General features: G+C 38.0%; 1 protein-coding gene across 1 annotated transcript; it reads left to right on the forward strand.

The window, feature by feature from the left end:
• The first annotated feature begins 30,986 nt into the window (after window positions 1-30,986).
• On the forward strand, window positions 30,987-32,612 carry LOC125093346 (eukaryotic translation initiation factor 4E). Its single transcript, XM_047718356.1, has one exon. The coding sequence runs from the start codon at window positions 30,994-30,996 to the stop codon at window positions 31,645-31,647; it is 654 nt and encodes a 217-aa protein (XP_047574312.1). The 5' UTR covers window positions 30,987-30,993; the 3' UTR covers window positions 31,648-32,612.
• Window positions 32,613-72,089: the final 39,477 nt, after the last annotated feature.

The following is a 72,089-nucleotide window of genomic DNA, read 5'->3' on the forward strand; positions in this document are numbered from 1 at the left end:
CTTTGTTCTTATTCAGGAGTTTCTTGGCTATTTTTTTAGGCCTGTGTGGTTTCCCTCTAAGATTATTTGGTTCCTCAAAAACCAAACCAAACCAAACCAAACCAAAACACAACAACAAAAAAACAACTTACTGGGGTCTTGAATGAAATATCATTGTATTTATGGATTTAACTGGAATCAATCAACAGTTTTGCAATATTATGTTTCCTTTCCAAATTCTTCCCTAATATATTTCAACAAAGTTAAAATTTTTTCTCTATAAAAAAATTGCACATCTATTCTTTTTTTTTTTAAGATTTTATCCATTTATTTGACAGAGTAAGAGAGAGAGCAAGCATAAGCAGAAGGAGAGGGACAGAGGGAGAAGCAGACTCCCCACTGAGCAGGGAGTCTGATGGAGGACTCAATCCCAGGACCCTGAGATCATGACCTGAGCTGAAGGCAGACACTTAACCGACTGAGCCATCCAGGCATCCCATCTATTCTTATATATATTTTTAGAGACCTTATTTTTTTTGCTGCTATTACAAATTATGTGTTTTTATAAATTATTATTATTATATTTTCTGTATATTACTGGTATCTAGAAATAGAATTAATTTTTGTATATTTGATCTTATGTTCAGCTGCCATTTATTTATTTATTTATTTATTTTTAAATATTTTATTTATTTATTTGACAGAGATCACTGGTAGGCAGTGAGGCAGGCAGAGAGAGAAGGGGAAGCAGGCTCCCTGCTGAGCAGGGAGCTGGATGTGGGGCTCGATCCCAGGATCCTGGGATCATAACCTGAGCTGAAGGCAGAGGCTTTAACCCACTGAGCCACCCAGGTATCCTCAGCTGCCTTTTAAACGCTATTAGTAATTCGAAGACATAAATTTCTCCTCATTCTTACTCCTTTCTAGTATCTTCCACTTTTCTTTCTTTTTTCTTTTTTTGTCCTTCTAACCGAAAATACTATGTTGAGAAGAAGCAGGTCATGATGGTCTTGTTTCTTATTTTAGAAGGGATAGGCCTAACATTTTATAATTCAGTTTAATATTTCTGAGAGGTTTTTGTTTTATACTTTTTTTCTGATTAAAGAAATTCCTTTTTAGGGACACCTGGGTGACGCATTCGGTTAAGTGTCTGCCTTAGGCTAAGGTCCTGATCCCAGGGTCCTGGGATGGAGTCTAATGTTTGGCTCCATGCTCAGCAGGTAGCTTGCTTCTTCCTCTGCCTGCTGCTCCCCCTGGTGTGTGCTCTCTCTCTCTTTCTCTGACAAATGAGTAAATAGAATCTTAAAAAAAAAGTTCCCTTTTATTACTATTTTGATAACAATTTCAAACATTAATTATTTTTAATTTGTTAAGAATGTTTCTTATCTAGTAAACCAATTAAGGAAAACTTTCCTTTGCTACTCTGGTGAATTACATTTGATTTTTTAAAAAAATATTTTATTTATTTGACAGAGTTCACAAGTAGGTAGAGAGGCAGGGAGAGAGAGAGAGAGGAGGAAGCAGGCTCCCCACTGAGCAGACAGCCCAATGCGGGGCTCGATCCCAGGATGCTGAGATCATGACCTGAGCCGAAGGCAGAGGCTTTAACCCACTGAACCACCTGGCGCCCCTACATTTGATTTTTTGAATGCCACATAATTCCTGCATTCCTGGGATAAATTCAACTTGGCCGTGATGTATTATTTTAATTTGGTTTGGGGATATTTTGCTTGCAGATTTTTGCATCCATGTTCATAAATGTAATTTGTCTTTATTTGTCTTTTTCATGCTGTTTTTATCTGGTTTTTGTATCAAGACTATAAGTCTCACAATATATTTTATTGTTATATTCCATTTAATGTTGTTGATAGGAAATCTGATACCAGTCTTCTTCTACTCTCTCTTTAAGACATCCTCTCAAAGTTGTTAGGATTTTCTTTCGTCTGTTGATGCTCTAAAATTTCAATATAGCATGTCTAGATATAAAGATTTTGTTTTTGGTGGTGGTGGTGATGTTTTGTGTTATTTTTGGAATTTAAAAAAAATTTATTTGGCACTTGATGGACTCTTAGCAGAAGGACTAGAAATTTTCTCCTGCTGATTCTTTGACTATTGCCTCCCTCTTCTGTCCTGGAATGCCAACTGGACCAAAAGTTGGAATATTTGGATCTTGACTATAATATACAAGGCGCCCTTCCCTGTGCACCCTGGCACATAACTATATCAGAAGAGATCTCAACTTTCTCTTTTTGTTCAGATTTACCATTTTTTAGCCTTTTGCTGCATTCTGGGAGCATTTTTTGTCTTGATCATTAATTTCTTATGAATTAATTCTCATTAATTTGTTCTTCAGTTATATTTATTCTGATACACAAGTCATCTACCCTTTTCTATTAATAATCAGACTTTAAAAATATGTGGTCTCTATTTGTGAGTATGATATAGTTTCAGATCATTTTGACAATTTCAAACACATGGAAAAAGAGTTGGATCAGAGGAAACTAAATCAATGCAATGAGAGGCAAGAAGGTGGGGAGGGTAGGAAAGAACCAACTAGAAATTATGATAAGTAGAAAGCACAGAAAAAATTGGCAAAATAATTTTCAACATAATCAGCCAATCACAATATGAATGTAAAAGCTTATTAGAAAAAAGAGTCTCTAAGACTATATGAAATAAATCCAACTATAAGCTGTTTATAAGAGAGATAAAAATAATTCGGGAAGTTTGAAAATAAAGGTATAAAATAGGTATCACAAGCTGTGGAAGTAGACAATGGTAATTACCATTTATTTTTATTTCATTCTTGATTAAATGGCAATTTAGTGAAGAACCTTGAAAGTCAAGGAGATGCTATGAAAATGAATGCAAATTGCTGAACTAGCCATTACCTCCTGTAATAAGTGTAAAAATTGAAAATAATTTCAAAACATTTACCTTAAGGGCATTAAAACAAACATTAGTCAAGTTAAGGTCAGGATCCTTTCCTGTCAGATTTATGCTTATTGTTTATCTTGCCAACATTAAACTGAGTTTCTGTTTCAGTCTACTTACAATAAGGGTCAGGGAACTTTCTGATAATATTGAACAGTTTGTTTTAACCATCCCAGAGACAGTTGAGCCATGACCTAGAGACCATGAGAACCAGTGTAGTTTGCTATAGAACAGACTTGTTAGAATGCTTGTCATAGAAAACCATACTTGCTCACTTAATACTATAGTACTAATACTGTAAACTCTGGTTTAGGAATAAATTTTAGTTACTAATCTTCTGATAAATAGCCTACTACTGGTATGTCATTGTTGCTTTTAGGGCTAACTCAGTCATTATATTATAGACTGTGCAGATATTTTCAGGATTGAGAATATAGATTAAAGGCAATACTTTTTTTTTACAGGTAAAGTAATAACTCATTTAAAAAAAAAACAAGTAAAAGCCTATTTTTACAAGTGAAGTAAATAAGTGACACAGGTTAACTTTTTAAAATATTTTCTTAGTTTAAAAACATTTGATAGATAATACACAAAGTTTCACTTTTATTCGTTTATATGAGGATGTGCCAGGGTTTAGCCCAAGCCCAGTATTTAGCCAACTTTTACCTTTTGGCTTTTGCTTGGACCTCAGTATTGTGGAGACAGAGAAACCAAATACCTATTTCAATGCCCTTTATCATTCTACCCCAGGGAGTTTTCTGAAACTGATGTGCATAAAGTAAAGAAGATGAGATGAACACTCAGAGGCAATTTTATGATCTTGAAAGCCAACTTTGTTGTTCTAATGCTACATTTCTAGATTGAACATTTAATGATTATTTTTCTCAAGAGAGTACATTAAGAATAAAAAATGTAAATAGGGATATCAATCTGAAGTCTGTATATGGACTTTGTGGGACTGCTTCATTGAGGGTACACCATTATCACTGACCAAATCTCCAAGTCCAGGAGCTGAAGACAGGATATCTTCATTTTAGTTGCTATCAAGGAAGAAAGCAGAATTAATAATACAGTGCCAATAGCGCCATTAGCAGACCTTATATTGCCAGAGCTGGCCAAAAAGGTCTCTTGCTCCTACTCTAGCTTCAATTGGAAGAATGAAACTATTCTAGACTAAACTATTAACTACATATTACTATATATTATATATTACTATATATATACACTATATGTAAGCTATAACTAAGACTCTTCTAGACTATTAAAAATGTCTACTATTGGGGCGCCTGGGTGGCTCAGTGGGTTAAGCCACTGCCTTCGGCTCAGATCATGATCTCAGGGTCCTGGGATCGAGCCCCACATCGGGCTCTCTGCTCAGCAGGGAGCCTGCTTCCCCCCCATCTCTCTGCTTGCCTCTCTGCCTACTCATGATCTCTCTCTCTCTCTGTAAAATAAATAAATAAAATCTTAAAAAAAAAGTCTGCTATTAAAAATGCCTAGTATAATTTCCCATATTATGACAGTGCTGAAAAAGAATTACTGTCTCTGCAATATAATGTCAAACATGTAAAATGTAACTAATAAATTTTAATAATAAAATTTTAATTATACCAATATTCAAATACCTTTTCACATACTTATATTCCCAAAGGGCATTTTGTGATAGTGATACTGGGCTTCAGCCTTGAGCCCAGCCACCTATTGATATTTAACATTCAGCTGTTTGGAATTTGGCCAAAATGTGTAGTCAGTAAGTACATCCTGAGTTTCTGGTGTACTCTTCTAATATTTTTTAAAGCAAATTCTAGTATATATTCTTATTTTTTCTCTTTCTAACATGCACACCACTCTGCAGTTATTATAAATCGGCTTCAAAATACAATCCAGATTCTTAATTTTCCGTGATGAAAATTAACCAATAAGAAAATAGCCATGAATTTTTTTTTATTAACATATAATGTATTATTAGCCTCAGGGGTACAGGTCTGTGAATCACCAGGTTTACACACTTCACAGCATTCACCATAGCACATACCCTCCCCAATGTCCATAACCCCACCCCCCTCTGCCTACCCCCTCCCCTGCAACCCTCTGTTTTGTGAGATTAAGAGTCTCTTATGGTTTGTCTCCCTCCCAATCCCATCTTGTTTCATTTATTCTTTTCCAACCCCCCAAGCCCCCCACATTGTATCTCCACTTCCTCGTATCAGGGAGATCATATGATAGTTGTCTTTCTCCGATTGACTTATTTTGCTAAGCATAATACCCTCTATTTCAACCATCCACGTCGTTGCAAATATAGCCATGAGTTTTTATGCTTCTCTAACAACATGGCTTCAAATATGTTAAGTAAAAGTTGACAAAGCCACAAATCCATAATTCTACCATGAGACGCTCATGTATCCTTCTCAGAAAAGAACGGATAATGTAAACCAAATATAAATAAGAGCATAGAGAATTTGGATGAACCAATTATCAAAATTACTCCAATAGACATGTATGAGAAAGCATTGTACCCAACAAAGAAAGAACACATTCTTTTCAAACCTCTTGAAGCCTTCCCTAAATTGCTTGTGTACTGACAAAGGAAATACTGCAGATCCCAAGGTTTATACTACACAGACTACATCATTTACTGGCCACAATGCAATAAATTAGAAATCAATAACAAAATATATTCAGAAAATCCACATCTGTCATTTCTAAGTAAGACTTAGCTGAGAAAAAGGAAATCAAAGTGAAAAATTCAAATGACACAGAACAAATAAAACTAGAAGCTCAAAATATAAAAAGTAATACATAAAATAAATGAACTAAGCTTTCAACTCAAGACACAAATACATGCAAAAGGTAAGATGGGGGTGCCTGGGTGGCTCAGTGGGTTAAAGCCTCTGCCTTCGGCTCAGGTCATGATCTCAGAGTCCTAGGATCGAGCCCCGCATCGGGCTCTCTGCTCAGCAGGGAGCCTGCTTCCCTCTCTCTCTGCCTGCCTCTCTGCCTACTTGTGATCTCTCTCTCTCTGTCAAATAAATAAAATCTTTAAAAAAAAAAGGTAAGATGAATTTGAGTGATAGAAATCAGAATGGTAGTTTCCTTCCCCCTGCCCTCCCAACGATGGCTGTAGGCCCAGGCAGTTTTGTAGGTCATCCCTAGCAGGCCTCTAAGGACTAGATAGTTCTTTTCTTATACAGCTGTTTTAGAGCATAGGAAAATGTGATAAGCCACATAACTCATTTCATGAGGTAAAGCCCTCAGTAAACAAACAAAGAACAAACAAAAACACCCTCAAAGAAACAGAAGCAAATATCCTATATGGATATAAATATAAAAATATGTAAAAATATTAATAAACTAAATCATATAAGGTACAAAAAAAATGGGACAGTGTCTCTTAAAAATAGGAGAAGTAGAGTTTTCTCAGGAATGGTAGTAAGGTTCAGTATAAGACAAGATTTGGAACAATGTAAGTCATTTCAGAAGAGATTAGAAAAGCCAAAAAAGCTTTTGATTAAATCCAATGCCCATTTATGAAATAAACTCATAAAAGTACCTAGTTGGCTCAATCAGTTAAGCATCTGCCTTTGGCTCAGGTCATGATCCCGGGGTCCTGGGATAGAGCCTTGTGTCAAAAAAAGTAGGAAACACCCATAACTTGATAACACTTAGCTGCTAAAACCCAAGAGTAAATTAATTAAAAATTAATTTAAAATTGAACTATATTTAAAATAAGTTTCAGTAAATTAACTGAAGCTGGGCCTGGATTAGGGTGAAGCAGGTAAGGCAGTCATCTCAGGCCCAGGATTTAGGGGGACACCAAAAAACTCAGTAACCAAAATAAATAATATTTGAATGCAATATTTAAAAAAATCAGTACGAATACAAAAAAAAAACCACGATGGTTTTAGAATATCAAAACTTTTTAATTTATTTTAATTTTTATTTATTTATTTTTTTAGAGAGAGAGCAGGCACACGCACAAGTGGGGGGTGGCGAGGGAGAGAGAGAGAGAAATAATCTAATGCATGTTCCATGCTCAGTAGGAGCTGGCCTGGGGCTTGATCTCAAGACTCTGAGATCATGACCTGTACTGAAATCAGGAGTTGGCAGCATAACTGACTGAGCCACCCAGATGCCCAGAATATCAAACCTTTTTTTAAAGACCAGGGCAGTAACAAGCCATATTGGAGCCTGAAGCAAGAGGAGAATTATGTACCCCAATATAAATGTTTTTATGTGTTTTTTAAAAATGGTTATTTTCCCAGAAGTAGTTGAAAATTATTGAAAATTATGTTTAAAAATATTGTGAGTGCCTGTGTACCCTTCCAGAAATGTTCTAAGCACATAAACCTATATATTATATTTTTAAAACTTGGGATCCCATTATATATTTCCATAAATTCTTTTTTCCCACTTACTCTATTTTGTATACTTTTCCATATCCATAGATATCACCCACATTCTTTTTCATGTACATTAAAAGTATCATTTTTCATGCTGTGTATGTAGTCACAGAGTCCTAAGGGCAGAGACCATAAAATCCATATTCCCAAAGCAAGAATCCCTCCCTGGATATACCTTGAGAAATAAACCTTGCTGTTCCATTTGAAGATTCAGTCTCATAATCTCATCCCAAAACAAAATACAAAACAGAACAAAATAACTTCACATTATTATTAACTTTAAATATCTTTTTGAGATAAAATTGATGTATAACGTTGTATTAGTTTCAGGTATAGGAGATGATTTAATAATTGTGTATATTGTGAAATTATCACCACAATAAGTCTAGTTAACATCCATCACCACACATAGTTACAGTTTTTTTTTTCTTGTGATGAGAACTTTTAAGATCTACTCTTTTAGCAATTTTCTTTTTTTTTTAAGATTTTATTTATTTATTTGTCAGAGAGAGAGAGAGAGAGCATAAGAAGGCAGAGTGGCAGGCAGAGGCAGAGAGATAAGCAGGCTCCCCACTGAGCAAGGAGCCCAATGCGGGACTGGATCCCAGGACACTGGGACCATGACATGAGCCAAAGGCAGCAGCTTAACTGACTGAGCCACCCAGGGATCCCACTTATAGCAATTTTCAAATATGCAATAGAGTATTATTATGTGTAATCACTTGCTGTACATTACATCCCTGTGATTTATTTATTTTATAACTAGATATCTGTAACTTTTGACCACCTTTACCCATGTCGTGTTCTCTCTACCTCCACTAAATATTTTATTCACATCAAAAATAGGATTTTACAGGGTTGCCTGGATGGCTCAGTCATTAAATATCTGCCTTCAGCTCAGGTCATGATTCCAGGGTCCTGGGATCTAGCCCCATTGGGCTGCCTGCTTAGTGGGAAGCTTGCTTCTCCCTCTCCCATTCCCCCTGCTTGTGTTCCCTCTCTGCTGTCTCTCTCTCTGTCAAATAAATAAATAAAACCTCTTAAAAATAGGATTTTACATTTTCCTAGGTTTAATGGAACCAAATTTATTAATAACATTTCCAAACCCCATTCCTTTGCTTCTCTCATTTTCAATTGAGAGTATTACCATTTTGACAGTTTTTTTGGCTAAGCAATGATCTTAAATAACCACTGTTAGAATAAAAAATAAGATCCAGAGTTTCTTAAAAAAAGAAAGAAAGAAAGAAAGAAAGAAAAGAAAAGACGCAGAATTTCTAAATTAATGGAAAGTTTAAAAAAATACTAAGAAAAAAATTCAGTCATTAAATAAATTCAGAAAGGATGGAAAAAAACAGAAAATGCATAGAAAGTCATCAAAGAAGATGACAAAAATCAGATGAAACATGTTAATTATATAACTGTAAAATGGCTAATTTATTTAATTTTTAAATATTTTATTTATTTATTTATTTGAGAAAGAGAGTGAGTGAGGAAAAGGGGATGAGAGCACAAGTTCTGGGAGAGACAGAGGGAGAGGGACTCCCCAGTGAGCAGGGAGCCCACTGCAGGGCCCCCTCCCAGGACCCTGGAATCATGACCTGAGCAGAAGATAGTGAGTGCCTGTATACTTAACTGACTGAGACACCCAGGCACCACAATGGCTAATTTCTTGATTAACAACAATCATCAGATTGAATAAAAAAGACATCCTGTATGTAGTGTTTGAAGATATATGTTTATAACCAAAAGACCCCAAAACATTGTCAATTGATTGACAAAGAATATTAATAAAGGGAAACAGAAAAGAGAGCAGAATGACAATATTAAAATTAGACATGTAGAGTTCAAAGGAAAATGCATTAAATGGGACAAAGGTATGAAATCTAAAAGGAAACTGCAGTAGCAATTAGCTTTCATTCAGTTAACACAGGAGTGAAATATAAAGCAAAAACTTTTTAAAATGGACCCAAAGAGAATTCACACAAATTGCAATTATAGTGGGAGACTGACACTTCTTTCAGAATTTGATAGCTCAAGTAAACCAAAAATTTTTAAATACAGAAGTATTGAATAATATCATTAAGAAGCTTGATTAATATATTTAAGCTCTACAGAAAAGAAATATTCTTAATATTGATACAAACTGAGTTCACATTACGAAGCTAATGTGACCCTACCACTAAACCTGACCGGGGTAAGCAGACACACACACTTATACATTCACAATTAGAGCTCATTCTCACCTATGAATAGAAATAATCACATACTGTGTATACAGTACTTACTATGTGCAGACTACTCTAAGCAATTTACATGTATTAACCATCTAAACTTCACAACAACCCTATTATTGTCCTTTTATAAAAGAGGAAACACAGAGAATGGTTAAGTAACTTACTTGCCCAAATTCACACTGTGAGTTAGTAGTAGGTAGTTTATAGGAAAGCTGGAATATGAACCTGGGAAAACAGAGTTGATTCAACATTAGGAAACATACTAATTCTACTCATTACATTAATAGAATAAAGGAGAAAAACCATACCATCATATTCATTAATGCTGAAAAGACACTTGACAAAATTCAAAGTTTCTAGTTAACAAACAAGGAAAACATTTATGATGAACTAGAAATAGAAGAACTTTTTTGTTTGTTAGAGAATACATCAAGCCAAACTAACAGCAAAACACAAGATGACTTCCCACTAAAACAAGGAACATTACTAACAAATACTTTAGTGAATAAAATGGCAAGCTATACATTTATGGAGAGATAAAAAAGAGCTGTAAAAGAATTGTAAACAATTCACACATATCACCTATTTATGTTTTGAAAATGAACAATTAGATTCCTGAGTTATTAATCTCTCTATTTTGTGGGGCTACAGTTCTCTAATGGTTTAGCTATTACTTCTTTTTGGAAAGTTTTGATATTTCTTAGGCCTTTTTGTCTATTCAGATAAGGGAAGCAAGCAATAGCATGTAATAGTCCAAATTAAAACTTGCAGGATTTCATAATTCATTCCTCATACTAACCAACCCGCATCTTCTCCCACCCTCCTTCAGCTCCAGCTCCAAACTCAGATAGCAGTGTTTGGGGCAGGGAATGATTAGGGTTTCCAGATTTGCAAATGACAAACAAACAAATAAGAAGTTACTATCTAAAATATATAATGAACTTACCCAACTCAACACCAAACCCCACAAATAATGAAATTAAAAAATGGGCAGAGAAACTGAATAGACATTTTTCCAAAGAAGACATACAAATGGCCAACAGACATATGAAAAGATGTTCAACATCACTAATCACTAGGAAAATCAAAATCAAAATCATGATGCGATATCACCTTATACTTGTCGGAGTGGCTATTATATAAAAGACAAGAAATAGCAAGTACTGGGGAGAATATAGAGAGAAAGAAATCCTTGTGCACTGTTGGTAGGAATGTAAATTGGTACACTTACTATGGAAAATAGTAGATTCCTCAAAAAAATTTAAGTAGAATTACCATATGACTCAGTAATTCTAGTGTATTTTTAAAAGATTTTTATTTATTTGAGAGAGAAAGAAAGAGAGAGAGAGAGCATGAGAAGCGGGAGGGTCAGAGAGAGAAGCAGACTTCCTGATGAGCAGAGAGCTCAACGCAGGACTCAATCCTGGGACTCCGGGATCATGACCCGAGCTGAAGGCAGTCACTTAACCAGCTGAGCCACCCAGGTGACTCGACTCAGTAATTCTAATACTGGGCTTTTACCAAGAGAAAACTAAAACAATGATTCAAAAAGATATATGCATTCCTATATTTATAGCAGCATTATTTACAATAGCCAAGATATAGAAGTGTCTGATAAGTAAATGGATAAAGAAGATGGGGTTATCCCTATATTTTCTCTCTCTCTCTCTCTGCCTGACCCACACAGACAGACAGACACACACACACACACACACACACACACACACACGGGAATATTACTCAATCATTAAAAAGGAAGAGATCTTGACATTTGAGATAACATGGATGGACCTAGAGGGTATTATGCTGAGTGAAAGAAGTCAGACAGAAAAAGACAAATACCATATGATTTTTGCCTATATGTGGAATTTTAAAAACAAATGAATAAACTGACAAAAAGAAAATCCAGACACATAAATGCAGAGAACAAACTGATGATTAGCAGGGAGGAGGGGGTAAGAGGATGGGCAAAATGAGTGAAGGGGTAGGTGGGAGATGCAGTATCCTAAGCTGTGGAATGACTGGGTCTCAGGGTAGGGGGGTACAGCGTGGGGAGTGTGGTTAGTTCCATTGTGATAGCATTGCATGGTGACAGACAGCAGCTACACATGGTGAGCATAGCATAATATATAGACTTGTTGAATCACTATGTTGTAACTAATGTAACATCATGAATCAACTATACCCAAATAAAAAAATAGCACAAGATTATCTTATTATTATTTTCCATTAACCATGTTCCCCGTGCTATGCCTTTCATCCCTATGACTTGTTCATTCCATGGTTAGAAGCCTGTATCTCCCACTCCCCCTAGGAAATGAAGATACAACATTAACCACAAGAATTGTGTGTGTGCGTGTTTATGTGAAATATATATAGTGAATTCCCAATTAGATTTGTATTTCAGAAAAACAGTAAGGTTTTTTAGTGTAAATATCCCTTCTGCAATATCTGGGACATACTTATGTTAAAAAGTATTCCTGGGGCGCCTGGGTGGCTCAGTGGGTTAAAGCCTCTGCCTTCAGCCCGGGTCATGATCCCAGGGTCCTGGGATCGAGCCCCACATCGAGCCCCACATCGGGCTCTCTGCTCAGCAGGGAGCCTGCTTCCCTTCCTCTCTCTCTGCCTGACTCTTTGCCTACTTGTGATCTCTGTCTGTCAAATAATAAAATCTTAAAAAAAAAAAAAGTATTCCTTATCAGAAAGTCCAATTCTGGGCATCCATTCTATATTTTATCTGGAAGACCTAAGTCTGATTGTACATTTTGATTTTGTACTGTGTCTGTCTGAAGCCGTGGCTAGCTACTAGACTGAAGACTTTTCGGTGCCATTTTTTCCTATCTTACTCAAATTTCATTTATAAATTCCATTTCCATGGTGAATCTAAGATACTTCTTTTTCAGCACTTTTACGTATCGATACGTTTTTAAATATGGATATGGATATAATTAAATTTTATTTTATTCCTATCCATCAACCAGTGGACAAATCTATGTGTGTTTAGCTGGAACAAGTAGACCAATGGGTGTTTTCTACCTAATAAGAAAGGCAGAATTGCCACAGACACATTCTCAGTACATACCCAAATAACAGGGCCCCCAAGAGCAGTTAGTGCTTTTTTAAAAAGTACCTATTAAATAAAAATTGGGAAATGTATCCTTAGATGGCAAAAAAGGTTTACTTCCTAACCATCTTATTTTAAAGGCTTGAGCTTCCTAGGGCTCATATTTAGAAATTCCAATAATCACTAACTTGAAAAAAAATACCTTTATTTGTACATGAACTAGTTCTTCAAATAGACACTGTGAGGCTTTGAAAGGATAAAACAAGGCTTTTCACTACAGTAGGATCTGAATTCAAACCGACATTTGACTACTTACTAACAGTATAATTTTTAAAATACTTCTGTTTTATTTTGAAATTTTTCAAACTCACAGAAAAGTTAAGAAAATGGAACAAAAACTCCCCCTATACTCCTCATCTAGATTCACTGCCAACATCATTCTACACACACACACACACACACACACACACACACACATACACTCAAATACATTTGAGATCATGTAAATATTCTGTGCCATAATAAATCTGTACCTCAAGGCTTAACTCTTTATTAATAATTCATGCCTGAATCAGCTATTATATTGTGTTATAAAAAGGTGATTTTTTTCAATCTTTTAATTCCTTCTATCTTTATTACCTGTCATTCTACTGTAAAGAAAAGCTCTCCCTTTCTCTCTCTCCCCGTCTCTCTTCCCATAGCATGTAAATTTGTGATCTCTTTTTTTAATTTGGTATGTTATAACTGTCATTTTTCTTTTTCATGCTGAAATTGTCACAAATTTGGTCAGTGGGTGGCACTTCTTGCTGGCTCCTGGGTCCTTTTGACATGGCCCCATTAATCTCTGAGCACTTCGTTGCTCTCTGGGCACAAGATGTTCCAAACTCACCTTGTATTTGTACTTTTCTTGCCTCACACCTGGAATCATCCATTTCTCCAAGGAGAAATTTTTTAATGGGAATTAGTTTTATAAATCAAGATCTAGGTTCTGGATACAATTACAATAGGGATGTTATTTTTTTCTAAGCCTGTTCACCGAAAAAGAATGCATATGTATACATATACATGGGTGCGTCTATGTCTATATATTTTAATGTGTGCACCTATGTATATAACGATATATAACACATCTTAAAACTCCTAAGTTCATACTAATATGTGTAATTGAAATCCAAACTATTTCTTTCCTTTATCTCTTTTTGACTACCCTGATCCCTCAGTGAAAATCAACTGATGTTTCCAACAATGTCAAAATATTTACTCATTAGTTCTATCCAACATATGCACAAAATAGTCTCAAAATTATAGCACCAATACTACTACCGATAACAAACCTAGTAAGTAAAATTATAAAATTATTTGCAGTGTCTTCATATATCCTGCAAAGGTATACAAGCTAGAGAGTGTGCTCAAAAGTTACTTGAATTAATTTTTCGCTATGGATGTGGTATTAATTTCTCATACGTCTAAAATCATTTGTTTCTATTTGTATTTCATTTTGTGCTTGATTTTTCACACTTCCTTATTTAGTTGTATTTTTTGAAAATTTAGAACATTGATGTATTTCACAAGTCAAAACTATATAAAAAGCTATGCTCAGCTAAGTCTCCCCAGATTCCCTCCACCTTGTCCCCACCATAATTAGGTATATAGTTGAGAAGAGAGAGATGGATAGATAGAGAGATGATTGACGGATAGACATTCATGTATATTCTTAGTTCATCTTTCTGCACAAAAGGTAGCATGCTATATGCATTTTTTTTCTTTTGCCTTTTTCACTTAACATTATATCCTGGAAATGATTCCACATCACTTTATAGAGATTTTTGTCATTCCTTTTATAGCTACTATCACTCTATTGTCTATTGAACCAGTCTTTTACAGATGACACTTAGGTTGTCACAATGTTTTGCTACTACAAATAATGCCACAATGAATAAACTCATGCACATGTAGTTTTGAATTTGTGGAAGTATATTAAGCATACAGTCCAAGGAGTGAAATTTCTGGGCCTGAAAACAAATGCCTACATAGTTTTGTAAGATGTTGCCAGATTTTTCCTCCTAGGAATTATAACATTTTGCGTTCCCACCAGCAGTGAAAACAAGTTTCTTTTTTCCTAGTGCCTGGCCAATACGGTGTGTTGTCAAGTTGCCAATCTTCTAAGTAAGAAATGATAAATTTGAAAATACTTTAATTTTTAGAAGTGTAATCATGAGCAGGTTACTGAGCATCTCTTGAGTTTTGATTTCCTACGTAAGATATAAATGCCCATCTTAAAAGGTTGTTCTGATGACTGAATGTATGTAACAGATTTATGGATGCACTAAAAATCTATGAATGGACACGTAATAGATACTCAACAAGGAACATTTATTATTAATACTATTATATATTTGGTAGGCAATAAATTTTGAAGTAATTTGTTTATCTTAAATAAGTCTTGGTAACTAACATGGGAAACTATCAGTCCTATGACAATAGAGAATAACAGTTAAGGCTTTAAAGGTTATTAAAGGTAAATAGTTTCTATCTCATATTCCATCTTTGATTGTTTAATAGTGACTTATGGAGTGTTAGGTTAACAATGATTAAAATGACAAATCTTTGTTTAGCAGATAATGTGTACCTATTATGGGCATGAATGTGGGAATCACACACATATTTCCTATCACTGATGTGGTCCACTTCATTGATTTCTATAGTCGATGAAAGGAGGGCAAAGAGACTGGGATATGCTATAGATGATACAGCAAGTATATATCACAGTCAAGATTAAAAACTGGAATTTCTCACTTCCAGTGTTAGGCTTTTCCATTGTACACAGGGCTCTCTTCTCTCTATCCCCCTCCTCTCTCTGTCTCTCTCTCTCTCTCTCTCTCTCTCTCTCACACACACACACACACACATACACACAGACACACAGACTCACACCCTCAAGTGTTTGGTTTTTTGGAGGTTTTTATGTAGTTTTTACACAAGTTAGCCCTCTTTCGCTGCAAGAATACACCAAACTAATAGTGTGTATGGACTTCACATTTGTAAAACTGCCATGATCTGGTTAGTAGGCTGGTGATGTTTCTGTGGTGTTAAGCAGTGGGAAATGCACAGGAGCGATCCTTCTGCATTGGTACAGCAAGACTGCTGGTGAATCAAGCTCCTGGTCCTGGAAATGAGGAGATGAGCTATGGTGCCAATGAAGAGGAAACAGTGGAAAATGAAAAAGGTAAACAGCTTCGCTGATGGATGAAACTGATTATGACAGGCATCTTACAGTCCACTGAATCATTGATTCTGTTGTTCATTTTTACTTTTCCAAAGTGTGAGGTCTGTTTGTAAGCAGAGGCGGTAAGCCAGCATTCACTGAAGAGCAATATGGGGGTGGGGGGGGAGTAAAGGTTTCCATGAAGAACAGTCCAGCTGCAGAGGGAGAAAGTGAAAAACAAAATGACAAGCATTTCTACAAAGCAATACAGCAAGTGCAAATAATACACAGTTATGTCCTATCAAGCCATCACTTACCTAATGATCTTAACTCTGGGACACAGCCTTAAATCCTGAATAGGTAAAACAGTTTCTGGATAAATGAAAACACAAGTTAGACAATGCATGCCCTTCATCAGAACCATCTTACATAGCTGCAGTTCCGAATACCATCAGGACTTTGGCTTTTATTCTTGAGAGCGAGGAAGGCTTTGCAAGGCTTTGAGCAGGGGAGTCACATGAACTAACCAACTCCCTGTGTTCTTTTTTTTTTTTTTTAAATTGAAGTAGTTGACATATAATATTAGGTTAGTTTCAGGTATACAACATAGTGAATCAACATTTATATACATTATGAAGTGATCGCCCCAGTAAGTATAGCTACCATCTGACCATGAACTCACTCCTTTTGACAAAATCACTTTGCCTGCCATGTTGAGAGCTGACTGTGAGTAGGAAGGGTCTAGGGTAGAACCATGGAGGTTATTGCAACCGTCCAGATAAGAGATGATGGAGACTTGGACCTGGATAGAAAGAGTAGGGTCTGTAAGAAGAGTTCAGATTCTGGTTATATGTTGGAGGTAGCGCCAAAAGAATTTACTATTAGGATGAATGTGGGATGTGAGAGACAGGGAGGAGTGAAGGATGACTCCACATTTTTTGTTGGGCAACCCTAAGTACAGGATTACCAATAAATGAAATGGGAAAAACTATGGGAGGAGTAGGTTGGACAGAAAGATGATGCTTTTTAATGACAGTGTCTTGGCATCAAGAACAAGTTAACTTATATTCAGTAGACTTGGTGACAGAGGGCAGAACAAATAGGTAATATATCAGTATAGAAAATTTACCTTTATGGACCACATCTTCCTTATCCATTCGTCCGTTGAAGGGCACCTTGGTTCTTTCCACAGTTTGGCGACCGTGGACATTGCTGCTATAAATATTGGGGTACAGATGGCCCTTCTTTTCACTACATCTTTGGGGTAAATACCCAGTAGTGCAATGGCAGGGTCATAGGGAAGCTCTATTTTTAATTTCTTGAGGAATCTCCACACTGTTCTATGAAGTATTATGCCTCCATCAGAAAGGATGAATACCCAACTTTTGTAGCAACATGGACGGGACTGGAAGAGATGATGCTGAGTGAAATAAGTCAAGCAGAGAGAGTCAATTGTCATATGGTTTCACTTATTTGTGGAGCATAACAAATAGCATGGAGGACAAGGGGAGATGGAGAGGAGAAGGGAGTTGAGGGAAATTGGAAGGGGAGGTGAACTATGAGAGACTATGGACTCTGAAAAACAATCTGAAAATTTTGAAGGGGCGGGGGGTGGGAGGTTGGGGGATCCAGGTGGTGGATATTGGAGAGGGCACAGATTACATGGAGCACTGGGTGTGGTGCAAAAACAATGAATACTGTTACACTGAAAATAAATTAAAAAAAAAAAAGAAAGAAATGATACACAGAATAATAGAGCATTGTGGATGGCTAAATATTATATGAATAAAGTGTGTATTATTCGTAGAAAAATATAACCAGAACACCAAGGGAAAAAAAAATTACCTTTGAAAAACAATTTGGAGGAAAAAAGCAATTTAGGTGATTAACCATTGGCAGTTAAAGAAATGAGTTTAGGTCTTCAAAATCGTTCCTGGTATAGAACAGATCATTTCCTCGAAAAACCAGAAAAGTGAAAATACTTTCATTATGAAGAACTGAGAGGACATGAAATACAGGAATAATCAGATTTAATCGGGCTTATTCAGGGAAGTCTTCTGGAGTAGGGATGGTTTAACTCAGAAGAAAGGTTTTCCAGAAGAAAACAAGGCAGAAGGAATCCTAGAGAAGAGTGACACTCCAGCTTGGAGAATTCAAAGGTCCTCCAGCTAAAAGCCAAGGCCATCGATTCAGGGAAATGGGAGAGAAAATGGACCCGCGAGAGGCTCTGAGAGGAAGTGGTTTGAGCCACTAAAGTCTCAAAGTAAGAGAAAGAACAAATGTTTAGGTACTAGGATTTCTGGGGTCACCATTAACTAGATGGGCAAGTGCCCACCTCCTCTCCAGAGGGGTTGACTAAATTATGGCACCTTTATGCCTCAGTTCATATTCTATAATTTTAAATGAGACTTCCTCTTCAAGCCTGGGAAGGGGTTATTTTCAGAAGGTATTAACCAACTGCTCGTCACCTCCAATAAGGACCGGATGTGAGGAAAAAGAAGGATAGGTTAATTCTAACAGAATCTCTTGCCTGTTATTAAATCTCAGAATGAGGTCTTGAAACAATCTGCCACAAGATTAATCTTCTTAAGCACCACTTTGTGTCACTGGCCTTTGCCAAACTCCCATGGTTTCTCATTGCTACCAACGCCAGTCTCACCTGCTCAGACTTCTGTGATGTGGCCCCAAAGTGTCTGGGCAGACGATAACCACCCCTCTTGTCCACATGCCTAAAGGTCCAGTCATTCTGGCTGCCCATCATTCTTCCCATAGACATAATGTCAGGACCCTTTGTTCATGGTGGTACTGCCTCTCCTGAAATGTTTCCATCCCTGCTTCCCTTTCTCCCAGCTACTTTCAAGAGTTAGTAATGCCTTTCTGGGCAGAAGTGATCTATCTCTATACATACACCAGTTTCCAGTCTAGTATGTATGTTCATTCTTCTTGTTGACTATCCAAGGACAGGTTTTACAGTGTGATATGTGCTGGTTAACTCCAGATATTGACTTCGATAAAGTAAGTTTTTGTTAGAGTATAGAAAACCAACAAAATGAAAAAAAAAGTCAGAAACACAAATACACATTCTTTCATGTTATCAAATGGTACATTTACAATTTACCAAACAGGGATGCCTGCATGGTTCAGTCGGTTAAGCATCTAACTTTGGCTCAGGTCATGATCTCAGGGTCACGGGATTGAGCCCCAAGTCAGGCTCTACACTCAGCATGGAGTCTGTTTCTCCCTTTCCCTTTCTCTTTGCCCTTCCTCCCACTCATATTCTCTCAAACAAATAAATAAAATCTTTAAACCAAACAAAAAACACAATATAGTAAACAAATGGGAATCAGATGTCTTAATAAATCAGTTGAAATTAGGAATTGAGAAGGATAGGAGGGTTGAGTAGAGGTAGGAGGAGAGGGCAATCTGAAGCCCATGGAACACTTAAGAGAAATTACCTAGTGCCAGATGATGAACTGAATTAGAGATTTCCTATTATATTTTTAAAGATTTTATTTATTTATTTGAGAGAGAGAGTGAGTGAGCAAGAGAGAGAGTACAAGCCAGGGGAGAGGCAGTGGGAAAGGGAGTAGCAAACTTCCTGCTGAGCAGGGAGCCCGATGCGGGACTCCATCCCAGAACCCTGATATCATGATCTGAGCTGAAGACAGACGCTTAACCAACTGAGCCACCCAGGTGCCCCTAGAGATTTCCTATTTTATAAACAAGGATTTCAAACATAAATATATTTCTCAAACTGCGAGAAATGTTTGATTAAAATTTGAGAAATGCTCTTATTTCACTCTGGGGAGTAAAAAAGAAAGAAAGAGATGATCTCAGTCGTGATGGCAACAAAGCTGTTTCTCATTAGTGAATGTAACATAATATGAAGACACCGAATTTCAGACCTGTCCCTCAGGCAACACTTTGCAGTTTATTGATTGTAGCAATATATGCTTAACTCTGCATGGCAGTAAAGTATATTAAATTAAATTCCATTAGCCTATGGCTTGAGATGCCTACATCAAAAGACTGCCAGTCTAACCACTTGAGCATTTCGCATTTCCCCAGCATTGGATGTTTTATGGGTGTCTGTGTTTACTGCAGTCATTTGCATCTATGTTTTATTTATGATAACTCACTCAGGATGGATGGTCACTTGGTAAGCTTATCTCATTGGAAAAAACACTGATATTAATAACCTGATGCAATGCAGAGGGAAACAGTGTCATTGTAAACAAATATTGGCATTCCTTTTTGTCACTGAGTTTTGAATTCCTAACTCTCTATATGGCTTGGACCCCAGATTTAAAAAGGAGAAAAACTCTCAAGTATGACAGTTTTTTCAAAAACTGAATTTCCAGCATTTCTTTCTTCAAACCAGCCTAAAATATTTTCATCATTTTGAAGAAGATTTAAATTCCCACTTACATAGAAAATTCTATACTCTGTTCTTTTTCTTCCCAGAGGTTCGACCTCTTATATTAACAAAATAACAAAATGCAATATTTTGTCATGGGAAAATAATGATAGCAGTAGTAATAGAATAAGGGAAGAATCTAAAATGTTCAATTTCAAATAACTGACTCTAACCTTCTCTATGACAGTTTTTCTTACGAGAATTTCGTTAGCCTTAAGACAGAGATAGTGTGTGTGTCTGTGTGTGTGTGTGCGTCTGTGTATGTTTAGATTAATTTTGAGTTTTTGATGTTTAATCTGCAGCTTTGATCTTTTTTTTTTTTTTTAAATCTGACAGGGTAATAACAGAACTGTTTGATGGCCACAGTATAAATATCAGACCATAAACATTATGCTAATCTATGAATGATTAAATAAACATACTGTTTGTATTAGATTTTACACTAATTAAAATAATTGAGTGTTAGATCAAAATTAACTTTTCCCTCGTTTAAATTCCTGCAGCATTTAGATGTCCGTCTAGAATATATGACAGATGGCATCATTTCCTGGTAACCTGGAGAGTCATGGGAAAGGTGGGGAACTTCGCTGGTAAGTAAGCCAACTTGAACAACCTCTCAGACCAGACAGAGCTACGCTGGATGGAGGTTTGATGAGAACTAGATTAAAATCTGTTTTAATAAAGAAAAGGAGAAGACATAGTGGAGAGAAATTTTAACCCAGCCCCAGGAGCTGACAGGGACTGTGCCAACCAGATCACATAAGTAAAGGGAAAGACCAGAGGAGAGGCGCCAATGTTCGCCAGAAAGTTCAGCGAAGATATTAAGAAGAGAATGGGTAGAGGACAGACAATGAGAAGAGGACCCAGAGAAGGGTGTTCTTTGCACTTATGTGCAAAGGGTGTGCATTAACTTTGCCAGGGCCAAATGATATATGAATCAACTCTTATCAATTTTATCAATAAGATGCAAATGATTAAAGAATGAAAAAAAATTCCTGGGCAGTTATGAGTACCTTTGGCCATTTAGATCATTTTTTTTAAAGATTTTATTTATTTATTTGACAGAGAGAGATCACAAGTAGACAGAGAGGCAGGCAGAGAGAGGGGAAGGGAAGCAGGCTCCCTGCTGAGCAGAGAGCCCAATGCGGGACTCGATCCCAGGACCCTGAGATCATGACCTGAGCCGAAGGCAGTGACTTAACCCACTGAGCCACCCAGGCGCCCCATTTAGATCATTTTAATTTTGTATGATTTTAAACTTCCATGTAGGCAAACATTTGTAGTCTTAGGAGAACCAAATTAGAAAACTCCTGTGTTTAACCCATGTAAATCCTGATCTTTATGGTCCTGGCTGAGCGGAGCTGAGACCCCTAATTCATAAGATTGTTATTTGGTGTCCTCAGTGGAAAGTATGACTTGGAAGTATTGTTGTGGAAGTATTCACCACAGTCTGGGGTGAATCTGCTGTTAAGTATCAAGGTTTTCGATCTTCTAAATTACTATGCCTGGGTTCCATCTATTTTGTCTACTTAGGGAAAGTCCCACCGTGGCCCCATTACTGCTCTTTGTTCTCCCCACCTAAACTTAATTAGTAGAGCGAACACCTTCTACCTAGTAAACTCTGTATTCCTCATAGTAAAAACCTAATTCAGTTTCTCCTAATGAAAGTTTCATGTATATTCTGCTACATCCTGTGACCCAATGGGGACAGAAAAACTAAGAGTAGCAGATGGGATAGAATGAGAGATACTGCAAGATGGAAATTCAGGAGTCAAGCTGCAAAAAGGGAAGCAGATCCAACTTCAAATGGCAGGAAACTCAGCCATGTGCCAGGGCACTGTAGCCAGAGAATGCAGTCCTGGCGGGCACTAGTTATCATCAGGAAAAAGAAGAAATGGGGAAGAAAGAGGGGAAGGTCATAACTGAATCTAGAACATTTCATTTCTTACTAAAAAGGGAGAGAGAGGGAGATCTAAAGCAAACACAGCAAAATGAGAATATTTGTTAAATCTGGGTGTTGGATGCCTGTGTATATAATAAACCAGTGGTTCTCAAAGTATGGTCCCCAGACCAGCAGCTTTGACATCACCTGAAAACGTATTAGAAATGCAAATTCTCAGGCTCCACCCAAGACCTACTGAACCGGAAACTCTAGAAACAGAACTCAACAATATATGTTTCAATAAGTCCTCAGGTGATCCTGGTGACCACTAAGGTCTGAGAACCATTGTGTTAAGAGTATTCTCTGTGCTTGTCCATATGTTGTTTTAAAATGTCACAGAGGTGACAGGGAAGCCCTGAAAGGAGCATTGGTGGAGGGCAGCTCTGGGGAAAGGTCGAATTATTGTGGCCCTACAACAGAGTTTTAGGACTAGGCCCCTAGGGTCCTGCAGGGTAAGGGATGGGGTAGGCAAGGGCTTGTTTAGAGCAGACATGAACGGGAGATTAAACAAGACAAAGTCTCAGGTGCAGGACAAAAAGACTAGAACATTGTTAGCCGAGAACATGAATGGAGACTTAGACTAAGAACATGGCAGGCCTGCCATGGCTAAGCAGGGTTCACTTCAGTACTGGACTGCTTAGCTACAACTGTGCTGACTTAGGACTGAAATGCCTGGGCTACTGAATGCCTTTCCTCTCTCCCCTCTTTTGTCCCTGCTCACCTTCCCACCGAGGGCAGACCATAGGCAGTCCTGCTGGGCGAGGCTGGCTAAGAGTAGGGCCGGTCGATGCCTTTGGACCCAACTTCTCCCTGGTCACGAAACTCCTTGCCTGTTCCAGATCTGAGCAAAAGGAGCAAAGTTCATTGAAAACAATTTTTAAACTATATTTTCAACTCTGTAAAAGGTAACACATTTTAAAATGTACAAAATACAAGTCCACCAACAATCATGACCAGGAATGAAATATTCACAAGGCTCCAAGTCTTCAAATTTGGCCTGAATTGACCTAGATGTTTTTCTCATCTTTTTAGTTTCTCTTATGTTGCTCCACTCCTACGTACTTTCTCTTTCATCTCAGAAAGTTCTTAAGGCTCCTGGAGTTTAAATGCGCTGACCCGAAGCTCCCTGCCAAGACATTAGTACTAATGGGCCAGTCTGAAGAGGCTGCTGTATTAAGACATCAGTGCTTGACACTTTGGTCACACTTACCTTGGTGAAGAACCCCTCATCATTTTACCTCAGACAGTGGATGCTGAGAAGGAAAAAAAATGCAAGGAGCCTCAATTCTAAACTTTTTAATATTGCTTTTGAATTTAGTACAAATGGCATGTCATAGATAACTCATTATTTCAGTACACACACATACACACTGGAGTTTACAGAAATACATGTTGAATTCCTTTGCAGAGTTTTATTTAGCACATTTTGGAAATGTTTGTGTTGAGTTCTGTCACTTATCAAAGGGGGCGAATAACATCCTGTTTCCTCACAGGGATATCTAAATCTACAAGATCTCCTAAAGGCAAACTGCTATCATTATCCTGTTTCAGTTAGAATCAAGAACTGGTATTCATTTCAGCATCTTCCCTTCCATTCAGTAGTAAAAATTTCCAGGAAGCATGTCACATGAGCTTAGAAGATCCAGAGGAAGTAAAAACTTTCCAAAATGAAAATTCCAATTTTGTAGTAATTAAAGTTTTTCTGAACATGAAATTAATGTTCATAGGTGTAGCATGCAGAATGCCTGGTAAAGATGTCCACATTCTAAATCTCTAGAACTTAGGAATATGTTAGGTTGCATGAAAGGGGGGAATGAAGGGTCGCCTGGGTGGCTCTGTTGTTAAGTATCTGCGGTCGGCTCAGGTCATGATCTCAGGGTTCTGGGATTGAGCCAGGCATTCATCTCCCTGCTCAGCTCCCACTCCCCTTGCTGGTGTTCCTACTCTCACTGTGTCTCTCTCTGTCAAATAAATAATAAATAATAAAATCTTAAAAAAAAAAAGAAAGAAAGAAAGAAAGAGAAAGGGGAAATGAAGGTACTAATAAATGGACTTTAAGGAAAGTACCATAGGTTATCCAGGTGATCCTAATGTAATCACAAGAGTACTTAAAAGGTGGAAATAGGAGTAGGGAGAGGAAGTGGAGAACCACAACCAGTGACAGAGCAGCCTGAGGACTTAGACTGAGGTTACTGCCTTTGAAGACAGAAAAGAGCCACAAGCCAACAAAAGCAAGTAATCTCTAGAAGCTAGAAAAGGCAGGGATATGGATCCTCCCCTAGAGCTTCCAGAAGGAGCAGTCTTATGAACACCTTGATTTTAGCCCAGTGAGATGTACTTCAGATTTCTGACCTACAGAACTATGAGGTAATAAACTTGTGTTGTTTTAAGCCAGTAAGTTTATGGGAGTTGGTTATAGCAGCAATAGTTGGTTTCTGGGAGATACGGTGGAAAAGTCAGAATCCCTATTTTCCAGGACTTACTTGGGAAACTCATACTGCTGATGCGGAGCAGGAGCAAGAAGGTGAAGAGGAGGGGGGAGGTTTCCTGAGGCAGGTTCTCCTCTCCAGTCTCTCTCATCACACATCTTCTTTTTCAAGAGAGAATTCTAAGAAAGACTAGAGCTGCTTTGTTAGTTGAAGTCTGAATCCTGACTTCTTAATTTGTAAGTGAGGAGATTAGATCGGATCATTTCAAGTCCATCTTAGAGATGCCCTAATTCTGTCAATGAGGAGATAGGAATATGTACTAAATGTGTAGAACTATTTCATCACTTGAAGTATTAAAAAGGCTCAAAACTTAAAATCCATGTGTGGTTTGGCTATAAAGAATGAGGATTTGGGGTAATCTGCTTTATTTTATTACATTTTAAAAGACCTATCTTTTCCATTATTAGAAAACACCTTCTGGGGTGCCTGGGTGGCTCAGTGGGTTAAAGCCTCTGCCTTCAGCTCAGGTTATGATCCCAAGGTCCTGGGATCGAGCCCCACATCCAGCTCTCTGCTCAGCAGGGAGCCTGCTTCCCTCTCTCTCTGCCTGCCTCTCTGCCTACCTCTCTGCCTACTTGTGGTCTCTGTCTGTCAAATAAATAAAATCTTTAAAAAAAAAAACACAAAACCTTCTGAGTTTGGTTTGTAATTCCTCAAGCGTGGGGTTCAGCTACAACCAAAGAGAAGCTCAGCAGGATGAGATTGTGTGACTATATCATGTGCCAGGGATCAGATAGTTCTCTGTAGATGGAGTACTGCTCTCTAGCTGCCACTCAAGGGATTCTGCATCTGCAAATGTCCCAATGTCACAGCTACTGTTCTTACAGAAAAAAAAATGAGTGAATATGCGTGCATGAATGAGTATGCCGGTTCCTTGCAGCTTGTCTTCATTTATGCTACTTTCTATATAACCCAGCTGGGAAATAAGAAAATACAGTAGCTGCCTCTGGCCCAGGACACACCTGATTTGCATTCCTCCATCCATACTTTTCCTGCCATATAAAGAAGATCAAGTTGTTATTTTGGAAAAACTTGAATATTGCTTTAACAGGTATCTTTCTCATACTGATGAGATGAAGTAGAAAGAATATATATTCCTTCAGAGTCTTACATCCAAAATACATTGACATTTCTAAGAAATAATAAGGGTTAACAAATATCAACCAACCAAAAGAAATTGAATTTTTGCCACAGACTGAGTTGTAACAGCATGAAGAAATAGCTTAAATGATCTGCATGCCTCGTCCTTGCATTGTCTCTCTTCTCTCACTAACTCATTTTCCACTTAATCTTCTGTTCATACAATTATCCACATTCTCTATATTGACTTCTGTGTCATGAGTTTTTTACAGTGGTCTTTGGTTTGAATGAATTAGGATTGGCTGTCTAAACTGCGCTAACTCCATAAAGCATGAGTTAATTAATCTGTTCGATTTTATTTTTCCCCCACCGTGTGAAATCAATGTTACATCAGAGGTTGACCTTGATAGATAATCAGAAATAGTGAGAGAAGAAAGCAGAGAACTGATTTTCAGATATTTATTACTATTTAATTTTTCCCTCAACAGAAAAAGGAATCTTAAACTTTCATATAAAACATTTCTTAAACGGAATATAAGGTACTCACAGACTATCCCTGACAATATATAGTATAAAAATAATACTTCTTAAGACAGTTGAAGTTCACTTGACTATCTTACCAAAGTGGCATATCGGCTTAGGAAGAACTTATTCTTTTTTTTCCTGTTCTGAAAGTTATAACCACATTGAGCAAAGTCCTACATTTCCTCCTTCCCATTTCCCATGATGCTGGAATATTACCCAGGAAATAAACATGATTGAATCTGTTTGTTTCCTAAAACCATGAGAAAAATGTGAACTGCTTGAAAAGTTACACCCAAGGGAAAAGACTCATGCTGAGATCATTGACGTTGTGAACGTGTTTGGTTACTTTTCTCAAGAGTCCACTTCTCATCACTGGATTGGGAAGCTTGCGGCCCTGGAGAAACAGCCTCTTGTCCAAGGTCAACAGAGTTGGGGAAAAGGACTAAGCTAAATGGACCTCTTGAATGTTCAGTGATGTTGATAGTGGCAGAAATATTGCACTCAGCCTTCCACCTCTGTCAGCATCTTGGCAGGGCATTCATTTGATATTTTAAGTATAATTTACTAGATGCCTTCAAACTGAATCAAAGATTTGGATTCAATTTCTTATACTCTCTGAGCTGCCCTTGTTTACATCTGTGGCCTCAGCTCTTGTAGAGTTAATTCTTTGTTTAGCTTGCTTGCAGTCAAATGTGTAAATACAGTGGCAGGCTGTAAAGGATTTTTTGGACAACTGCCATTGTGAGAATAGGGAATTGACAAAGAGAAAAAGAGGAGTAAGCAGCTCTGCTGTGTACTAAGCAGAACAGGAAGATACAAGGGGGAGGAGAAAGGAAACAGGAGAGCTCTGTGTTTGAGATGTGTCACGAGAGAGCACACGAGAGCATAGAAGGCATGAGATGGGTAAAGGAAATCAACAACCAGAACAGTCAAATATAGAACTCTTGCAAGGCAAAGCAGAAGAGGAGAACATCTAGTTGGATTATTTTGTTAACAACAAAACAAAACAAAACAAAACAAAAAAACCTCCCATAAATAAAGGTTGGGTACTAGCTGAGAAGTTAACTGGCTGAGAGGCAGAATCTATGGAGGATAATGAATATTTAAATGAGATCTTTTTTCCCTATAATTCAGCCTGGAGGCCACAAATTTTGAAATAAAAAAATTAGTGACAATAAGAAAGGGTTAAAAAGAATACTTGAAAGGTTGTCTCAAAAAGAGAACTCTCAAATCTTTTCCCTTCTCTTGAGAAAACTTTCTTAGCTCCTTCATTGAAGTTTCCTTGTTACTGCTTTCTGAGTTTGGTTTTACTTATTAATAGCTTTCTAGCTTGTGGCTGATATGGTTTTACTCTCTGGAGTCCATGTCCCTTTCTCTTGAACATTAATAACTCTTCTGTCTCACTGTCTTCTTGATCAGGCATCTACTGCCTATCATGGCATGGCTTTTTTATCCATGGAAACTTACATAGAATAAAGGCAGAGTCATGGCATGACATGTTCACTTAGCCACTAGTATTGTTGCAACAGCTCTAGAATACAATTTAGAGATCATCTAGTAACTAGTTAACTTTTCATATTAACTGCTGAAAATTCTAAAGCCCTCAGTTTTCTCTTTTTTTGTCATTACCCAGAGTTTTTTTTTAAATGTTTTCTTTATAAAATGTAAGTGAAGTGGTCTAGAATATGTCATTGTGACATAAAAATTATTTTGTGCAGAAGGTACTTGAAATAGGCTTTTTTTTCTGAATTTCCTTACCTGCCTAAAATCAGAGTCTCCCAAAGGAACACAATTGTCCTAAATCCCCTTCCTAGGAGCTTCTCGGACTAAGGGAAGACGACTCTTTAAACTAGAGAGAAGTCACACACCACACCTAAGTACACATTACCTTAAAACTATTACTGACTCCTATCTATTCTTCTAATGTTCCATTCATTATTCCTAAACATTATTTGGTTTCTCTTCTCTCTTCTTTCTTCTTACTTGACCCAACCCTCACTCCTCCCCTCTGTCAAGCATCAGTTTGTTCTCTGTATTTATGGATCTATTTTTGCTTTTTGTTTATTTTTTAGATTCTAGATATAAGTGAAATCATGTGGTATTTATCTTTCTCTATCTGACCATTTTACTTAGCATTATATCCTCTAGGTTTATCCATGTTATTGCAAATGGCAACAGGTCATGATGACCTTTAAGCCCCCAAATTCTAATCATCCCCTTGATACACATTTTTCTGTGAATCTGTGAACTTCCATACTTAGGTGATTAAATTTTGTCTTTCATTAATTTTTTGTCAGTTTAATTTACAGCCCTCCAATATAAACCAAAGAGAGTAAAATAAAATATTTTTTCCTCACTGACATGGGTCATTCAGTATGAGCTTTTCAATGTCCTACCACCATATGAACTCTGATAACCCTGCCTGTTTGCCCACCCACTTCTCCATTCTGCATGGATCCTAGCCCTCCTCCTTGCCACTTCTTTTTTTTTTTTTTGAAGATTTTATTAATTTATTTGCCAGAGAGAGAAAGAGAGAGAGAGCATGAGAATACAAGCAAGGAGAGCAGTAGGCAGAGGGAGAAGCATACTGAGCATGAGGCAGGACTTGATCCAGGACCCTGTGATCATGACCTAGGCTGATGGCAGATGCTTAACTGACTGAGCCACCCAGGTGTGCCCTCCTTGCCATTTCTGATGAAACTCTCTGTCTGTTTGTCAACCTCTATTTAAGAAATACCTTGTCAAAAAGACAAATAACAAGTCTTGGTGAGAATATGGAGAAAAAGGAACCCTTGTGCACTGTTGGTGGGAAAGTAAATTGGTGCAGCAACTGTGGAAAACATTATGGAGTTTCCTCATATGGAGTTACCATATGATCCAATAATTCCACTATTGAGTATTTACCCAAAGAAAAAAAGACACTGATTTGAAAAGATATATGCACCACTAGTTTCTTGTAGTATTAATTATTATAGTTGAGATATGGAAGCAACCAGATGAATGGATAAAGAAGTGGTGTGTGTGTGTGTGTGATAGAATATTATCCAGCTATAAAAAGAAGAAGACCTTCCCATCAAGCATAATAACATCCACATTATAGGGTTCTCAGAAGAAGAAGAAAGAAAGAAGTGGGCAGAAAATGTATTTGAAGAAATAATAGCTGAAACTTCCCTAATCTGGGGCAGGAAACAGATATCCAGATCCAGGATGCAGAAGTCCCACCAAAAAACTCAACCCAAGGAGATCCACACCAAGATGCATTTTATTTATTTTTTTTAAAGATTTTATTTATTTATTTGACAGAGAGAGATCACAAGCAGGCAGAGAGGCAGGTAGAGAGAGAGGAAGAAGCAGGCTCCCCGCTGAGCAGAGAGCCCGATGCGGGGCTCGATCCCAGGACCCTGAGATCATGACCTGAGCCGAAGGCAGCGGCTTAACCCACTGAGCCACCCAGGCACCCCCCAAGATGCATTTTAATTAAGATGGCAAAAGTTACTGATAAAGAAAAAATTTTAAAAGCAGCTAAAGAAGATAGTTACATATAAGGGAAAACGCAAAAGCTGTCAGTGGATTTTTCAGCAGAAACTTTGCCAGGCAGAAGAGAGTACATGACATATTCAAAGTACAGAAAGGGAAAAAATCTGCAGCCAAGAATACTCTACCCAACAAGCTTATCATTCAGAATAGAAGGAGATATAAGGATTTTCTCAGACAAACAAAATTTGAAGGAGTTCATGATCACTAAACCAGTCCTACAAGAAATATTAAAGGGTATTCTTTGAGTGGAAAGGAAGGCCAAAAGTGAGAGTATGAAAAGGGGGGAAAAAAAACACACAAGCAGTAAAAATATTTCTGTAAAAATCATTCAAGGGATTCATAAAATGAAAGAATATGCCTAAAACATGGGAGGGAGAAAAGTAAAGAATGGCTTAAACTTAAATCATCAACTTAATGTGTACTGTTACATGCAGAAGATGTTATATACAAACCTAATGGGAGCCACAAATACATAACAGATATGCAAAAAATAAAGAGAAAGGGATCCAAGTATATCACTAAAGAAGGCCAACAATCCATGAAAGAGAGCAAACAAAACAAGCAAAGGAAAAAGAGAGAGACACCAAGAAACAGACTCTTAACTATAGAAAACAAACTGATGGTTACTAGAAAGGGATAGGTCAGGGGATGGGAAAAATAGGGGATCATAATAATATTATAATAATATTATATTATATTATATTATATATTATTATAATATTATAATATATATATTATAATATTATAATTTATATATTATTATATTATAATATTATAATATTATTAAAATTATTAAATTATATTAAATTAAATATAAAATATTATTATAACTAATAATAATAATATTTTTATCATAATAAAATAAAATATTTTAAAAAATGAGATCTTATCATTTGCAACAACATGGATATACCTAGAGGATATAATGCTAAGTAAAATGGTCAGATAGAGAAAGAAAAATACTACATGATTTCATTTATATCTAGAATCTAAAAAATAAACAAAAAGCAAAAATAGAAATACAGAGAACAAACTGATGCTTGTCAGAGGGGAAGGGTGAGGGTTGGGCCAAATGAGTGAAGGAGAGTGGGAGATACAGGCTTCCAGTTATGGAATGAATAAGTCATGGTGATAAATGGTACATAGGGAATATAGTAAACAAGAAAAAAAATCGAGATCGATCTAAGATGGCGACTGTGGAACCGGAAACCACCCCTACTCCTAATCCCCCGCCTACAGAAGAGGAGAAAACAGAATCTAATCAGGAGGTTGCTAACCCAGAACACTATATTAAACATCCTTTACAGAACAGATGGGCACTCTGGTTTTTTAAAAATGATAAAAGCAAAACTTGGCAAGCAAACCTTCGGCTGATCTCTAAGTTTGATACTGTTGAAGACTTTTGGGCTCTGTACAACCACATCCAGTTGTCTAGTAATTTAATGCCTGGCTGTGACTACTCACTTTTTAAGGATGGTATTGAGCCTATGTGGGAAGATGAGAAAAACAAACGAGGAGGACGATGGCTAATTACATTGAACAAGCAGCAGAGACGAAGTGACCTGGATCGCTTTTGGCTAGAGACACTGCTGTGCCTTATTGGAGAATCTTTTGATGACTACAGTGATGATGTATGTGGAGCTGTTGTTAATGTTAGAGCTAAAGGTGATAAGATAGCAATATGGACTACTGAATGTGAAAACAGAGAGGCTGTTACACATATAGGGAGGGTATACAAGGAAAGGTTAGGACTTCCTCCAAAGATAGTGATTGGTTATCAGTCCCATGCAGACACAGCTACTAAGAGCGGCTCCACCACTAAAAATAGGTTTGTTGTTTAAGAAGACACCTTCTGAGTATTCTCATAGGAGACTGCATCAAGCAATCGAGATTTGGGAGCTGAACCAAAGCCTCTTCAAAAGCAGAGTGGACTGCATTTAAATTTGATTTCCATCTAAATGTTGCTAAGATATAAGAGAAGTCTCATTCACCTTTGTCTTGTACTTCTGTGTTCATATATATTTTTTTTAATTTTGGCTAGAGTGTCCACTATCCCAATCAAAGAATTACAGTACACATCATCCCCAGAATCCATAAGTGTGTTCCTGGCCCACTCTGTAATAGCTTAGTAGAATTACCATTACAAACACATTTTACCTATCCACAATATTCAAAAAAGAACTTGCATTTCTATACCTTACAGGAAAAAAATTTTGTTTATGTTCCATTGTATGCAGGAGCATATTTTGCTGGTTTGAAAGAGTATGATGCATACAGTTTTCTAGCAATTTTCTTTGTTTCTTTTTACAGCATTGTCTTTGCTGTACTCTTGCTGATGGCTGCTAGATTTTAATTTATTTGTTTCCCTACTTGATAACATTAGTGATTCTGATTTCAGTTTTTCATTTGTTTTGCTTTTGTTTTTTTCCTCATGTAACATTGGTGAAGGATCCAGGAATATGACACAAAGGTGGAATAAACATTAATTTTGTGCATTCTTTGGTAATTTTTTTGTTTTTTTGTAACTACAAAGCTTTGCTACAAATTTATGCATTTCATTCAAATCAGTGATCTATGTTTATGTGATTTCCTAAACATAATTGTGGATTATAAAAAATGTAACATCATAATTACATTCCTAATTAGACTTAGTATGTCTGTTTTTGTATCTTTATGCTGTATTTTAACACTTTGTATTACTTAGGTTATTTTGCTTTGGTTAAAAAATGGCTCAAGTAGAAAAGCGGTCCCATTCATATTAAGACAGTGTACAAAACTGTAAATAAAATGTGTACAGTGAATTGTCTTTTAGACAAAAAAAAAAAAGAAAAAAAGAAAAAAAATCTAAGATTCTCTTCCTTGATTTGTGGAACAAACTCTAAAAGTGAGAATAGCTAATATCTCATTGAGCACTTACTATGAGCCGGGAAAGTGTTCCTAGTACCTTCCCTTAGAAGTTAAATAACAGGGCACCTGGCTGGCTCAGTTAGTAGAGTATGCTACTCTTGATCTCAGAGTCATGAGTTCAAGCTCCACTTTGGGCATGGAGCCTACTTTAAAAATAGGTTAAATAACTTACGGGAGGTCATACTCTTCCTGATGATTGGGTAGAGATCCAGGGCACATAATCTGGGGCCAGAGCTCACTCTCTTAACCAATACACTTCATTATACTCCCTCCCTTATTTTTAGAAACCAGTGTTTTAATAGAACCAGGTATAAGATAACAGGAAGTTATGTGGCCTGGGACCTACTATAAAGGTCATGTCCTACAAAAACCATTAAAATTCAAAATTCAAAAACACTTTTTAATTTTTTTAAGATTTTATTTATTTATTTGACAGACAGAGACCACAAGTAGGCAGAGAGGCAGGCAGAGAGAGAGGTAGAAGCAGGCTCCCTGCTGAGCAGAGAGCCCAATGTGGGGCTTGATCCCACGACCCTGGGATCATGACCTGTGCTGAAGGCAGAGGCTTTAACCTACTGAGTCACCCAGGCACCCCTATTTTTTAAATTTTTAAAATTTTTAATTTAATTTGATTTTTTTTTTTGCCAAAAACCCTCCACTGTCCTTTGAATTAAGACTACTGGGGCAAGCTGCTAGTTTGCAGTCTTTGCCCCATAGTCAACTACCACCTTAGTAAATACTGAAGCTTCATACTCCATTTCTCTCTAGAGACCAAATGCCAAAAATGGATGGATGTTCCACTGGCATTTCAAGCTCATAATGGTTAAATAAAACTGAAATCCTGCACTACCTCCTCACAATGAATTGTCTTTTTGGTGTTTCTGATTCCGTTATTCTGTAGTTATCTGTGTTCAAATTCACTAACAAATTGTTGACTCCTTTCTTCCTATGGTATCCGAATCCCGTTATGTGTGAAACCAAATTTCTTTTTAGCCTATCTAATCATTTCCTCTCTAAGTCATAATAGGTAAAGACCTAGCTCAGGTCTCAGTCTTCACACCTAAGCTAAACTTTTAAATGGTGTCTACACTTCCAGTCTCTGTGTTATCCAACTCATTCAGTTGGGTATAATGAGTTAATGATAATATAATGATTAATCCCACAAACAACTACTTGTGCCACTCCTCTGCTTTGAAGCTTCAGTTGTTCCTCTGCTAAATAATATACCAATATTTTGGTAATAAAGGCTGAAAGGAATGTGCATAAAGGAATCTGGAAAGAGTCCATGAGCTAAGACTCTTAGAAGTGAGTTAAGGCAACTCTCAAATTGAGCTGCTCTCCTATTTTTCTCTCCCTCCTGGTTTCCCTGCTTGTCTTCATGCATCAGCCACAGTATCTCCCAACACCCTCCACCACCTTGTTTCCTTTGCTTATTCTATTGCTTGTAACTGTACCATGCCAGGACCAATTCTGCCTGACTTCCCAAGTTCAGGGACCCCCCACTGTCTGCAACAGAGTCTCAGTTCTACAATTTCAAAGTCCCTGAAAAAAAAAAAAAAGATTACACAACCTATTTATCATTTGTCACTAACTTTTAGAAAGAATATTTCCCTAAATTTCCCCTTCTTACATTTCTTTAGGATAGGTCTCTATTTGTCTCCAGAGGTGGGAGAGTATAGGAATTAATACTTCTAGTTTTCTCTATTCTTTAGCTGTCTTTTGTCATTGGGTGGGTGTCCAAAGATGTATGACATCAGTGAGACTATAAAGCACTTGGTTTCTTTGGGCCATCTTATCAATAGGAAGGATCATTTGTTCCCCAAACACTCTGCACCTTGATTCTTTCTCTCCCATCCCTCTTCCTCCCCTCCACATTCCACTGTCTTTTCTCTAATCCTCCCCTCTTCTGCCTCTTCTTTCCTCTTCTCCTCCCTTTGTCCTCCCCTTCCTTCTTGCCTCTCTTCCCCTCCTTCTCTCCCAACTGTACTTAAGAATCCAGGCTACCTTATATATACAATATCCATGAAGTAGGTGTAGGGGAGGAAAATACCTTTTTCCTTTTCCTTTCTAAGTTCTTGGGTGGGACTCCTGTAACAAAAGACACCATTCACAAGAGAAAAAACATACAAATTTAATATAAGTTTTATATGACACAGTAGTCTTCATAAGAAAATGAAAACACAGGATGCCTGGGTGGCTATTGGTTAAATGTCTGACTTTGGGTCAGGTCATGATCTCATGGTTCTGGAATCAAGCCCCATGTCAGTCTCCCTGCTCAGTGGGGATTCTGCTTCTCCCTCTCTTTCAACACCACCCCCCACCCCTGGCTTGTGTTCTCTCTGTCTCTCTCTCAAATAAGTAAATAAAATATGTGAGAAAATAAAGATTTAAAAAAAGAAAATGAAGACCCAAGGAAGTGGTTGAATCTCAGTATTTTTGTGCTGGGTGTGATGAAAAGTGAAAAGTTGTAGAAAGATGTGATAGGACAAGGGTTTGAACAAAGTATCATTAACTGGGGGAAGCAGCAAGCCCTGTTCATTTAGATTCTTCTCTGTGTCCCTCTGTATCTTCAAAGATAAAGATGCCCTTTTTTTCTGGGTATAGGAGGGCACCTCTTACACAAAGTTTTTATGACCCACTTTGGGAGAAGGTCAGAAAGTCCTTCCTATATGTGTTATTTCTCAAATTCCTTCAGCTTGAAAAATATTCAATATGCAAAAGTGCCATATTTAAGGTATTATGTCTTGAACCTCATCACAAGCAAACCAATGCACCTAGCTAGACCTCCACTTTTTCGTTCCAGTTTTTTGCCTGAATCTGAGATAATCAGACCTATCCTTCCTAAGCAGTTAATCATCTTCAATCTAGGGTAAGGCTCAATTTTAGCTTCAGATCCAAGGGAGTACCTAATCTGGTTTTACTAGGGAGCCTTGTACTTTGGTAATTACTGGACCTCCACAGTAAAACTTGATCTCCATTGTATCTCTTCTTAATTTGTTAGAATACACACACACACACACATATATATATATGAATATAAAATATATATAATAGAATGAATATATACATTCATATATATGAATATATAGATATATGAATATATATGGATATATATGAATATATATATGGACGCCTAGGTGGCTCAGTTGCTTAAGCTTCTATGTGTGTATATATATATATTTTTTTAAATATATACATAATACATATATGGATTTTCATTTCATGTATATATACAATTTTCATATGATTTTTCTCCCTTGACCCTCAAACAGAGACCCCAGAACTGCTTATACTTGAGATGGGAGTCAGGGATAGCCAGGGGCTGGGTCATGTAGTCTCATTCCTGAGGTAACCCTACCTCCTGGTTTGCCAGGGACAGCCCCAGTTTACAATTCATGACCCCGCTGACTTATTACTATAGCACTCTCTCTCTTAAAACTTGGTTCTAGTAAGGATAATGATAAGAGACAACTCTATCTGTTGTCCACCTAACAAGGGCTATTCATCTGAAGATTCCTACAGGAGAGGGCATATGTTTAGCTATCACTATAAAATATGTCTTTATCAGCTACAAACTTAATTTGGCATTTGAGGCCCTCCATAACTCCTTCCTCTATTGGCTTATATGCTTTTTACACTTTAGCTAATGTGTCTGCTATTTTTTGTGGTCACACTATTTGGTTTTCTACCTCTATCCTGCTTTTGTTTTACTCCAGAAATGTCTATCTCTTCTGTTTTTCTTTCTGTTCCTTATAAAGCCCTAGCCTTCTTTCCTTCTTTCCAAAGCTAGCTGAAGTGCTATCTTCACCATGAAATGTATCATAAGAGTTCAGCTAGAAATAACATGGTATTTGAATGTTGATCAAGGACTTGAGCTTATTAAGCTTAATTGTCTTCAGTCCCAGTTTTGTCATAAATTTAATGGGGAAAATGCCTACTTAATGGGGTTGTTATAAGATTAAATGAGATAATTGCTTATGTAAAAACATCTGACATAGAGTAGTTGGTAACTAAACACGGGTTAATTTCCTTTTATTCTTCTGAATTCATATAGCACTTTTGGTATACTGCTTTATATTTTAGATATTTATATATTGGTTTTACTACTTAACTAGATTTCTTAAAGTCAAGGCTTATGATGTATATGTGTGTGCATACACATATATACACAAAAATATACATATATGTATGTATATGTGTATTTTGTATGTGTATATATATGCATGCCTGGGTATATACACATATGTATAAGTACATATATGTATATACACAGAAAGCATTTTTATTACATAGTCATTCCATAAATATCCAGACTTAGACCTGGAGACATTGTGACTCACACCCAGCTAATTCAGTGATGAAGGTTGGCTCCTTTTGTTTCACCCAAGTTTTTATAAAAGGCAGGCATGTATCTATATATGGACCTACACCTGGGAGAAGTACATATACTGTGTTGATTGAACACCAAAGCCTAGAGGTGGTGCCTTACTGGCCCAAACACTCTCTTTATGTATATGGATACACCATCAAGCACATGCTATGATCTGTCTGTTGACGGCAGATGGGCTGGCTCCATACCTTTACTGCCCTGAGTCAAATTCAGTGATGTGGACACCAGAGCAGGCATCCAGGTTAAACTGGGAAACTTCAGTAGAGGTAAACCGGGTTTGAATTCTGGTTCTCCTGTTTCCCAGATTAAGACCTTGACAAGATTATTTAACTCCTCCATGCTTCAGTTTTGTCATCTGAAGAACAGTATCTATTTCATAGGGTTATTTTGAGAGTTAAATGGATGAGCACTTTAAAGAACTTAACCTGGCATATAATTAGTATTTAGCATTAGCTCTCCTCCTCCTCTAATAGGTGATTCTACTTGAGAAGTGGAAAGTTTGTGGGAGCTCCCCTCTACTTGCTAAATGGGATGCTGCCTGCTTAATAAAGCCCATTTGACCTCTAAAAAAGTGGAGAGAGGGAAGAATATTTCATGGGAAATATTATATGACATGTGAAAATTATATGAAATTCAAATTTCAGTGTTTGTTACCAAAGTTTTATTGGAAGACAACCATGCTTATTTATTAAATATTATTAAATATTGTCCTGTGGCCTCTTTGATACCACAACAGCACAGTTGAGTACTTGCATCAGAATGTGCATCCTACAAAGCTGAAAAGACTTACTAACTGGCTCTTTACAGAAATGTTTGTGGATCTCTTCTCTAAAAGGTTAAATGACTCGCCCAAAATTACAGAGCTCATAGGGCCAATATTTTGCATCTTGAATCCAGATCCTTTCACTATCTCAAAAAGAAAAAAGAAAGAAAGAAAAAAAAAAGAGGCTCACTGATTAGGTATCTCTTTACTTTTCAGACACACAAAAAGTATATATATTTGTGTGTTTTAAATCTTTTGGGGACTCCCAGGCTTCTTAGCTTCAATTTAATTGTAAAAAGCTTCAATTATGGAAGCATGGTAAGTGCGAAATCCACAGATGCATCCTCTCGAACACAGCTGACATGAGCACCTCCTCCTCACCACTAATCAGACAGCTTCCACTTCGCTGTCTCAAGCTCTCCTCAAAGCTGAAGTGTGTCACCTGCAGGATACTTGTCTCTTCCAACAGCACCATGAAGAGACTTATTCTTAGCCTGAGTCCAGCCATAATACTTACCAAGAGTATTATACCCCTTGGTGCTCTTGTGACTGAGGAAAATCAAAACAACATCAGCTGGAGAAAAACACCACCCTCCTATTATACCCCTTATAGGTGGTTTCTCCTTAAAACTTTTTTTGAATATTTACTGACAGTATCTGCTCTAATTACCATCTATACAGAGAAAGCTTTAGAAACTCATATGCTAACCTCTTCTGTTTCAGAATAGGTTTGTTAATGGTAGGTAAACTTACAATAACCTGGAAGAGAATCCTCTGTTCTCAGTGGGAGATAAGTTACCCAGAAGATTTAATCAGGAGCAAGATGGCCAATTTGGGCAGTTTCCCAAATATTACTGGGTTGATCCATGGTATTCATTATTTTCTGTTTTTGTATTAATTCTAAAAATTAATCATATCTGTATCAAATATAAATATATAATCATATTCCAAAATCCAGTTAATTTTTTAAACAGCCTACATTTTGGTGTAAGGCCCATTCTCCCTTCTTTGTGTTAATGCCGAGAGCCAAGAATTAAACTCCTTCAGCAGTTGTAAATAGGGCATGTAATTCCTTTCCCAAATATTACATTGAGTACTAAGACAAGTTAGCTATTAGGCTATGATTTCTTATGTATATTATAGTTATTAACAAATTTATCAAGAGAAAAGGCAAAACACACATTTATACTACAATAAGCAAGTCTTTAAGGTATAGATGTAAGGTGACTTATTTCATCATCATCATGACCATCATTATTACACTTATTGGAAATACATTAGGACTGATTCCCTATTAAGCTATCAGTCAGAGAAACCTCTTCCAAGGCAGTAATTACTTAAAAGTAGAGAATATGTGTACAGCAGAGATTGTTAAACTTGTCTTTGTTAAAATTTGCACCAGGTCATGGAGTCTTCCTAATGCTAACACAAAGCATTTTGTAATTTATCCTGCCCCTGAAGGTTTTAAGTTTTCATTTAAAAGGATTTAAGATTTACAGAAGAGTTATAATAATACTACAAAAACAAATTTTCCCATATTCTTCACCCAGATTCTTCGAAAGTAAACATTTTACATGTGTTTTATCCATTTTTTGTACAAATAGATAAATGAATAGATATAATTATGTTTTTTGAACCACTTGAGAATAAGTTGTAGACATGATGCTCCTTTATCAATAAATACTTCAGTGTCTATTTCCTAAAACCAAGGGCATTCTCCACATAACCATAGCACAGTCATCAAAATCAGGAAATTAACTTTGATACACTTAAGCCAGGAAATTAACTTTGATTTATGGAACTCATTCAAATCTTACCAGTTGCCTTACAAATACCCTTTATAGGAAAAGAAAAATAAATCTGATTTAAGATTCATTCTAGGAACACAAATTATCATTTGTTTTTTCTCTCTTTAGTCTCCTTAATCTGGAATCTCCAGTCTAATAACCTTGACACTTCGGAAGAGTCCATGCCATTTATTTTGAAGAACATCAGTTTGTAGATTCTGATTTTCCTCATGATTAGACTCATACTATGTTTTTTTGGGGGCAGGAATATTACAGAGTGATGCTTGGCCCTTTCTCAGTGCATTTTATCAGGAGATATATGATGTCTATTTATTTGATTGTGGGTAGTGTTAATGTTCAACTCTTGGTAAGGTAGTATCTACTGGGTTTTTCCACTATCAATTTTCCCTTTGTTAATACATATCTTATCTGGAGACCATGTAATATCTTCTTTTTCATCAAACTCTCACCAGTAATTTCTCACCTGAAAGAGTTATTACTATGAAAGGTGCCATATGGTGAGTTTTCAATTTCATTACTTCTTCTACATTTATTACTGTATGGAAGAGATTTTTCTTCCTTGCACATTTATCTATCTATTTATATTAGAATAAATATGAACTCTTATTCAGTGAATTATAAGTCATTCATATCATTGTTTATTTTGACATATAAATTGTTCCAGTTTTGGCTAGTGGGAGACCCAGAGCAAATTTCTGTGGTGAGCAGTAAGGTTACTTGAATAGTGTTTAAAATGATTCTGGCAGCACTATAAAGAGTGCTTTAGAAATAGAAATAGGAGGTAGAGAAAAGATGAGAAATGAGAGTTTTGGGTATGGGAAGAATAGAATGGGTCTTAATGTTCCTGGGGAGGCAGAATCACTAGATTGAGAAATTGGGTGTAGAGTTAAAGGAACAGATGTTTTGGGGGGCGTCTGGGTGGCTCAATTGGTTAAGTGGCTGCCTTTGGCTCAGGTCATGATTCCAGGGTTCTGGGATTGAGCCCCTCATCAGGCCCCTGCTCAGCGGAGAGCCTGTTTCCCTCTCTCCCTCTGCCTGCTACTCTGCTTACTGTGCTCTCTATCTCTCTGTCAAATGAATAAATAAAATCTTAAAAAAGTGGGGGGATGATCCCAGGGTTCTGGGATCAAGCCCTGCATCGGGCTCCCTGCTCGGCAGGGAGACTGCTTCCTCCTCTCTCTCTGCCTGCCTCTCTGCCTACTTGCCATCTCTGTCTGTCAGATAAATAAAAATGAAATCTTTAAAAAAAAGGGGGGGGGACAGAGGTTTGGGTCTGGGTATCTAAGAAGATAGTGGTACTTCAGGCAGAAGCAGAGATGAGGTTGCAAATGAAGACAAGTTTAGGTTTAGACTCTCTGAGCTCAAGTTTCCAAGGAAATATCCATGTAGAAAATTTTCTGCCATTTCTTTGTCCCCAACCAGGAGTTCTGCATCCTGGGACAATTATATTCTACTACAATAGGCCAGGAAGGAAAGAAAGAGTGAAAGGATGGAATTTCCAGACACTCCTTCCTCCTGCCCTTTCCCCTAGCAGCATTCAGACCAGGTGTTAACTGAGACACTTCTTCTCTGACGTAGGAGAATGTGTGGTGACCGAGTGATCTGTGTTCTTATTGCTATTAGGGTGATGGAGTGGCCTGAAAACCATGCACTCTGGAATCTGTTGTCTATTTTCACTCAGTAAAGCATTTTTTTTTTTCTTAAGAAAAAAATAGAGACATAGAGTTCAGGAAAGAAACAATTGTAAAGGAATAGACTGGGAAATTGTCAAAGACTGAGGCTTTACAAATAAATGAGCTCATTTAGCAGGAGTGTAAAACCAAAATAGAGGCGGGCCAGTTTTAGGGTATGCCTATAATTAAAATGTCAGTGGTAGACCGAGGAAAAGACCCTACAGAAAGTGAGAATATCAAAGACGGCTTTTTGATCCATTATCAAAACCTAGATAAAAGACATTTCAAAAAAGAAGCAGTAGTAAATGGAGTCAAATTCTGAGACTGAATAATATGAAAGATGAGATGAGGCCATAAATTTGACAGTTAGGAAGTGAGTGTCATCTTTAAGAGAATGATCTTAAGAGATCAGTGTGGATAGTATCAGGCTCTCTCAGAGAGCCTGCTTTTCCCTCTGCCCCTCCCTCCTGCTCATGCACTCTCTCACTCTCTCTCAGTCTCTCTCTCACTCTCAATTAAATAAAAAAAAATCTTAAAAAAAAAAAAAGAAGAGATCAGTGTGGATAGGAACCAATTTATAGGGGAGTAAGATGAAGTAAGAAAGGGACAACAGCGAATACAGTCTGCACTCAGAACATCTGGAAGTATAAGAAAGATAGCAAATACTTTGGATGAAGCCGGAGCAAGAGGATTTTCTTAAGATGGAGGATCTGACAATTGCTTTGCTCTAAGGTACATTAAAGAGGGTAAGATCAAGAATGTAAGAGGTCATCTTTGGAAAGCAGAAAGTCTTACCCTACCTGGAATATAGACAACAGTAATGGATATAATTCTAGAGAAGTCTTGAAGTGAAGAGGAGGCTGATGTCAAGCTAAATAGCCTGATTCTCTCTGTGTAGTCAGTAAAGGGAAGAGAAGGATTCAGAGATTTTTTGAGGAGTGGAAATGATTTTAGACAATGGCCATAAGGAATGAAATGTGCCCAAGGATAACATAGAAGCATTATTGCAGATAGGAGAATCAAATTGTTCATATTCCATGTTAATGATGATTGAACATGTTAACACCTCAAGTCCTTTACAGATCAGAATATGAGTATGTTAGGCTTTTCAGAAAGCAGATGTTGAGTCAGGATTACATATGCAAGAAGCTTATTCAGAGGAAATGCCTGTGAAAGGTAGAAGGGAGGGAGTTGCAGGTGGGGAGAGCCTTCAGATTGTGCAGGTCTAATCTCTATGAAGGAGAAGGAGGAGAAAGGATTAGCTAGGAAGAGTCTCAAACTTCAGTGCAGTTCTCAGAAGTTTTTCCCAAGCCACTGATAGCCACTCTGAGGACCTTGCATCAAGAAATTTGAATAGGTTGGTGAGAAGTCAGGACAGAAGGAAGCCATACAAAAACAACAACAACAACAAAACAACAACAACAAAAAAACACTGTCCAAAGAGTTGTGGTGATTTAACAGGAGTAAGGGGGGTATTAAGGAAGAAACCAGAGGTGCCTGGGTGACTCAGTCATTAAGCATCTGCCTTCAGCTCTGTTCATGGTTCCAGGGTCCTGGGATCAAGTCCTGAATCAGGTTCCTTGCTTGGTGAGCCTGCTTCTCCCTCTCCCTCTGCCTGCTGCTCCCCCCACTAGTGCTCTCTCTCTGTCAAATAAGTAAATAAAATCTTTAAAAAAGAAGAAGAAGAAGAAGAAGAAACCATTGGGGATATAAACACTTGGGAGAAGAAACAAAGATCTAATTTTTAATGCTTCCCTGATCAAACTTGGATGGCTTTGTGCTCTCTATTAATAAGAGAAACTGTTTTCTAATAGGTGAATTTAAAAAAAGATTAGGACCAGCTGAGAATGGATACATTGAATTTTTAATTACCTTAAATAGCATAAGTATAGGAATCTTGGCAGAAAGTTAAAGATTAGCAAGTGCTATGTAGAGAAACCAGTGTGGGTAGATGGGGATAATCTAGGATGTTGGTCATAGCCAATATCCATCCAACCCTTTTGTTGTTCTGTATAGCCCCTGCTCATCCTCAGCCTAGGATTGGTGTCCAAAAAAAATAAAAATAAAAATAAAAAAAATTCTCATGTGCTCTGAAGAATTCTGATCCAGATATACTGGTGCCTAGAACATTGCCTGGAACATAGTAAGCATGCTCTAAGTATTTGTTGAATGAATGAAGGCAGGTTCACTGAAATTTTATATGGGACATCAAAGGTTATTCTGGAGGACAATCCAGAAAACCAGGAAGTCAGAACTTTTTTCTCTGGCTATCCCAGCCCAGCTAAAGAAAGTCATCAGTTCATTTTCATTATTTCATCACCTCTAGGATGTATCTTTCCTACCTCCAAGTATCCTGTTGCTTCTATTATAGATAATACTTAATTAATTAATACTTAATAATGTCTCTACTTCAAAAGTTGCTATATTAGTCTAGGTTCTCCAGAGAAATAGGATCAATAGGAGGTGAGTAAATAGGTAGGTAGGTAGAGAGAGAAAGAGAGAGTGAGGAAGAGAGAGATAGATAAAATGGATTTGTTGTAAGGAATTGGCTCACATGATTATGAAGACTGAGAAATCAAAGATCTGTAGTCAACAAACTGGAGACCAAAAAGAGCTTATGGTATAAGTTCTAGTCCAAGTCCAAAAGCAAAAGAAGATGGATCTCCCACCTTGAAGAGAGGAAGAAAGAAAGAATTCTTTCTTTTTCAGCGTTTTATTCTGTTCTGGCCTTCTACAGATTGGATGAGGCCTGTCCACATTGGAGAGGGCAATCTACTTTACCAGGTCTACTGATTCAAATGTGAATCTCATTCAGAAACACCCTTACTGACACACAGAAATAAAGTTTAACCAAGTATCTGAGCATTCCACAGCACATTCAAGCTGACATAAAATTAACCATCGTAGTTGCTAGTAGAGGGGGAGATGAACCATGAGAGACTGTGGACTCTGAAAAACAATCTGAGGGTTTTGGAGGGTCACAGGGTAGGAGGTTGGGTGAGCCTGGTGGTGGGTATTATGGAGGGTACGTGTTGCATGGAGCACTGGGTGTGGTGCATAAACAATGAATTCTGGAACACTGAAAAGAAATTAAAAAAAAATAAAAATTTTTTAAAAAGAAAGAAAATCTAAAAACAAAGCTCTGTGAATAATTATTTAAATAAGTGGCTCCTCCTTAGACTATTCCAATGACGTTAACATCCCCTGGGGTGGATTCAACACAGATGGAAATAAAAACTAGACTTGGCTAATTCCCAAGTTTTTAGAATCACAAGTTTGCCTAAATGAGACTGTTAGTAAAGGCAAGATGTGAAAAAAGAGAGCACTTTCCATTTTAATACTAACTGTCCTTAATGTATGTAAAAGACATAAAGACATAAAGAGTTCAGGGGCGGGCAGCGATCTCCTGGGTCAGGAGAACAATCTCAGTTCTGATTATGTGTCATCATCCTTCATGGTATGAGCAAGAAGGCAGAGCCAAGAAACCTCCATTTTTGGCTCAAGGGTTATGTCATTTTAGAATAAACTCAATTATTTTTCTAACTCGGTGTCAAACTTTTAAACTTAACTGCTCTGAAATCAGTTCTCTTGTGCAATGTTTATGTGTTCAACAGCTTTTGAGTAATAGACAAGTAGAAACTATAGCTTGTCCACACCCTGAAGGGGGGGGTCAGGTTCAAAGAAACTCAATTTTTGGGTGTGTGTGTGTATGTGTTTGTTTTTAAGTAAGTTCTATGCCCAAAATGGGGCTTAAACTCATGACCCCAAGATCAAGAGTTCCATGCTCCATGAACTGAGCCAGCCCCAAAAGTAGCTCAGTTTTAATAATCCTTCCTCTGATCATTTCCCAGGTTTCCAATTTTTATGTCTTTAAGAAGTAGGTACAAAACTCATTGAAAAACTATTCATTTGGAAAATATTTAATCTTCACTTAGAAGGTTCTGTTTTCAAGTTTCTTAAGTGGTCAGTTATAAGATTTTTAAGGAGGAGACACAGTCATACCATTTTTGGTTATAAAGATGATATAACAATGACAACACTTCATATGTTTTCAAAATTCTCCCTTGAAAAAAGTCATTTTCTCATTCAGTTTTTTTAAACATCACCTTTTCTTTGCAAGATGGATAAAAAAAATTTTAAGTAAATGGTAATCAGGTATGATTAGATATAATTATTTAACCTCTTAAAGTGGCCCAAGAAAGCTTGTGCTATGAATAAAAGATTTATCTCCACTATTTTCCTTTCATTTAGTTGCACTAGTGTATTGTGTCTACCTTTGCTCTGAGATTTTTTTACAGGAATATTTTTGAGGACACCTGTCTGTTTTATGAAGACAAGTTAAAGCTAGATGATACAATCTATAAAGCCATTTCATTTGTGCACACACAAACTGAACTTTGCACATGCTGAAAGCATGTGAACACAAAGTTAACATGACTTCCTACCACCCCCCTAAGAATCCTACCCTCTCCTCAGGATCCATCCTGTACCAGACCTGACATGTGACTATCTGACAGGCAGACAAAATCAGTTAGAGCCAATCTCCATATTTAATAGTAGCGTCACTTACTGCTTTCACCCTCCTCCCCCCTGGAATCCGTCTTCCTCCTGAAGTCATTTGATCATTCCCGCTGACATTCCTTGATTCTGTGAGTCTGTCCTGGATGAGAACTGCCTACACTGGTTGACAGAGCTGTTACTGGGTGACGTGCACAAGTCTGAGTCCTCACTTGCCCCGTGTCTCACTCCATTTTTGCCAGAATGCAACAAGGGCTTCAAAAGATGGGACTGAAAATGGATATTCCTGAGAGTTAGAAACAAATCACAGCAGGGAACTAACAACATAAAAATACTTCAAACTGTGAGGAATTGAAGCAACAGTTCCTGTTGTGATGTACACAATGGACACAGCATGTGAACGGCTATTTAAAAAACTGGAAGAAAAAAGGATGTCTTTGAGAAACAACTTTTAAAAACCACAGAGAACACAAATGTCTCATGAGCAGAGCACTTAACTGCCACAGAAAAACCTCTGGAGCTGAAATAGTGAACCCATGGAAGAAGTTTAAAGTTTGAATCCCGAAGTAAGTTTTGCCACAACCTGCCCCATCTCCTGGTGCTCACAAATCCCTCTCAGTGCAACCAAAAGTCCTCCTGCTTCTATCAGTCCCCAAGAACTACTCGGCCAAGGTCACCAAGTCCACCTCAAAATCACTTAAGTACGTAAAACTGGATGAGGAAGGTGAGTAATCCTAATTCGGTCCCCAATCAAAAAATAAGGCATTTATTTATAGACTAACGTTTTAAGTTCAGAGTAATTTGTGACTTGGTATGTCTATGGGTGATTAATAAATCATATTACATCACCATTATATTACTTTTCAAGTGTAGACCCACTAAGGCAATATTACTCTGAATTGAACAGAGAATGAAAATAAAAAGTGTAAGCCTATAAGTAGCACTTAATATTATGTATGCTCAAAAGAGACTATTTTACATAAGGATCAGATTCCTCTGGGGGGAAATTTTTTTTTAAAGTCATATTTAACAAAATCAACAGTGACCCAGAACTTCCTTTTGATATTGAAGGAATAACTTCTAATTGAGTAACTAATGAGCAATTTATTACACTCAATCTGTTTTATAATCATAATGTCTAGATTGTAAAGTCCTAGAGGGCAATGACTACACATTTTGTTCACTGACTTAAAGACCTTCTCCAGCTGGTAACATATTAAATAATCAGAAAATTTTTGTCTCATTTGGGATGCTTTCAGCTGGAATTAATGGGAAACTCATTTCAACCTGCTCAAGCCTTAGAGATATGTATTATCTTATAACAACCAATAGTCCAGAGTTAGGGGAAGTTATCAAGTGGTTCAATCATGGGATTCTTGGGTGGCTCAGTCAGCTGAGTGCCTGACTTTTGGTTTTGGCTCAGGTCATGATCTCAGCATCGTGATCTCAGGGTCATGAGATTAAGCCCCGTGGTAGGCTCTGTGCTCAGTGGGGAGTCTGCTCCAGATTCTCTCTCTCCCTCTCCCTCTGCCCCTCCCTTGCTCATGCTCTCTCTCTTTCTCTAAAATAAATAAATATTTTTAAAAAGTGGCTCAATCACATTATCAAAGACCCAAAATCTTTCCATTATACTACCCTCAGAATATCAGCTTTTGCTTAGAAGCCAGCTCCCCTCAAGTTTGTAAGATGGCTACCATGTCCCAGGAATCATGAGTAGATATGTCAAACTCTGCTGGATAATGTGGCCATCTCTTCCCATGCGTCTCTTTCTAAGAGGAGGAAACATTTCCCAGGAGCCTCCTACATTCCTTTCTTTAGGAACTGGGTCATATGACTACTGTTAAACCAATCACTGGCAAGACAAATATAACCCAATGATTAATTTAGAACTAATCATAATTTAAGACTTTGACTCATGCTGGAAAAATGGACAACTATATCAGTTAATAATAGGTTTGGTTGTATGGAGATCCCAAATAGCTGAGACTTAAATAAGAAAGGAAATCACTCCCATAAAAATTGAGAGGTGAGCAATCCTAGACTAGGTACAAAATATTTATTCCCACACTGTGTCGTAAAACAAAAAACATTTGGCAATGATTCTGAGGGTCATCTGATTTGTTCTGTGGTCTCAGCTGGACTTTAGGATCTCCTGTTAGTGGGTATGCAGCCACAGGTAGGATTTGTTGTTGGCTGGATGGATTTCCCCATATGTCTGGGACTTCAGCTGTGCCAATTGGGCTGCCTCAGATCTGTTTCACATTGTCTCTCAGCCTGAAGTAAAGTAGTCCAGAACTGTTCCCATGCACAGGCAAGAGCAAGCAGAAATATGTGTATCTTCCTAGAATGGCATAAGCTCCCCAGAATGTAATGGTTTAAAACAGCCATTTCTTTAGTTTAAGAGCCTGCAAACAGTACTTTAGGCTGGTTTCACCTGGGCTCCTTCATCTGTTAACATGCAGCTCTGTGATGGCTAGGTCACTCTGCTTCTGGAGTTTGGAAGGCTGTTGGCTAGACCCCCTCAGCTTTCCTCCGCGTGGTCTCTCCTCCTCCAGCAGGCTAGCCTGAGTTTGTGCTCATGGTGGAAGCAGGGGTCCAAGGGAGAAAGTAGAAGCACGCAAGAGTGTTTGAGATTCAGGTATGAAACTGGCATGGAGTCACTTCTGCATTCTATTGACCAGAGCTACTCAGAAGGCCAGCCCAGATATAAGGTATGTGGAAAATATACTCCACTTCTTTTTTGTTTTTTTAATTTAATTTTACTTCAAATTCCAGTATAGTTAACATACAGTGTTATATTAGATTCAGGTGCACAGTAGTGACTCAACAATTTTATACATTACCCAGTGCTCATCACAAATGCACTCCTAATCCCCATTGCCTATTTTACCCATCTCCCCACCCACCTCCCTTCTGGTAAACATCTGTTTCTTCTCTGTATTTAAGAGTCTGTTTCTTGGTTTACCTCTCTATTTTCCCTTGGCCTTTTGTTTGTTTGTTTCTTAAATTCCACATGAGAAAGTCACAAGGTATTTGTCTTTCTCTGGCTGGCTTATTTCATTTAGAATTACATATACTCTCTAGCTCTATCCATGTCATTGCAAATGGCAACATTTCATTCTTTTTAATGGCTGAGTAATATTCTATTACATATATAATTATTATCATAATATGTAATAATTATATATTATTATATAAGGATTATGTAATCTTTATCCACACATCTATCGATGAATACTTGGGATGCTTCTATAATTTGGCTATTGTAGATAATGTTGCTATAAACAAAGGGGTGCACATATCCCTTTGAATTCATGTTTTTGTATTCTTTGAGTAAATACCCAGTAGTGCAATTATTGGATCATATGGTAATTCTATTTCTAACTCTTTGAGAAACCTCCATACTGTTTCCCCCACTGGCTGCACCAATTTGCATTCCCATCAACCATGTAACAGGGTTCCCCTTTCTCTACATCCTCACCAGCACTTATTGTTTCTTGTGTTACTGATTTTACCCATTCCAACATGTGTGAGTTTCTATCATTGTAGGGTTTTTTTTATGTTTTATTTACTTATTTTACAGAGAGAGTGAGAGCAGCAGGCAGAGGGAGAGGGAGAAGCAGGCTCTCCGCTGAGCAGAGAGTCCAACATGGGGCTCCACCTGAGGAACCCAAGTTCCTGACCTGAGTCAAAGGCAGATGCTTAATGACAGGGCCACCCAGGCGCCTTCTTCTGCCCATTTTTAACCCACTGAGCCACCCAGGCGCCCCTTTCTGCCCATTTTTAATTGTATTATTTCTTTGGGGGATGTTGAGTTTTATAAGTTATTTATATATTTTGGATACTAACCCTTTGTTGGATATGTCATTTGTAATTATCTTCTCCCATTCCATTGGTGGCTTTTTAGTTTTGTTGATTATTTTCTTCACTGTGCAGAAGCTTTTAATTTTGATGTCCCAATAGCTTATTTTTGCTTTTATTTCCCTTGCCTCAGGAGGCAGATCTAGAAAAATGTTGCTATGTCCAATGTTAGATAAATTACTGCTTGTGTTCTGTTCTAGGATTTTTATGGTTTTAGGTCTCACATTTAGGTCTTTAATCCATTTTAAATTTGTTTTTGTGTATGGTGAAAGAAAATGGCTCAGTTCCATTTTTTTGCATGTCGCTGTCCAGCTTTCCCAGCACCATTTGTTGAAGAGACATTTTCCCATTAGATATTCTTTCCTGCTTTGTCAAAGAGTGACTGACCATATAAATGTGGGTTTATTTTTGGTTTTCCTATTTCTGTTCTATTGATCTATGTGTCGATTTTTGTGCTAGTACCATACTGTTTTGATTACTACAGCTTTGTAATATAACATGAAGTCTGGAACATGAAGCCTTGAGGTTTTTCTTTTTCAAGATTGCTTTGGTTATTCAAGGTCTTTTGTGGTTCCATATAAATTTTAGGATTTTTTTTTTGTTCTAGTTCTGTGAAAAATCCTATTGGTATTTTGATAGGGATTGCATTAATCTGTAGGTAGCTTTAGGAAAATAGACATTTTAACAATATTTGTTTTTCTAATCCGTGAACATGGAATTCTTTGCATTTCTTTGTGTCATCTTCAATTTCTTTCATCAGTGTTTTATAGTTTTCAGAGTATAGGTCTTTCATTTCTTTGGTTAGATTTATTACTAGGTGTCTTATTCTGTTCAGTAGAATTGTAAAAGGGATTGTTTTCTTTTTTATATCTTTATTTTATTTTTATTTTTTTAATAAACATATAATGTATTTTTATCCCCAGGGGTACAGGTCTGTGAATCACCAGGTTTACACACTTCACAGCACTCTCCATAGCACATACCCTCCCCAATGTCCGTAACCCCACTCTCGTCTCCGGACCCCTCTCCCTCAGCAACCCTCAGTTTGTTTTGTGAGATTAAGAGTCACTTATGGTCGGTAGGGCCAGTGGCGCAATGGATAACGCGTCTGACTACGGATCAGAAGAGTCACTTATGGTTTATCTCCCTCCCGATCCCATCTTGTTTCATTTATTCTTCTCCTACCCCCCGTAACCCCCCATGTTGCATCTCCACTTCCTCATATCCGGGAGATCATATGATAGTTGTCTTTTCTCTGATTGACTTATTTCACTAAGCATGATACCCTCTAGTTCCATCCACATCATTGCAAATGGCAAGATTTCATTTCTTTTGATGGCTGCATAGTATTCCATTGTGTATATATACCACTTCTTCTTTATCCATTCATCTGTTGATGGACATCTAGGTTCTTTCCATAGTTTGGCTATTGTAGACATTGCTGCTATAAACATTCGGGTGCATGTGCCCTAAAAGGGATTGTTTTCTTTATTTCTCTTTCTGCTGCTTCATTATTAGTGTGTAGAAATGCAGCAGATTTCTGCACATTGATTTTGTATCCTGTGATTTTACTGAATTCATTCACCAGTTCTAGTAGTTTTTTGGTGGAGTCTTTCAGGTTTTCTATATAGAGAGTGTCATGTCACCTGAAAATAGTGAAAGTTTTCCTTCTTTCTTACGAATTTGGATGCCTATTATTTCTTTCTTGTCTGATTGCCGCAGCTATGACTTCTAGTACTCTTTTGAATAAAAGTGGTGAGAGTGGATATCCTTGTCCTCTTCCTGACCTTAGGGGAAAAGCTTTCAGTTTTCCTCATTGAATATGATGTTCATGTGGGTTTTTCATATATGGCTTTATTATGTTGAGCCATGTTCCATTTAAGCCTACTTTGTTGAGGGTTTTTGTCATGAATTGATGTTGTACTTTGTCAAATGATTTGCATCTATTAAGATGATCATATGGTTTTTGTCCTTTCTCTTATTGATGTGATATGATGTGTCATATTGATTTACCTACAAATATTGAACCACCCTTGCATCCTGGGAATAAGTCCCTCTTGATTGTGGTAAATGATTTTTTTTTAACATATTGTTGGATTCTGCTTGCTAGTATTTTGTTGAAGAGTTTTACATCTATGTTCATCAGAGATATTGGCCTATAGTTCTCATTCTCACTGGTGTCTTTATCTGGTTTTGGTATCAGGGTAATGCTGGCCTCATAGAATGAATTTGGAGGTTTTCCTCCTATTTTTTGAAATAGTTTAGTAGAATGGGTATTAACTCTTCTTTAAATGATTGGTAGAATTTGCCTATGTAGCCGTCTGGTTCTGGACTTTTGTTTGTTGGAAGTTTTTTAATTACCAATTCAATATCCTTGTTGGTAATTGGCTTGTTCAAATTTCCCATTTCTTCCTGCCTCAGTTTGGGAAGTTATATATTTCTAGGAATTTATCCATTTCTTCTAGGTTGTCTAGTTTGTTGGCATATAATTTTCATAACATTTTCTTATAATTGCTTATATTTTTATGGTGTTGGTTATTCTCTTTCATTGGTGATTTTGTTTATTTGAGTCTTCTCTCTCTCTCTCTCTCTCTTTTATAAGTCTGGTTAGAGGTTTATCAATTTTGTCAATCTTTTCTTTTTCTTTTATTTATTCATTTTTTTTTTAACATGGGACTTACACTCACTACCCAGAGATCAAGACCCGAGTTGAGATCAGCAGTCGGATGCTTAACTGACTGAGCCACCAGGTGCCCCCAATTTTGTTATCTTTTCAAAGAACCAGAATCTGTGTCATTGGCATGGTCTATTGTTTTTGTTTTGCTTTATTTTGTTCATATGTCATCAATTTCTGTTCTAATCCTTACTATTTCCTTTCTTCTGCTGGTTTTACATTTTGTTTGTTGTTTTTTTTCTAACTCCTTTAGGTAATACACTACACTTATTGATGAGCATAGCTGCAGTCACATTGCAAGGCTAATGGATTCGAGGAGTAGAATAGTAGGGTTCACTTTTGCAGACCAATCTACCACAGCAGTGGCTCTGTTCCTTTCAGCTGAGCAGTACACTATTTTCAGGGTATGATCCCTGTCCTCCTGGTCCAAGATGTCAACCACCACATCTACATTCCAGGCTGCAGACTGAAAAAAGAAATAAAAAAGTTGAGGTGAACAGCATGCCAGCTGTCCTTTAAGGAATATTCTTGGAAGATTCTAAGTAACTCTTTGTTTATATCCAGTTGGCCAGAACCTAGTCACATGGCCACACAGGGGAGTCTGGGAAATGCAGTCTTTATTCTGGGTGGCCAAGGGCACTGATGAATTCTATCCATTTGGAATGAGGAAGTAAACATTATTGTAGGATAACTGTTAATCAGTCACAACACCCAAAATATATCAATCAAAGAAGGAGAAGTTGTTATATAGATAGATAGATAGCCCAACCAACCGTATCTGATATAATATTTCATTTTGCAATATATAAAAATCATTTCAGGGACCACCTGGGTGGCTCAGTTGGTTAAACAACTACCTTCAGCTCAGGTCATGATCCCAGAGTCCCAGAATTGAGTCCCACATCGGGCTCCCAGCTCCGTGGGGAGTCTGCTTCTCCCTCTGACCTTCTCCCCTCTCATGCTCTCTCTCTCAAATAAATAAACAAAATCTTTAAAAAAATCATTTCAACCCAGTTTTTATTTTAACAAACTACCACCATTATTAGAAAAAAAAAAATCTACATTGATTTTATGACTTTATTTTCCTTTTTCTCCAGAAGTGGGAGCTGCCGTGCACTAACACAGTAAAGATTCTCTTTCTATTCTGATGCCAGTTTAGTTTGCACCTGGATGGACTGCAGAATGTCCCAGATATCACTTGTATCTAGGAGAAGAGTTTTGTTACATTATTTCTACACCAGTGTGATAGAAATCTTGTCAAGAATCCTACCGTCAGAATATCTTCTTGCACTCAATTATTCTTCACAGGCTTTTGAACCACAATATCTCTGTGGGGATTGAGAGAAGCTCTAAAATTAGAGACATACTTAAGATTTTCATTGCATCAGAAATCAACTCCAGTTAACTTAAACAGTAAAAGTGAATTATTGAAACAGTTAAGAGATGCTAATAGTATCATGAGAAAGCTGAACAACAGGATCTGACTGGTCCTAAACATGGTAAGACAAGGCCAAGATCAGCTTCAGTCATGGGCACTTGGTACTTCATCTCTGACACCACTGCCTCTCAGTACCTTCCACCAGACACTGGCTTCTAGACTCCACAACAGCCACCCGGAACTCTTTTACTGACCCTCGACCTTCAAGTCAATTCTTTGAGATCTAGAGTTCTAGACAGACGCATCCAATTAGATACTTTCAAGTCAGCTGTCAGCTGTCCAGGCTCTGGCTGCCAGGACAATGAAGAGAGAAATATCTACCCCTCCATCAGTTTTTATAAAAAGAAATTAGGCAGTTTCTCACCTGCCATTGGATTCCTCCTAAATAAGAATGATTTTAGGAAGCTGGTCAACCAAAACAACAAAATTACAGAGGCCATGGGTGGGTGCTACAGAGGAATAGGTTCATTGCACTCAGCTAAACAGGACATTAAGATGAAGGGGTTAGAGAATCAGTGAGTTAACATGGGGTAGGAAAAATGAAATTTATGTGTATTGGAATATATTCTCATTATCAGAATTCCAGGAGGGAATACATGATTTAGTTCAAATAATTTAATTTTTATAATTTTTAATATTGGAAACAAACATTCAGTTAAATGAACAATGTGAACATAACATAAAATATCATGGAATATAGCATTTGGAAATCCTGTATTTGGAAATCTTATCTACATTAAGGAGAAGTAAGAGAAATTTTAAATTGAATTAATTTAAAAATTTAATTTAAAAATTTAATTAAAAAAATTAAATTTTGCCAATAGAAAAAAGTAACTATGAAATTAAAATGGCAATTTTCAGAAATGTGAGATCTCTAAAAGTATTCACTTGTTATACCTTTTTCAGGAAGACTCTATGGCATGTGCTACACCAAAAAAGAAAATAAACCAAGCAGGTGGAAAGCATAGGGATTAGAAAACAATGTATCCGGGGGTGCCTGGGTGGCTCAGTGAGTTAAAGCTTCTGCCTTCGGCTCAGGTCATGATCCCAGGGTCCTGGGATCGAGCCCCATATCGGGCTCTCTGCTCAGCAGGGAACCTGCTTTCCTCTCTCTCTCTGCCTGCCTCTCTGCCTGCTTGTGATCTCTGTCTGTCAAATAAATAAATAGATAAATAAAACTTAAAAAAAAAAAAGAAAGAAAGAAAGAAAACAATGTATCCAGTGTAGGAGAACACTGGGAGGAATTCCCAGGATAAGGATAAAAGAAGATCCCAGGATAAAGCCATGCAGCAGACCAAGACAGCCATCAGCTCATGGAAGATAGGGTAGGAGGATGGAGGATTCCAGGAGTGAGGACTCCAAAGAGTGGAGAATGTTTATACATATGGATATATGTATAGAGATTTGGAGCGATAAATTGGTGATAGACACATAAAAAGGCAAGTGGAAATTAAGTTAATTATTAACCAGGTAACATAAAATTATATAAGGTGGCTGGGTGGCTCAGTCGGTTAAGCATCAGCATTCAGCTCAGGTCATGATCCCAGAGTCCTGGGATTAAGTCCCACATCAGACTCCCCATTCAGTGGGGAGTCTGCTTCTTCCTCTCTCTCTGCCTCTCCCTCCTCATACTCCCCTTTCTCTTGCTCTCTCAAATAAATAAATAAATAAATAAATAAAATCTTTTAAAAAGATATAAAATTATAAAAGAAAGGTAATCATAGTCTACCATATAGTTCAATTGCAAATATCATGGTTAAAATAATGTTAACACTGGGGGCACCTAGGTGGCTCAGTGGGTTAAAGCCTCTGCCTTCAGCTCAGGTCATGATCTCGGGGTCCTGGGATCGAGCCCCACGTTGGGCTCTCTGCTCAGCAGGGAGCCTGCCTCCCCATCTCTCTCTGCCTACTTGTGATCTCTGTCAAATAAATAAATAAAATCTTTATAAAAAAGTCAACACTGAATATTGATCTAGTAAGAAACAGTGATAAAACTAGATCCTTGGATTTGCTTCAAAATAGTATGAGATTGTGGGGGAAGTAGGTGGTGAATGGATGAAGCATGACTAGCCATAGGTTAATGGTTGGTGGTGGGTCATGGGTACACCAGGGTTCATTTAGTAATATCCTTTTTGTGGATATGTTTGAAATTGTCCATAATAAAATACTTTTTTAAATGATGTAACTTTATTAGAAAGATAGTAGTGGGGGGCATAGATATAAGAGAACTGATCCTCATTTCCGTAGTCAGAAGCCCATAGACAGTACCTAAAACTAAAAACTCACATAGTAGCTGAATATGCATGTTATTTAGAAATATGGGCATAAACAACCAGATACTATAGCTAAGACACAAAATCAAGTACATTGAGGAGAAGGAATCAAGGATAAGGAGAGTGATGCTGCTGTTTTCCATTTTGGGCCTTGTAAAGCAACTTGACTTTTAAAGCCATGTGTCTATAAATCTTTTAAACAGAATTAAATTATTGGAGTGCCTTGTCACTCAGTTGCTTTAGCATCTGACTTTGGCTCAGGTCACGATCTCAGGGTTCTGGGATCGAGCCCCACGTCTCACCCCCTGCTCAGTAGAGAGTCTGCTTCTCTCTCTCCCTCTGACCCTCTCCCTGCTCACGCTCTCTCACTCTCTCTCTAATAAAATCTTTAAAAAATTAAGTTATTAACATTCAAATAAAATAAATTTTTAAAAGAAAGAGAAAGAAAGCTGAGGAACTAGTCTGAAAAGGTTACACTTGCCATAAACCACTGGAGGATCTTCTCTGGACTGAATAACCAGGACTCCTTTAGGAGTAGAGCACAAGGATGAAATCAGGCATGAGCTAGACTCCATCTGCAGGTGAGTTTCCCAATGGCTACCCAAAGTGTCCCTTAAAGTTATCAACAAGAAAGGCAATTAAGTAATTACAAATATACCCTCAGTATGGCAATTACCTAATATCTCATACTGGTCAGCTACTTACAAGCTAAATTTCTAGCTCTGAAAAGATGAGAGCCTCTAAATACTCCTGAGGTCCTCTTGATGCTTTTTCTCCTGACCAGAAGGAGATTCACAACAAAGTTGTCATTCCTTCAACACATTTTTGGACTTTAGCCTATCTTTTTCCCTGTGGCCTCCATTGACAGATAATTTTGGTTTGAGGTGATATTAAATATATTTGATGATTAATTTGGCATACAACTTGATCAGTTACCAGGGACTCCAGCCCAACTGCAGAAGTGGGGGCATCTAGGCTGCCTGACAAACCAGGTATTAATCATTTGGTCACTGGACTATGGGGAGACCCTGAGGATTGCTGGGGTGGCCAGGGCAAGGGTAGAGGCCTTGCAGGAGGCTCAGGACATTAGCTAGCTATTTACCAACGTTTTACGAACATTTTTCATATTTAACAATCCTTCACCACACTAGTACAAACGAACCAGTATCAGCTCTATCTCAGGATTCTCAAAACTTAGCAGTTGGGCCAAGATGGGAATGGCCTTATTTAGGGCAGGTCTGAATCACCTACAGTTCATAACTGCTTCAGACCAGCACCATGGATTTTAGCACTTTTATCGGAGCATAGCCTGGGAGATAAGGGCAATGAATACTCTTTGTGTATCACAGATGTTCACTAGTCTGCAGAGTGCCATAGTATCTTTTTGGTTTTCACTAGTTTGCTATTTTTCACCATTCTGCTTATCTCCTTCATGCCTACCTTCCACCTGTTACCAGAGGCATTTTTGGTTGTTCAGTGATGAATCCTCATTGTCTAGAATTGTTCCAGGCACATAGGAGGCACTCAATGAATGAATCACTGTGGCTTCTAGGTAACAGGAAAGGTGTCTTGTGCAGAGAAAAGATGTGAAGGGAAATCTAGAGAGAGTTCCTGGAATTCTGATACTATTTTGAAGGAGGGCACTCCGTGTATGGAAATTGTAGCTAGATGATGGCACTCTGGGGGTTCCATTCTCTTCTCAAATGGCAAGACTGTGCAAATCCAAGAGAATCTTGATACCCTGGTGTGTTAAGAAAAGGGCAGTGGGTGATTAATGCATTCTCTTCAGTCCTATCTACCAAAACAGTAGGTTCATTTGGAAAGAGAAAGGACATTGCTCTGTTCTTAGATAAGCCTGACTGCCTTCCTCCCACTCCCAACTGCTTCCTGAACCTTATGCAATCTGAATGAGAACCTGTCACTTAGGACCCTAACATGTACTCTTACTCCATCTTCCTAAAAGACACTTGTCTTTGGATGGATGACTTACTGATTCATGCATTGGTTTAATGACCTTATTCTGTTCTATGTCCATATCCAACTGTCTTAGGTTCTAAATTCCAGGAAATCAGGGACTGAGTCTGTGTAATTATCACATCAAACAGTCATACAAAACACTAGATACAATTAGGCACTTCATAAATTAAAAAAAAAATAATGATGGGGCACCTGGGTGGCTCAGTGGGTTAAAGCCTCTGCCTTCGGCTCAGGTCATGGTCCCAGTGTCCTGGGATCGAGCCCCACATCGGGCTCTGTGCTCTGCGGGGAGCCTGCTTCCACCTTTCTCTCTATCTGTCTGCCTCTCTGCCTACTTGTGATCTCTGGCTGTCAAATAAATAAATAAAATCTTAAAAAAAAAAAAATGATGGTGAGGGACCCCAAAATCTGAAGCATAAACTCATAATAATGATTGTTTTGCAAACTGGGATTCTTAATCTGGGATTCATAAACATGGATGGGAAAATACATTTTATTTTAGTATCTCTAACTGAAACTTATTAATTTCTTAGTTATTAATATAGACAACAAGCCAGAAAAGCATCAGCTGTGCATATGAATTTATCTCCAATAGAAATCACAGATATGAGTGTCTGGGTAGTTCACTTGGTTAAGTGTCTGCCTTTGGTTCAGGTCATGATCCCGGGGTCCTGGGATCGAGTCCCGTATCAGGTTCCCTGCTTAGTGCAGAGTCTACTTCTCCCTCTCCCTCTACCCCCTCCCCAGTGCTCATGCTCTCTCCCTCTCACTCTCTCTCTCAAATAAATAAATAAAATCTTGAAGAAATCACAGATACTTTTATATTTTATTACAGTTGCTATAGATAGCTCAAAATAATGCTTACCCATCACTACTTCAAAATTACAATAGAAAAAAAAAAAAATATTCCAAGAACTGACAATGTACTTTGTGGTAAGGCTATGTGAAAACAAGGACTCTCAAATATCTCTGGTGCTTGATCAAGCAGCCCCAATTCAAGGAATTTACCCAAAAGATGTACCTTTATAAATATGAAAAACACAAAGAATTCTCCTTTGTAGCATTATTTGTAATAGCAAAATATTGGAAACAAACAAAAAAATGCTTATCCATAGGATATCAGTTAGGAAACTCCAGTACATGCACACAGTAGAGTTCTGAGCAGCTTTTTTTTTTTTTTTTGAAGTAAGATTTCTTTATACTGATATGGAATGATTTATGGGATATTTTGTTAAATGAAAAGCAAGGGGAAAATAATATAAATAAACTGCTAATTTCTAAGTAAGAAGGAAGGGAAAATAAGAGTGTGTTTGTGTGTATACATGCACGAGTGAGCACGCACACATTTGCTTGTTTTTGCAAAAATGCAGGCAAAAAAATAGCAGGAACTAGAAAAATGTTTTCCTATGGAGTGGAAGAGATTGAGATAGGAATGAGACTTCCTTGCATATAGCTTATCACATAACTTTGACATTTATGCTATTTAAATATTTTTCAATAATTCCAAACATAAAATTAAAACAATGGGATAGATATTGAAATCTGCTACCCAGATCCTCTGGTAAGGGCCGCCCTGCCCTGAGAAATGCAGACAGCTGCCAGACTGCCACTGTCAGCTCCCTGAGGGCTTGCCTCAGCTGCAGATGAACCGCCTCAGGCAAAGTCACACCCTTCCTGGGCCAACCACATCCTGTGACTGAGCAAAGCAGGGGCAGAAAGGCCCAATGCTGGATAATATTCCAGAACTCCTGCCAGGTTGGCTGAAGCTTTGTTTGGCCTGTATCACAGTTTGTCTTCTCCCTTTTCCCAAACCCTGTTTCTCTTCTCTTGCAGATATTGATCTCTAATAAACACCTTGCACCCCAAACTCCAGCTCGGCATGTTTCTAAAGAACCCTGCCTGCCGTAGCTGCAGCCAAGAGCTGGATTACTCATAGCCTGGCTGGTAATAAGGACCCCTTCTCTGGTGGCAGGTGGAGCACAGCGGCCGCTGGCACAAGGTGATGGTCCAATTGCTCACTGGTGGTGAGTTGGAAGGGTATACCAGTGGAGGGAAATGCACTAATTGGTGCTCTGTAACTCCTGTCTGAGAAGTATACAGGAAATGACAGTATTGCCAAACTCCACTGATGCCTTGCAAAAAGACAGTGAGAAGCTGAGGGCCAGTTAGTAGACAATTAAAAAGGCGTCTTGGGGTGCCTCGGTGGCTCAGTGGATTAGGCATCGGACTCGGTTTCAGCTCATGTCATGATCTCATGGGTAGTAGGATCAAGCCTCACATGGGGCCCTGAGCTGAGTGTGGAGCCTGCTAGAGATTCTCTCCCTCTGCCCCCCACTTTGATTCCCTTGCTGGGGTAAATAAATAAATCTTTTTAAAAAGGGGGGGTTTCTGGAAGTCAAAAGGCCTCTCTCTTTGTATACAAATAAGCTCATCCCCTTTACTAGGAGAGCAGAGGAAGTTGAGGATCAAGTTAAAGTGCAACAATATCAGGTCAGTTATGCTAAGGTCAGTACGCTGGTGGAGAAAAACTGGGCAGCTGACTCAGGGATAGAGATGCTGGACGGATGCATCTGAAGATTTTGACTCCCCAGATTCCCCTGAACCTTCTGAGTCTGTAGAAGTGCTCCACTCCTCCCTATTGAAAGTGAGTACTCCAGCCAGTCTGGATGGTAATCACAGAGGCCTCTTTCCTATAAGGCAACAAATGCCTGCCTCAAGATTGGCCTCCACATTTCCCTTCTACTTTCTTCCCTTCTATTTGGGTTAAATCACAAAATAATAGTCAGAGTTCCAGAAAAACAAACAAACAAAACCAAAAACCAAAACCAAAACACACAGCTAGGAATGAGCTGGGCTTAATAAGGGAAGAAAGAAACCATATCCTAGAGCAACCTCAAGATTGTGCTAATAGGTATTGGGAGCTAAGGGAATCTGCGCTGATGGGATCAAGGGAAGAGTTTACTGACTCTTTAAATACCAAGTTAAAATATTTATTAGCCTTGCATAGACTCCAGAAGATGGTGTGACCTTCTTCCTAGAATGAATCCTCCAGGCATGGAAATGGCCTGCCCACATGATACCCACATGATGGCCCACACTGAGCAAAATTGGAATGCTGATGTTGCTGTGGTAGACAGCAGAGCAAGGGATTAAAAAGCTCAGGAAAGGGAGTATGCTTGAATGGATATACTACTACAATGAGAAGACCCCACAGATGATTATGTTCCATAGGGAGGCCCAGAAGATATACCATTTACAGGCTATGAGAATAAACTGGTAAGAGGAACACCAGCATCAATAAAAATTTCTAATGGGGTCAGGGCTGATAGAGGAGAGTCCGTTACAGAACTTGGCTTACTGAGAGAAATGGGGATGATAGAACCCCAAAATAATAGAAGGTTTGGGGTGGCGTTTAATTGCTAGAAGCCAGGAGATAGTAATTATTGTAATGACCCCCAAGGTCAGAGGGGAAGCTAAGGGAGTCAGAACCACACAAAGTTACAGAGATTATTAGTGATACACAACTTCCCCAGGGGTAAAGTGGATTGGCAGCCAACATGGGAACTATTTAGTTTATACTGGCAGAAGGAATGAGATAGATGACCGAGGGGTGAGTAGTGTGATTTCTTACCCAGTTCTGTACCTGAGACAACTTTCAAAGGAAAAATTCTTTGACTTAAGAAGTGGTAGGATCCCTGAAAGGAAGAACTCTGCAACACCATGATAAGTAAACAGAGGTGGTGATTTTCCTAGTCCTTCCACAAGAAGACTTATGGCCATTTATATGGGTAATTATGCACCGAGGTAAAGGAAATATCTAGACATTTAAGTAGTGATGGATCCAGTGTCTAGGTGAGTCAAGACCAGGCTTATATTTGGTTCTCCAAGTCCATGTTCATACCCATTGTTCATATCTCCTGTCCCTGAATTGAGATTGATATCTTCGTGGTTGGTATAACCTTCACATTGGCTTCTTTGTCAGTAAAGTAACAGTAGACAAGACCAAATGGAAGCCTCTAGACTACCTCCCCAGCACCCCCTACCAAGATAATGGGTATACAATACAAGAATGCCTCCCCGGGACAGCAGAAATTAGTGCTGCTCTTAAGACACTAAAGGATGCGGCAGTGGTGGGTTCCAGCCATTTAATTCACTAGTCTGGCACTTGAAGAAACTGGATGAATCCTGGAGAATAACCATTAATTCAACCAACTAGCACCCCTGCTCACAGCCACCAGGCCAGATGCAATATCTTTGGTAGAAAAGATTAATATGGCCTCATATATGTGGGATGCAGTCACTGAGTTAGTGAATATATTCCTTTCTATCCCAGTCAGGAAAAAGAACAGCATGGAGCAGTTTTGTCCCAGACGTCTGTTAGCTTTCTTATCCTCTGTCATAATATAGCCTGAAGCCATCCAGACCATCTAGACAGTCCACAGAATATCACACTAATTCATTACATTGATGACCTTATATTGATAAAGCCACATAAACAAGAACTGGCTCGTGTGTTGGAGGCCTTAGTTAGACACCTGTGTGTTGCAGTGGGTGGAAGATAAACCCTGTAGAGTTTCAGGAACATGCTACATTTGTAAAATATTTGAAGTTTCAGTAGTCAGGGTTGTGTTGGGACAGCCCCTCCAAAGGAAAAGACAAATTACTGTCTCTTATATGCCCTACTATGAGAAAGGAAGTATATTAGCTGGTAAGCTTCGGTCTCTAGAAGCAATAGTCTCTGGCTCATATACTGGGTGATGAATGGCTGCCAGGTCTGAAAGGAGCCCAGAGCAAAAAAGGGCTCTGTAATAGTTTCAAGCTGCTCTGTAAGCAGTTCTGCCACTGGGACCATGTGAACCTATGGTGTGAGTATAACAGTGGTAGGAAAGGATGCTGTGTGGAGTTTGTAGCAAGTTCTAGCAAGGAAATCGGAGCAAGACCCCTGAGGTTCTGGAGCAAGGCTATGCCACGATAGCAGAAAATTATATACCTGATATGCTACGTTTGCCCTGTCAAGATGGAATGCCTAACCATGGGGAAACCAAGCCACCATGCATCTAGAATTGCCTTTCATGAGAACTCACAGACTTCTTGTAAGATTGAATAGCCAGCAATAATCTCTCATAAAACAGAAGTGGTACATTCAGGTTTGGGCATGATGAGGGCCAGAGGGCACAAAGCAAGCTGCAGGCGCAGGTAACTCCCATGATACACACTCCTGTTGCACTCATGCCCTCTCTTAGGTGAAGGAGGAGGAAAAAGTCTAACCTTGGTTTGTAGATGAGTCAGCTTTATATTGTGGGAGCAAGATGACAAGTAAGTCAGCTGCACTATAGCCTCATTCAGTAGTCGCCTTGGCAGTAATCAGGAAAAGCTTATCTCAATGGGGAAAGGTCTTATGGGCAATGGCTTGGCCAAGATCAGTGACAAGGAGGTCTGGGATAGAGGCATGTGGATGGACATACGGAGGTGCACACAGGTGTGAGGATTTTCATATCATATCTTAATCCCACCAGAGAGCCCCCACTATGTCCTCCATAGGAGTCTACATGTTCCTGGCAGAGGGGTTGCGTTCCCACTGGAGTTCCAGGGGCCTCATCAAACTCAGCACTTGTCCCTAGTCAGTCTAATGACCTCTGTGCATATTTACATTCTGCTGTATTGCTGACTCTTACCTTGATTTCAGTATTGTGATTTTTAGTGGTAAAATAACAGGAAAAATAATTTCATTTTGAGGACGACCAAGTAGACCAAATGATTTCGCCACTTAATATCCACCAGTCTTTGTCAGTGCCCACCTAAGTACTGGCACAATAGGCACGAGTGTCAGCATGATATGTTAATTTCCAGTCGCTAGCCACTGCACTGACCAGGAAGCAATAGCACTTCAGTAGCAATGAGTACATCTCGTTCCTAAATCTTGGTTTTTAAAATACCGAACTCCATTAAAAGAAAGCAGGGCTCCTTAGGGAAATGGATTCCAGATCCGGGACAGGAAAAGTACAAGGCAAGCCTAGAATATATTTTCGTTACTAACAAAGCAAGAAAGTGCTCAAAAGCTCACAGGATCCCACTTAAAGGAGTTCCCACCAAAAACTTGGGATTCTCTGGGCATCAAGTTAAATAATGATGTTAATGAATTATGACACATCAAATAAAAAGACAGTAATAAGTCCATAAAGTTCTTTTTTTAAAAAGTAGGAGGGAGGAGAGAGAAGGGAAATCCTTATCTACAAGAGAATACAAGCTAATAGTTGCAGTAGAAATGATAAGAAAATCACCATTTGCAACCAATTGACACATAGGTGGAGATCATTCATGAATGTTACAACCTATAGGTAAAAAGTTACTAGAGAACAGGATATTCACCGAGTTTTCAAATGTCATATCACAGATTAATTATTCATTAAAAGGAGAAAACATAGAGTTTTATAATGGACAAATGTGGTGGACACTATTATAACCAAGAGATGAAACTTGGCCTCATAACAAATGCAACAGGTATTTTTTTGCCTCTATTTGTGATGTACTTAGAAAGATATGACAGTACCTAGGCTAGGCTCTTGCATAGCTTGCATAGATTCTTGTTGAAACTAAACCCAAGGAGGGACTCCTGAGTGGCTCAGTCTGTTAACCATCTGCCATCTTCTCAAGTCATGACCCCAGGGCTGTGGGATGGAGCCCTGCATCAGTCTCCTTGCTCAGCCGGGAGACTGCTTCTCCTTCTCCCTCTGTCTCTCAGCTTGTGTTCTCACTCTTGGTCAAATAAATAAATAAAATGTAAAAACAAAAACAAAAACAAAAAAACCCACAAGAAATAGTCAGATAAGTCCAGATTATGGGACATACCACAATAAAACAAGCTTTCCAAAATGCCAGTCATTGAAAGCAAACTGAAAAGTCAGGGAGCTCTTCTATATTAAAGATGTTTGAAGAGTTATGACAACCAATGCAATATGTGACCCTTGATTGGACATTGGATCAAAAACAAAAGCAAAAACAAAACAAAAAACAAGTAGAAGGCACATTTTGGGGACAATTGGAGAAAACTGATACTAGCATACTAAACTGGATAGCATACTAGATAAAAATATTATGTTAGTGTTATGCCTCTTAGGTATAATAATGGTATTGTGATTATGTAGCAGAATGTACTTATTCATAGGACTTACTGAAGTATTTAGGAATGAAGTATCCTGTGAGATAAAGGGCCATAATGTTAATGATGGGTAAATCAGGTTGCAAGATAAAGGAGTACTAATTTTACTATTCAACTTCTCTATAAGTTTGAATTTATTTAAAAATAGACCTTTTGGGGGGGGCATAACGTCTCCAAAAGTAATGTGGTATATTCAAACACACTGCAAAACTGATTTTTTTGCAAAACTGATTGTTACTGATACACAAAATAAAGTGGTTTTAAAAAACAAAAAAATTAGGAACAGCAGTGCATAATATAGACAAGGCTGCAAAACATATGATTGACATGGAGGAAAAGCTTATGACTGTCCCAGTGAATGCTGGGAAGATAAAGAGATAGACTTGGAGAAGCTGCATATGTGGTACAATAGAACTTTCCATAGCTAGAAGGAAAGTGTTGTACAGAAATGATTTTATGAAGACTCTCCCCCAAACTTAAACCATCTTCTCAGGCAGAATGTGAAGTTTAGGGCAGGAGAATGGGGATAATGGAGGGAAGAGGGAAGGAAAAGATAGTGAAGAAGTTTTATGCTGTCATCACTGTTAGTATTTTCTGCTCAGCTACCGGTTCTTGTGATTGCAGGGAAATGATACACAGACACTTTCAAATATATAAACCTGCTGCACGTCCCTGGGAAAGAGCCCTGAACTGAGGTCACCTTGGGACTTCAGTTTGCCTCTTGGCTTTTCTCTAAGAAAGTCACAGTTCCAACCATAATGCCACCAGAAGATCTGGGATTATCCTTCTTTCGTAAAGTTGTAGCAAGTTCTTTCTCTCATGAACCCCAAAGATAAGCCCTGATGATGTGGGAAACAAAGCCAGAAGAAAAGTTATTAAATTTCCTTACTACCTAGAGCCCACTGACAAGTCCTTGAAACAGGCAGAGTGACATTCCTCTAGGGACTCGACTGTTTCCACCTTAATACTTTGCGAAGGGCAAAAGGCAATCCTAGCCTGACCCCCTTCCCCCCACCCCCAACCAGGGTCCTGTAAGTCTACTTTAACATATAAAAATTCCTTTGGAAACTTCCTTTATCTCTAAACCCTCCAAGATTCGTGCTGGCAATCATCCCCAAGCATATGCCCCATCAATATACATCTGAAGAGTCTCCTGACTAAGGTTTTATTAGATCGTAATAAATGACTTTTTCCCAACAACAGCAAGCCCCTCAAGGTCCTGGAAACCTTGCTTCCAAAATTCCTTAGAGACTTATGCTACCCCTGACCCCCTCCCAACTTGCAAGTATATAATGGACCACTCCTCACAACCCCAGAGCAGCAGCTCTTTCTACCCAGGGGTCCTGTCCCCATGCTTTAATAAACCACCATTTTGCACCAAAGACGTCTTGAGAATTATTTCTTGGTCGTCAGCTTGGGACTTCACCCCACTGAACCTCACTTACATTCTAAAACTTCATCACTGAGATATGGGCAGTGCATGAACTGGATATTGGAGATAAATTATTGAAAAACCAGCATTTCCTAAGCCCTTGCTAGCTATAGAATTAAGTTTTGTAAACATGTAAAGCTTTCTCCAAACAGGAAAGAAAGTATGGAACAATTAGCATCTATAGTACTTTCTTCCTGTTGAATCAACATTTTCTCATTATCAACATCTCTTTCTCAGCAAACCATTGTGCAGTCAACAAGGTAAGCCTCTGTGTTTGCCTATTCTGGGGACAGCCATGGACTCCACTCTTTGTATTGTATACTGAAGAGACAGACTCCTTTTTAGGAAAATGAAAAACTCACCCCAGCAACTATCTCATTTGTTTTCTGTGCTTTTCCTGGGAGAAATATTCTTACATATTTACACCCTGGCTCTGTTAAGCCCAACTGTCTTCCTTTGGTGTTGTACGGAATAACTTTCCACACCAATGCAGAGAAAAAAGATCCATCAGCCAGGTCTTTGGGATACAGGTAGCAAATACCAATAGCTCAGCGTTCCTTGTTCTTGATGAGTTTCCTCTCAAATCTGAGCTGGGACCCTGTCTTGAGATACTTTTCCTAACATTCATATTTATAGGTGGGATGACAAAGGATGCCGGAGTTCTCATTGAAATGAGAAAAGAGATCCACCGGTCTTTCACACTCTGGGTTGCAGGGTTTTAACATCATATGCTCTTCCTCTTTTTCTTCTTTTGCTTTACTGTTTCTGCTTCCTCTCCTTTCACCTCTGGCATCTCATTGCTAATCAGAGCTGAGGCATACCTTTGCAAGGCAAATGTTTCCACATTGTATATTATAGTTCTCTATGTAATCCTTCTTGAAACACATGGTTCTAAGTGGAATTATAGTTTGCCGTCCTAGTGAAGGTATTAAAAATAAAACAAGAGGGATAAAAGTTGTATTTTTTTTCTTTAACAAGAATAGGCCACCATTAGGCAGGAAGAGATTTTGAAAATAAGATCTCCACTTGTTCTCAGGACTGAAAAATTCATCACTTTTGTCTCACACTCATGTATCTTAATTACGGTTTTAACAAAATCTTTCACTGCTGTCTAAAGAATGTCTGATTTAAATAATTTCAGTTCTATTCAGGAAAAAACATCCAGCTGAGCTATTTCTTTTAATTCATTATTTTTCTCACTGGAGCATAAATCAATACAGTAGAGTCGGAAACTCACAAGAGGAAGAGCAAAACCATGGGATGGTTAGAGTTGGAAGGAGCCTTGCAGGTCATTCAGTGCAATCCTTATCTGGCTCATGTAACCCACATAGAATACCCTCAGCTAGGTCAAGAACTGGATTTAGATTCCCTCTACCAAAGATGGTACTAGAGCAGCTTGTTTTTCAGAGATCTTGAACAAACAACTGGGGATTCTCTTTTGAAAACAGTGCAACTCAGTGTGAGAAGAATCACCCAAGATAGTATTTACAAAAATGGTACCAGGAAGCCAAGTTGCATTTTTTAAACAAAGTAATTTTCTTGCGTGGTTGTCCTTATAGGCCTGCTGGAGCTCACAGAACAGCCCCAAAGTATTTTTATTAGATGAGCAGTGTAACTCTTATACATAAGAATGAACTATGCCTGGGGCACCTGGATGGCTCAGTGGGTTGAGCCTCTGCCTTCAGCTCAGGTCTCGGTCTCAGTGTCCCTGCTCAGCAGGGAGCCTTCTTCCCCCTCTCTCTGTCTGCCTCTCTGCCTACTTGTGATCTCTCTCTCTGTCATTAAAAAAAAAAAAAAAAAAAAAAAGGAATGAACTATCCCTATGTCTACTTGTGCTTTTGTAGTATTTATTGAATTTTCTTCCCTTTTCAGGTGCCAAGAGGAGAGTTGGGTTAGTCTTACTCCTCAGCTTTTAGTGCATTGTGAGTATCTGTCCATATCCTTACTCATACTCTTCTCTTACCTTAGGTTCCCTTTCTAGTTAAAAACATACAAGGATAAATGTTCCTAACTATGCATTTATCATTGTTAAGTATGTGGTACTAGATGCAGTGTTATGCATTTGGTATAAATCCCCTTCTTTCCTTAACTTTTTCTTATTTTTGATACCTATCAAGTTGCTATACATAAATGTAACCTCTATTTGGTGTGAATTAGTACAAGGTACGCATCATATTTTATACACCCATTCCTCTAGCCTCCAGCTCCCCGTGATCCCTGACAATGCCACTGTATCTTCCAAAATAGCCCATCAAGGACTGTAAAAAGATTTCTCTGGGATATATCAGGATGGGGTTAGTGGGTCTTAGTGGTCTAAGTGATCTAAATCTAACTATTTTGAGCATGCTCATAGTTTCCAGAATGGAACCCCCACCAGCAGTACACTATTACTTACCAAACTTTGGATTTGTTCATTTTTATAATTTAAGTAACATGAGAGATTAACATGACATTGTTAAAATTTCTACTTCTCTGGTTGCTAGTGAATTTGGGAATCTTTTAGTATGTATTGGGCTTTTTCTTCTGTGAATGCTTATTCGTGTCCTATGCCCATTTTTCAATTATATTCCCCCTTTTTTAAAAGATTTTTTATTTATTTGACACACACACACAGAGCACAAGTAGGGGGAGCAGCAGGCAGAGAGAGAGAGGGAAAAGCAGGCTCACCGCTGAGCAGGGAGCCCAAAGTGGGGCTCAATCCCAGGACCCTGGGATCATGACCTGAGCAGAAGGCAGATGCTTAACCAACAGAGCCACCTGGGTGCCCTTCTATCCCCCATTTCAGTTATACCTTCATTTTGTTTTTACATTCCTTTGTTTTGTTTTTGGTATTAATGATTCATTGGTTTTAAATAATGCAAATACTTTTCTTAGTCACCTGTCTACTAATACTACTTGTTGTGTCTTACCCTGAACTGTAAATGTTAATTTTTTCTTTAATTTTAATGCAGTCAACATCTATTTTTCACCTTACTGTTTGCCTTTAGGATCCTGTTTAGGAAGATTGTCTGCAACCGTATACCACAAATATATTCTTCTATATTTTCTTCCATCAATGCTATTGCTTACTTATAGTCTATTATTTATAGGGATAAGGTAAGGATACAGTTGTATATTTCTTTATCTACTAAACTAATTATTCTAATACCCCTGATAATAAGTGCTTTCACTTTTCCATTGTTTTGGGATATGAATTTCACATATCAATTTACACACACACACACACAATCTGTTCTGTTTCACTGGCTTATTTGTTCCTGCTCTGCCTCATACTGTTTTTGCTAGTAAAGCTTTAATTTAGTCTTAATAGCTAGTAAGACATACCCCTGTGCTTTCCTCTTGTTTATTTAAATTGATTTAGGTATTTAGGCTCCTAGCATCAATATGAAATTTATGAGTTTGTCCAGTTACCTATATTTGAATTTAATTTATTGGGAGGGATTGCACTGAATATTTATATATTCACTAAAATTCATATGGCTAAACTGAATTATGAGCATAGCTATCTCTTCACTTACTCAGATCATTTATATCCTTAAATTTTTTATTCATAAAGGTTCATACATCCTTTACTTAATTCCTAGTTCTTGCTGGTTTTGTTAATGGTATCCTATTTTCTGTTACAGTTCTAGCTGAAATTGGTTACTGAAGGTATAGAATAGCATTTACACACTGTAAAAAAAAAAAAAAGAAATCTACATCACTAATTTTTATAGTAGGTTCCTGTTTGTAAAACACTTTAAAACCACTGTGTGTGGGGTGCCTGGGTGGCTCAGTCTATTCGGCTGCCTTCAGCTCAGGTCATGATCCCAGGGTCCTGGGATCGAGTTCCACATCAGGCTCCCTGCTCAGCAGAGAGCCTGCTTCTCCCTCTCCCTCTGCCTGCTGCTCTGCCTACTTGTGCTCTCTATCTCTCTGTCAAATAAATAAAAACTTTAAACAAAACAAAACACTGTGTGTGGGGGTGCCTGGTGACTCGGTTGAGCCTCTGACTCTTGGTTTCTGCTCAGGTCATGATCTCACAGTTGTGGGATGGAGCCCTGTGTAAGGCTCTGAGCTGAGTGTGGAGCCTGCTTTTCTCCTCCTTCAGCTCCTCTCCCCTCCCATTTGTGTGCTTCCCCCCCACCCCACCCCCAGTCTCTCAAATAAATAAATAAATAAATAAAGTCTTAAAAAAATACAACCACACCACTGTGTGTCTGTTCCATGGGAAATTCCATACCCAATTCTATTCTTCATGTCTACACTGTTCGGGGTCACCACTCTAGCTTTCTTTTTCTGAATATTAAAAACATGCTCTTCAAAGACACTAAAATCTTGTATAACCTCCATATTCACATACTTTTAAAGTTTTTCTTTCATTCAAATTCTTCTCAAATCTGATTCCTTTCTTAACACAAAAGAGAAGGGACTTTCAAGGCATTTTTGGACCTGAGAGCACATAACCTGATTTCAGTATCAACCAATGTTTGTGTCTGCTGCTAGGGACACAATTAGCTTATATAATCTGAGATGAGTCATGTTATAATTGGTGTTTTTTTTTTATAAGAATTACCATTATAGCTTGGAGGAAAAAGTAGCAGTGGGCTGCTCGTAACAGCTGTGTGAATGGGGAATAATTCAGTTACATGTTATTGAAGTGGGAATTTGTGGAAAAGAAAATATGATTATAGTTTAACAAAAGTGTGTATATTGGAGAATTATATCCTTGGCATAAAGTAATAGGTAAATAAATTACAATATTTTGTCCTAATGAAAATGCTGACACTTTGATTTGTGACCTTGACATTATTAAGGAGGTATCATAAAAATTGCTATTGAGTATTATACTTATTGCTGAGAAATTTTAGCAATTTTATTTTATTTTATTTATTTTTTTTAAAGATTTTATTTATTTATTTGACAGAGAGAGATCACAAGCAGGCAGAGAGCCAGGAGGAAGCAGGCTCCCTGCTGAGCAGAGAGCCCGATGCGGGACTCCATCCCAGGACTCCGAGATCATGACCTGAGCCGAAGGCAGCGGCTTAACCCACTGAGCCACCCAGGCGCCCAATTTTAGCAATTTTAGAACAGTAATTCAAAGGCAGGATGTCCAACATTTAAACTTGATTGGAACAGAGAAAAATTTTAGCCCCAGAGTAATAACATTGAGTATATGTACATTAACTGAAATATATTTTTCCTATGCCATTTAAGTGAAGAGGTTGGGCATCTTTTGCTGTTGCTCACCTTTCTGGTCAGTCAGAATTTGAATTCTTATAAAAAGAAATCATAGAAAACTTATGTCAAATTTAGGAGATTTATAATTTTAGTTTGCATATTTACTCAACAAAAATGAGTCTGTTTCCGTTTTGGGGCTTTTGTTTGTTTGTTCCTTTTGTTTTTTAGATTCCATATATGAGTGAAATCA

Source organism: Lutra lutra, chromosome 2 (assembly GCF_902655055.1).
Source record: "Lutra lutra chromosome 2, mLutLut1.2, whole genome shotgun sequence".
Lineage (NCBI taxonomy): Eukaryota > Metazoa > Chordata > Mammalia > Carnivora > Mustelidae > Lutra > Lutra lutra.

Excerpts from the sequence above, each read along its gene's own strand:
- LOC125093346 (XM_047718356.1), top strand. The coding sequence starts at position 30,994 with ATGGCGACTGTGGAACCGGAAACCACCCCTACTCCTAATCCCCCGCCT.